Genomic DNA, 71,060 nt, shown 5'->3' with positions numbered 1-71,060 from the left:
TCTCCAGTCTCAACATTCTGCTTTCCCGACGTCGGAAACAGCCGGAAAATAAACACCCTGATGACTAAACGGTTTCTCCAGCTAGAGCCTGGGGAAGCACTAAAAATAGAGGCCACAAGTGAGGGGAGGTTCCCCACTTTGTGTGTGGGGGGTACTTTCTCATCCTGCTATTGCCATAGCCTCAGCCCTGGCACAAGACTCTGTTTTGGAAGTCCTCGGAAAAGGAGCAAGTGGGCTCCCGTTGCCGACCTTGAAATCCTCTGGAAAAACTGGCTGGCAGGAAGGGCTGACATTTTCTGGTGCTGGGGGCCCTATCAGTTTCTATGGATAACTGAAAAGTTACGTTTTGAGACAATGGGGGACACTATTTGAATCGGGTCTCCTGAAAGATTAGGTGGGTATATTGGAAACTGAGGCCCAGAAAACTGGAGCTTGCTGGTTTCCTGTCCTAGAATGTATCAACTGAACTTGCCTCCTTTGAGGCTTGTGTGGACTACCAAGGAGCCTCAAAGGAGCTTGCAGCCTGGCCCTTGACCTACTGATTGGAGTTATAGCATGAGGCACTGTTCTAAGCAATCCTCACTCCAAATCTGAGTTAGGTCCTGTGATTACCACCTCCGTTTTACTCATAAAGATCATCAGGCATAGGGAAGTTAAAGTGCCTGCCTTCACAATTAGTAAATGGTGTGGAATAAGGATTTGAATTCAGGCAGCTTGACTACTCCAGAGTTGATGCTTTTAACCAAAATGACATGCTGCTGTTTTCTGCATGTATTGGTCTATCTCTTGTTGTTAAGTGCTATCTAATAGTTTCTAACTCATAGGGACCCTGGATAGGGTTTCCAAAGAGTGACTGGTAGATTTGAACCACTTACCTTGTGGTAAGCAGTCGGTGCTTATCCTATGTCACACCTGCACTCCTAGTCTATCTCTAGCAGCACTTAACCCAGAATCAAGTCTTTGTCCAGTAAATTAGACCCAGTCAGATAGAAATCAGGGTGTGTGGAGAATTGAGTATCTTTCTGTTCTGCAAGTTTCTCTGAGATCTAAGATTTCGACCATTTCTCTAAGTTCCAGGTAGAAATGGTAGGACTTGAAGTAACAGGAATGCTAGAGAGGAAGCATGTCTTTGTCCAGTCCAAATGGCACCCACACTTCTGTTGTAGGGCACACAAAGATTCATCACGCCCTGGGGCAACCAGGGTTTAAAATTTTAAATATTTTAAAAGAGCTATTACTACTTTTTTTACAAGATGCTTCTTGGGTGTTTCCCGTGCTGGGGAAAATTAGGGTCCCGCCCCTTTAAATTGCCCCCTCTGCAGTAAGTGCACTGTGGCCGCTGGCCTTGGGGATTAGGTCACCCAAGAACTATGAGTTGGCCCTTTAAATTGCTGGGCGTCTGCTAAGCCCGGCCCTGGAAGGGGAGGGGGCCTGTCACAGGTAGAGGGAGCAACTGAGCTCTCCAGGTAACCACCTAAGGAAAGAATGTGGCCCTTTAAGTGGGGCTTCTCGTCACACTTGTGGGCGATGAAATCTTTACACCCCACAGTCTCCTCTTTAATATATCTACTCAGACTCTCACCTCTCAACTCTCCTGGGGCTCTGAGGAAAGGATAAAAGTAGCGTGGTGTGTGTGTGTGTTTGTGAGTACGCGAGCTGTCAGCGGAGCAGCCTCAGAAAGGACCTCCTCGAGCGCAGGGTGTCTGAAGCACTAGGCAGCCGTCCCGGCGTGATCAAAAGGGGACCACGGCTGCAAGCCAATCCCTTTAAAGGCCTCTGGGTCTCGCCTTCCTACTTTGCCTAGCTCAGCCCCATCCTCCCTCTTGCCCAACTGGCGGAGGGATCTGCTACTCCCGACGCTGCAGCTAGGGTGGGGGTGTGGGGGTGGGGTGGGGGGCCGACCCGGCCCGGCCCGGCCGGCCCTAGGGAAGAAGGGGCGGGGCCGCGTTCCTGGGACCGCCCTTGATTCGGCCCCGCCCAGTTCCCTACGGGGTCCTCCCATTGGCCCCCCCGCCTGTCCATCACCCCTGTTCCCCCACCACCACCTCCCCTCAAGCTAGGCTGAGCTGTGCCTACGTCGGCCTCGACTCCCGGGGGCTGGAGGAGTTACCTTTGGAGCCCGAAAGGAGGAAGGAAGCAAAATATCAACAACAGCCGAGGTGGCTCGGGCGCTTGGCCCCAGTCCCCCGCCTGTCCGCCGTCCGCCCGCCCGTCTTCGCGCCTGCAACGGGGGCCCAGGCCCCCCGGCGCCGCCCAGGGCCCGCGCGGACACCGGCCTCATTTATTATTCCCTCCGCCCGGAGCTTCGGCTTTTCAGTGTTGAAGATCCTCCGAACGAGGGACTAGGACTGCCCCCTCTCCGCCGCGACACCTCTTTTCCCTAGTAGGGTCGGTGAGTAAAGAAAAATAATGCGCCTGTCACTTTAAGGCGCCCCCTCCCCCACCCCGTCCTGGGCTTGGGGTGGAGGGTGGTCTAGACCGTCCCCCTGAGGGGTGGGATGGGGTGGCCCCCTGGTTTGGGAGAAACTCGCGGAGCGGGCTCTGCGTGCGGCGTTCGTGGGGAATTACAAGGGGGACTGTGTTGGGGAGTCGGCTTTGGGGGGGCAAGTGGAGTGGGCTGTAATTCCCATGGGTGCTAAGGGTAACCTGTGAGGACAAGCGGCTTGGGGACGCGCCGATCTCTTGGCGGCCGAGGGTTACTACGGACTCTTGAGTGGTCTGGGAAGGGGCGCCATCCTCGGGGGGGGGGGTCTCCGGTGACAGCCGGGAGCGACTGACATTTTAACAGCCGGCCCCCCTCCCTCTCCCTCCTCGCGCCGCCTGTTCCCTCCTCCTTGGCCCGAAATGGTGCAGAAGGGGGCCTGGGAGGGCGGCGGGAGGGTGGGGGCGGGGGGAGCCGCAGCTGTTTGGGAAGCGGGGGAGGGAAGGGGGATGTTGTTCAGATGACACCGAGGTGGTGGGTTGGGGTGTGTGAGTGTGTGTGTGTCCGGGGCTCGTGTTTGCCCGTGCTTGTGGAGTTGGGATGAAGCGTAGATACTGAGGTGGGCGCGCAGGGATCATTTCTCAGGACCTCGTAGCTCTGCTGCTTGACACCCTGATAATGATTGTCAGGAGCCCCAGCAGGAGCACCACCACCACCCCCACCAGAAGTTTGCAGCTGTTCAACATCTGGGCAAGAGTTCACTAAGCCCTCTCTTCAATATCAGGCTAAACTGGGCCGGGAATGGGGTCTCGGGAAAGTTGGGGGGCTTTGGGAAGGGAGGGCCATGGAATCTAAGGTTCATTTAGTCTCCCAACCCAGTAAAGGGAACTTCCTCCCCCAGTGATTCAGGCTGGCCTGGTGAAGTCTCTCCCCAAGAAAGAGGGGCTCTAGAGTGCAGGCACACCTGGAGGCACTGACTAGGTTATCTCGGATTTGTCCTGAGTGAGGGGCTCTCTCTGCCTCCTCCCATTCTGCATTGTTGATGAGGTGGGGGAGGGTACAGTGGGTGGATCTTGTGTGTCTGTTTCCCCCTCCCCCTTCCAGAACCTCCCTTCCAGTTGAAGTCTCCTGGGATGCCTGGTATCTTTGGTTTGAGTAGGTGACCCTTACCCACTCCTTCCCCCTACTTTGTCAATGGGTCTAAGTAATTTAGGGGCCAGTAATTCAGAGGCCGATCAGTTCTATGGGAAGTTTGCCATCTGGGGCAGTGACCTTGGGCTGCTTGGCCTCAAGATAGGAGGGTAGCCCAGGCCAGCAATGAGATTGGGTGTTTTGTAGTTAGGGAGCTATGCACCTTTCATTCCTCTCTAAATTCCCAACAGGAAGACCTCCATAGCCAAGGGGAACATTGAAAAGGCCCATGTTAGTGTTCACAGATGTCCATCCCCCTGTGGCCATCAGGTCACACACGCTCCAGGACTATAGCCTGCTTGTCCCAGCTCCCACGGCCTGCCTGGGAATGAATTTCCTTCCTGTGGTTTCCCAGTGCGTTGGGCAGGAGATGGGGGTGGGGCAGGATTAGTGTGGGGGTGGTTGAAGACCTGTAGTGATTGGGGGGCACTAGAATATATTTGTTAATCTTTTGTCCTTGCCCCAGCACAGATGTTTGGGATCTTGGGGACTCAATGGTCATATTCTCTTTGTTATAACTCCTCTGCCTCCAAAATATCGTGTGTGTGTGTGTGTGTGTGTGTGTGTGTGTGTGTGTGTGTGTGTCTATGTCTATAAGGGGTGTAAAAAGGTTACTCTAAGGAAGGGGGGAGCTGTCACTCAAACTCCTTTAGAGACCCAGAAAGGCTGAACTTTTAATCTGATAATCACACAGCAAATCAGTGTCAAAGTTTAGTCCATATGCTCTTTCAGGCGTAGCTTCATATAGGAGAGACCCCAGGAGGAAGACATGTAATCAGTGCTCTTAAAGGTCCTGATCTGAAGGGAACAGAAGAACCCAGTCAGAGAGCATCATAACCCTTCTGTTGGGGGATGGGCATGGTGTTTGGGTTAGAGCTACTGTCTTTTGTACCCTCTGTCTGGAACAGAGTGATGAAGGACTTGGAAGGTTGGCAGGTGCTGTCCGTTGGCTGCCCCAGTGTGTGCTTGTGTCCCTGGGCTTTGTGGGGGAGGGGGAGAGCAGGGGGGCTTGGGCTTCCCAGCTCTGCTTCTCAGAGGCCTGGAGATATGATAGTCTCTCTGGCTGCTGTTATATAATCTCTCTCCAGCAGGTTTTTGTTGTTTTTTTTCTTCCCAATCTTCCCTGGGTCTTTCCTGGGAGGTAAGAGAGGGAGGAGAAGTTGGAGGAGAGACTCCCAGGTTAAGGACTAGAAGTGCTGCAGCAAGGAGGCTGTAGGGAGGCCCCCTGACCCCTGAGGGCCTAGGGGTTAGACCCTCATTGATTGTGGTGCAGCCCCTCCCACTCTTCTCTGAGCCTCCTCTTGGAAGGTCCCTCTGCTCTGTATGTATGTGTATGTGTATAGAGGTCTAGCCCCATATGCATCCTATCACCTTTCTCCTCTGGGCCGGATAAGTCCCTTGTTTTTCCTTATTGTCACAGTGCTGGGTGTATTTGTTACCCTGCCTGGTGCAGGCCCTGTGTTGGGTGCTTTGCCACTTGCCTATGTACTTCATTGGAAATGTGAGTCCAGGGTCAAAGAGGTGGGTTCAGCATTTCCTTGGTTTATGGAACTAAGCCCTCTGCTTCTCTGAACTTGCAGTTCAGAGGGGAAACAAGAAGGTAGGTAGAGAGAGCCGTTCAGAAAAGTAGGCAGGTAATACAGGCCTAGACCTACCTCATCAGCATAAGTCATAGGTGTCCACCTGGATCTGAGAGGGTATGAAGATCAGGTGTGGGCCTAGAACCAATCATTGAGGTTCAGATTCTGGGTCTGGCCTTGGCCTGGCATCCTGGGCACGAAACTGGTCGATTCTCACCACCCCCTGGGACCATGACTGGAACTCTCCAGGCCCTCGTAGGCCAACTGGTTTGAGGCAATTATCCCCCTTTTACAAGCCAAGGAGGGGATGGTGGTGGGGCCAGCACAGCTTCGGCATCACTGTAATCGCTGGTGGCTTTTATGAGCCAGTCATGGGGCCAGAGTCTGGTCAACTGTCTGTCCATCTGTCCCAGTTTGGTGACTTACTCATATGGGGAGGGGACAGTGTTAGGTACTAGGAGCTCTAGTCTGAAAGCTGGATTCCTGATTGTATTGTGATTGATGTTACTCTGTCCATGATTGCAGCAGGCAGAATGTAGCTTTTGACTACAGGAAGAACTTCCCAGTGGTGCTAGGTAGGAAAAAGAGTGATAATTCTAACTTGATTTGAGAAAGAGGGAGTCTCAAAGCCCTGTCTTTTCCAGTGATACTTGGTGGTTCTGCTGAAAGACCTTGACCTTTGGCCTAGTGGGGATGGTACTGTTTGGCTTCTAGAATATTTATTTTTCTTTCTCTTCCCTTGCCTTCAGTGGAAAGTATTCTGAGGAGAGCTTGGAGCTGTGCTAGGATGAGCCTTTAAACCCTATTTCCCCCAATAGGGGTCTTGTGCAGACTGGCATGCCTGGATGTGCCTGGCAAGTCTACAGCATTTAGTGGCACACATGCATGAAGGTGTGCAGCTCATACACTCGGGTGTGTAGACACCCACAGAGCAGCTGCCGCCCTGTGGGGGTGGGGGTAGCAAATGGCAAAGATTATTAAAGGATTGGAGTGGGGATGGGGTGAGGGAGTGGAGGCAAGAAGGTTAAGGGCATGGCAAGAACTCTGAAGAGAGAATTTTGGTTGACTGCAGTAGGAGGGATTGAGGTTAGACCACAGATGGGCAGATGGAGCCCTGTCTGTGAGGTAAATAACATGGCTTGTGAGTCAGGAAACCTAGCTGACTTCCATTCTTCCTTCTATCCATCGCTGTCTGTGGCTTGGCCCATCCTGGCTGTGCCCTAACACTGACCATGTGTCCTTGAGTAAGTGGCCTCTCCTGGGTCCTCAGCTTTCAAGTTGTACAGGAGTCTCACCTAGCCTGGCAGTGATGCAAACACCTGGGTGTTTGGGTGGTTTGTCACTGGTCTCTGTTGTCCTCCCCACTCACTCACCCTAATGAGTGCGCCACTCTGAGGTTTCCAAGGCTGCATCTGAGCCCTAGGTGGTCCCCTAGGCTCTGTATCTGAGTTTTCCTTTGACTGAGATGGACACCACAACCTTCACTTGCTGGAAGCCATGCTACGCTTTTGGTCAGTCCTTGATGTTGTGGGTACTGGGGGATACATTCAGTGACTCTTCACAGGACCCTAGTTGTCTTAGTGAGGGTAGGGAATAGCTTGCTATCTCATGTCTATTACCTGCTGTAAGGTGGGAGTAGAGCTTGTTAGAGACTATAGGAGGGACTTGTCCCAAGCTCTGGCCTGTCACAGGCCACACCCAGGCGGGACCATATTTACTCATTTAAACTCACCCTCCCAGGAGACTCTGGGCTCTGGGCCTGGTCACTGACCTTGGCATGATGCCTCTGGCTGAGTGCTCTGGCCACTCCCCTAGGAGTTGGGTAGATCAGGGAAGCATATAGAGAAGCTTTTTTGGCTCTTTACCCTCAGACAGTATACCCCCCAACCCAGCACAGTTTTCCAGTATATCTTAGAGAATAAACTGAAGACTGTTTGGGATGGAGAGGGCAGGAGTGGAGGGGACTGTACAGTTTCATGTATTGTTTCCCTATTTGCCAAACTCTGTTCTGGGCATGGTAACGTAAAGACTTAGTTGTTTCTATTTACAACTGTATTTTATAATTGGGGAAACTAAGTCCCAGAGATTTCCATGACTCTCCCCGACTTTCCCAGTTAGTAGGTGTTTTTGTCTGAGGTTAAGGGGTAGGTTACCAGTCAGACCCAGGGAAACCTGGGAGCATGATGCAGAGACTTAGGGTTTACTAGCAAGTTGAGGCGAGATGTTGTTTTGAATCTCTTGAGAAGGTACTGTCTTCTGCTATGGGAGAAAGCCCGCAAAGTAAGGGTATGAGGTCAGGAAGGAATGACCCTCAGACACTCCTTTTGGGTACCCCATGGATCTGCCATGTGGGATGGATGAGGGGAAAGGCTAGATCAAGAAGACTTGAGCTATGAGAGGTCTGGACTTGTCTGAAGGCAGAGATGGCTTAAGGGCTTGGAAATTGGGGACTCTGCCCCGGAAGGAATGTGCTGTAACTCCCAGGAGGAGGGACGTTATTCAAGGAAGCCATTTCAGCAGTCAGCCCACTTATGCTACTTCCTGCTGGTGACCTTGGACAAGTCCAAGCCCATCTTTGAATTGGTTTTCATATCTTGAAAGGGAGGTGTTGCCTCACATGGGAATGGTGGAAGGTCCAGTTGGAAAACGTGTGGTGCCTAGTGGTAACTTAGAAAGTGGTTTTGTCCTTCCTTCATACCTGTGGCCTCAGCCTGGCCCAGGAAACTGGTGTGGGTGTAGACAGTGCACAGTGCCTTTGGTGTCTGTGACAGGGACCTTGGGAGGGCAGAGGCACGAAGGAAGCCTTGTGGGGCCTTTCCTCCAGACGTAGGGCTCAATCTGACCCTGGGATGGATTTGGGAAGTTGAGCCCAGCTCTGCCCTCCCTGACCATCTGTCTCAGTGTCTCAGAACCTGCCCCCTCTGCATTTTACCCAAGTCTTAGCAAATCCCTCTGGCTGCAGTGCTTACTCACTTATCCTGATTTCCCCAGCCCCATCCCCACCAACATATAACTGGGGTTGAGAGTTGCAAGTCCCTGTTCTCCATCACTTCTATGGACTAAGAAATAAAAGAGAGCCTATCACCAGATTTCAAGGGAAAGCAGTACCAAGAAAGGTAGGGAAGGGTCACTTTGAACAGGGTCTTCCCACTCTGACTGGATCTAAGTAATTCGGAGGCAAGGGGATGGAGCAGATGACTTCAAATCTTATTTGCTTTTAGAACATTCATGTGTTTTGTGTTCAGTGAGTGATGACAGTTGGAGGTATACCTTGAGGAAGGGCTGACTTGTAAAGGAGTGTATGGGCCTTCCAGTCATCTCCTTGTCCTCTCCAGCCACCACAACTGCCTGCCTCTCTGCTGACTTCCCCACACCCCTTGGCAGGCCTGTGGGGCCCAGGCTGGCTGGGTGGGGACAGGTGTCCTGGCCCAGCTGCTCTCTCTTGTCTCCCCCACCTGTCAGCCCAGGGGATAGGGAGCAGAGGGGGAGGGGAGCAGGAGGAACCCCTCAGCCCCATCGTCTGCTCCCAGGAATGGGGCCCTCATTGTAAAGTTTAGCAGAGGGATTAGGAATAGACAACAGGCAGGACTTTCAGCTCAGAGGAAGGATACCCCCAGACTATGAATGGCAAGGAAAACTTGGTAGGCAGGGGGATTCTCACTGGTAGATACAGGATTTGCAGTGTTTTGAAAGGGTGGGAAGCCAAGTATTTGTGAGCAGCATGATTCTGGGGGTATAGGTTTATATAGCCATGTTCAGATACTGCTTCCCCCCCCCCCACTCTCCCCCCATCTGGCTGGGCATCTTAGCCTTACCTGGCACCTTTCCTGAAAGCAGTAAGCTAATCCTGTAAGAGCTGCCTGGCTGACTGCCTCAGCAGGCCGGCACGGCCACACTGCCTGTCCTCCATGCCAGGGGCTTAGAGGACTGTCCTTTTGAGTCAGAAGGAGACCCAGCAACTGCCCTGAGCGGCTCCTTTAAATCCTCAGTGGCTTTCTGAGGTCATGATGTCTCTAGCTAGGAGGATTTACTTTCCCTGATTGGATTGGCCTCCTTCGGGCCCCCCCCTGTTATAATGCATACATGGACACTTCATATTCTGATCATCTATCTCCCCTTCCCTTAGAGTTAGGAAGCCTCTCCACTTTGAGGGCTCAGACCTCTCAAATCCCCCTCTCTCCTTGCCCTCATGTGTCGGCATCTGCTTGGGGGAAAGCAGTCTTGCCTCTGTTCTTTGGATGAGAAGAAAAGATCTTGCTGCTTAAAACAAGGAGAGAATCCACTTCTGGGACTGTCTACTGTCTGCCTCTACTCTTTCATTTCCAGCCTTGCTTTCTTTGGCCAAGGACTCAACACCCCATCATTACCCCATACCCGCCATTTCCATGGGAAGTCCCTCCCCTGATCTAACCATCAGCCCACTCACTGTAATGGCAGGCAGCCCAGAGCCAGCACTGTGGCATTGTGCTCACCCCAACGGCTCTCAAGCTGACCCGCCCCCAAGGCCCCAGCTGCCACTTTCACTTCTGTCTCCTGAGACCCCAGAGGGAAGTTGGGTGGGGAGGTGGAAGGTAGCATACTAACCGTCCTAACTGCCCCCACCTCTCCTCAGCCAAGGCTTCTGATAGCCAAGAGTCCCTGTCCACCATTTTCATGTAGATAACAGGAACAGGCTTTGGTTGCTGTAGAATGGTAGACTACAGAGGGAGGAATGGAGGTTAGATAGCAGGATGGAGACTGGTGCTGGGTTTCATTGTTTCAAAGGGTATATCTGGAAGTGTAGGTACTAGAACAAACGGACTTGAAGGGGGGAGGCAGTTCCCATTGGTTAATGTGCAATGCCAGGGTCATGCCCCCCACTCCAGATGTTACCAGCTGCCCATACTTGGTATAGAGCAAGTTTGAGTCTCAGAAACTACTCTGAGTCCAGGGAGTGCCTGGGGAAGTCTTCTCTAGTCTTGTAGCTATCTCACATTGCTATACTAGTGCATTTCCCCTCATTCTGTACTCTTGGGGTGGATTTAAGAAGTGGGAATAGAAGTAGATATAAAGGTCAACCCATCCATCCCCTTCCTCCTGCTGTTTCAGCCTTGATACTCAAGAGGGGAATGGGATTCTTCTCCTGGGGAGCTCCTAGACATTTGTTGTTGCTGTTAAGTGCTGTCGAGTTGGTTCCAATTTCAAGGAGGAGCTGCTGAGTTTGAGGTGGCCACAACTACCCTGTCTCAACATACCTGCCTCTGGGGAACTTGTACCATAGTAGAAGATCCAGTTGGATTGAAAGCACTATATAGTATCTCTAGGGGTATTTATCAATTCAGGAAGGCTACTTGGGGTCCCTAACTACCTAGAGATTCTGGGTAAGGGAGATAACAGCCCTGGAAAGGAAGGAATGAGAAAAGGAAAGAGGTCAGAGACAGTATGCAAATCCTCATGCAAATGAGTGGCTTTGAGTCATAGCTGCTCAGCCTATTGAGCTGGGGTGTGAAGCAAATCTCAGGCTTGGGTTCCAGAACTGACAATGGCAACAACCATGGTTGTGACCTTGGGCCAGTCACTGTCTGGTAACCAGGAGTAGGAGGCCCCTAGTCCTGGTTGTGATCATGCATTTCAAGTGTGTGAGGGGGATTGGAATGGCTGAACCTTCATCAGAGGACCTTGTGTGCCCCACCTGACACCTGTCCTGTCTGACTAAAAGTATCTCCTCCCCTGTCTCTCCTTGCCTCCACATTGTCCCTTTCCCCCAATTGGAGGAAGATGACTCAATAAGGCCATCTTTCCTGTAACCTCTCCATGGACTCGTGGGCCTTTCCAAAGAACACAGGAATATAGAATGTCTAGGCTAGAAGGGCACCTGAGTGCCTAGTCCACCTGTTTCCTTACTCCAGTGTACCCCCCTCCCCTGCCCATTTTACTGGCTAGTGGAATGTCAGCTAGAGGAGACAGTGACTTGTTCAAGGTCAGTCACACTGAGAGTTAAGAGCCAGAGTAGGGACTAGAACCCAGGTATCCAGAATCTCAGCTCATAGATTTCCCTGGGCTGTTGTTCATTGTTCTATTTCATCTGCTCCTTTCTTGCTAGTATGAAATCCCACTGCTCCCAAATACTTCCTAAGAACAGGTGGGTGGTTCCAGGAACATGAGGGGAGTGCTGCTCAGAGCTGCTTCAGGAAGGATGAGAGCTAGACTACAGGAAGGACAAGCTGGGGTGAGGAAGTAGTAGTGGAGGCTAAGGAGACAGCCCCCCACTCTCAAAGCATCTTCTGGGTATAGAACAGGATGACCCCATCCCAGGAGGTTTGCCAGGGAGAGAGGGCAGGAAGCCTAGGGTGGGGTGCTGAGAGTTGTCCAGCGGAAGCTGTGGGGGGGGGCTCCTAACCCTGCCTCCCATACTGAGTGCTCCCCTTGGCAAGTTGGTTCCTGTCCCTTAAGCTGACACTGCTGTGCCCACCTCCTATTTCTGTTTCTAAGGTGCCTGGGACCTGAGACCCCCACCACCACTACCACAGGCCCAGCCTTCCTGAACTGGCCCTTTCCCTCCCCCACCCCAGACCCGCCAGCCCGCCCCCAGGTCCCCTGTCAGTGAGTTAAAATTAGCTCAGTGCCCAGACTAAAAATAGCCCCTGCCCAGCCCTGAGGCTGCTGGAACTGGGGGAGGGGAGTCCCTGAGGAAGGGGAAGATGATGGGAACCAGGAGTTTGAGGAGTGAACCTGCTAGACAGAACATTGGAGGGAGGATGCTTGGGACTAGGGACCCTAAAGGAACCCTAGGGTGAAAGGCTTGAGGCTGCTATATGGGGGGAGAGGGGAGGAGTTGATGGGCTGGAGAGAATGGCTGAGGGGCAGTGGGGAGGAACAGTGTGAGAGCCCAGGCACTGCATTACTTAATAGACGTGGGCTGGTACAGTTTTGGGGAAGGAAAGGCTCCCTGTGTATACGCCAGGGGCTGTAAGCCATTGAAAAATGCCCCAGACCCTCTTGCCTGGGCCATCTCTTTGTGCTTGTAGTGAGCCTGGGTTCACCTTTCCATTCCATCCCCTAAAGCTTCTCTGCATGTGTCTTTCTGCTTAGAAGTAAGAGGTCCCAGGAAGAGAATGACTAGGAAGGCTGGGAACCCTGGGGATGGGGTGGGAAGAGAGGCAGTGCTCAGGGGATTGATAAGGGCCCCTGGCCGAGAACATATACCTAACAGAGCTAGGAGTCCTGGCCCTAAGTCTTCACCTATGCCCACTCTGAACAGCCTTAAGAGCCAAGCTGCTCCTTCCCAGGTCCAACGTGGGCCTGATCCAGGTCCCAGAGAGCTCTTGTGACGCTCCTTGTCCTGGGTGGGACCTGCCCCTCCCGTGTCTGTCTCTTGGCTGCACCTCAAGTTCTGAGAGGGCAGTGATGGTGTTCTTTCAAGTCATGCCCCCAGCGCCCAGCTGGACAGTCAGTCCTGCAAGCAGTTGTGGAACCTGCCTCTTGGTCTCTGAGTCTTTGTCTCTGTCTGGCCCCTGCTTCTCTTTCTCCTAGTCTGTCTCTGCTTTTCTCTTGGACTCTACCTCTTCTCTGTGTCCTTTTCTGCGGCTGTATGTCTGTCCCCCTCTGCCATCCCCCTCTGTGTGTCTGCCTCACCCACGCCTCCTCACTTGTTAGTGAGCAGGCTGCCTGAGGCCGCCTGACTGTGGGGGTGACAGGTGGATTGGATTGTCACCCCCTCCCCCAGTGCCTGCTGCTTATTTCATGCCCTGCAGCCCAGCCACGGGGAAGGGGCGGGAGGAGGGATGACAGCTGTCTCCAGCGCCTCCTGCCTTCTCCTTCAGTCCCCAACCTGCAGCCCTGAGCAGCCTGGGAGGAAGGGAAGAAGGGCCTGCTTAATGAGAGCACCCTTTCTCCCTTTGTGAAAGTACAGGATTGAGGTCCATTGCTCTGTGACACAGAATCACACACTCAGCTTCTCTGGGCACCTGTTCCTTTTTGACCTGAGCTGGTGTGGGAGATCTGGAAATAGATGCCCTGTGGTTCCTTTAAGTCTTGCATCTGGGCCACGGGGACAGAGGGCATATGTGGATGGAATGTGGGGCATGAGGAAAGGTAGATACTCCCCTGACAACAGCAGGAGAGAAAGGATGGAGGCAAGCCATTGGAATGGACATCTGTATCTCCCAAGGAAGGGCAGACCTGTTCAGCACTGTTGCAACTGCAGCTCCAGGGAAGCTGCCCTGACCGATCCCCACTGCCTACCTCAGCTGGCCCCAGGCCACCGTCACACAGGAACTTAGATAGCATCATTCTGAAACCTGAGAATGGTTTGAATAGTGCTTCTGTACCTGGAGGTGTGACATTGGGGTGGCCACCGCCTGTTTCTTCCTCTATGCCCATTCCAAACCAAGACCCTCTTTAGAGTCCATTTGCATAATATCTATTTCTAATTTGCATGTATATAAAAAATCAAAAGTTCTTATTGGGTTAGTAGCTGAACTTGGAAAAATGAGTACCTTAGGATCTTTCTGGTATCCTTGAGTGGTATAAATGGTTAAATCTCTTAGCTGTTGACCAAAAAAGGTTGGAGTTTCAAGACTACCAAGAGGTACCTTGGAAGAAAGGCGGCTTGATGGTCTGCTTCCCAAAACTCAGCCATTGAAAACTTTATGGAGCACAGTTCTACTTTGACACTCATGGGTTACCATGAATTAGACTTGACTAGATGGCAACTGGTTTATTACTAGTTTAGGGTCCTTCTGGATCTTTCAGTCTCTGGTCCCCCAGCCCCTGCTCCTTGCCCTGCATGAGCCTCTGGCCTTACAGTCTCCCTGCTCTCCATTTTTGGAGGTTTCTTGTGGCCACCTGTCTCTGCAGAAGATGGGTCTGTGCCTGCCTCCCTGGATCCAGGCCCCGTGCCCTCCTTTCCTCTTTGTTCCTTTCTCCATCAGGAAGTTTACCCTGCCCAAACCCTGTCCTGCCAGCCTTGCATACGAGTGGGTGAATCTGAATCAGTCATAGCTGATATAGGTACTTCCAGCCCAGGGAGTCACAGCTACGGCCTGAGATCAGGATTGGGTGGACCCTGGGGCCACCAGAAAGAAGGCCATCCTGGCCAATTCCATCTCCATGGCAGCCTGAGTTCTCCCAAACTCTGGTTCCAGATACCAGGCATAGTGGAGGAGAAAAGATTTAGAAGAGAAGCATCTAAGGACCAGGTCACTTCGGAGGGCTTCCTAAAGGAGGAGCTGGTTTGGAAGGAAAAGAGGAAAGAGGCCAGGGAGTAGAGGGGAGGTTCACATCTGGAGAACAGATGCCCAGGCCTTTGGTTCCTGGCAGTTGGTTAGGTAATTAGGGAGAGGGCTAATTAAGGAGGTCCAGGTGTTCATTAAAGTCTCTCTAATTGTGTAGGAGGGAAGCTTGGACAGGACAGTCCTCCATACCTTGGAAGGTGTCAGTTTGGGGCCCTTTGTACCATTCCAGGTACCAGCCACCCTTTCTTTTCAAGACAAGGTTGATTGCATGTTCCTGCCCCACACCTTGCAACAATGTGGAATGGATAGAATGAGAGAAACGGGATTATTGAACAGACTGAACCTTCTTTGCAGGAGGATTATTTGCTAACTAGGAGGAAGGACTATCTACGGCAGGGACTTCTCCTTCTCTGGCCATCTTGGCCAAGAGGTGGGAGCAGCAGTAAGGAAGGGACCCTGGAAAGCATAGAATTATCAAAGTGCTTTGGGCTATCTTGGCAGGGAGTAGAGATAGATGGGGCCTGGTCTCTTTAACCCTGACTTGTCTCTTTCAGAGGATTCTCAGTAGGTCTCTGTGGCTTCCTTGCCTTCTCAGCCCTGATCCCTCTTGCATCCCAGCTCCCCCAGCATGAGGCGGGGGTGGGGGGGGGCGGTGTAGGAGATCAGCCAGGGAGCTGGTTGCCAGGAGACAGTTGCCTGAGCAACCCCATCCTCTCCATCTCCATGTGCTCAGGGCTGCTTCTTAGAAGACTTTAGAGTCTCATCCTCCGGCACCAGCCAACCCCAGAGCGGGAAGGATTGAGAACTGGGGTGGCAGAGGTGGTTGGAGGGTAGATGGTGCCCTCTGGGGCAGCTGCGAGAGGAAAGGTTCTACCTCCACAGGGAATAGAGTAAGAGATGCTGGTACTGCAGCAGGACTGGATGGAAGTTAGACTTCAGAGGGACTTTCAGTGTCACAACAATAAAACATGTTTCCTGAGCTAACTTACAGGAGATTGTTGTTGTTACGTGTCTTCAAATTGGTTCTGACTATAGCAACCCAGTATAGTTTCCTAGGAGCAACTGGTGGGTTTGAACCACCAACTTTGTGGTTAGCAGTCCAATGCTTATCCTACAGCACCACACCAGGAGACAGAGTGATGAAAAAGAAAGATGTGGTTCCTAGCCTCATAAGACTTTTTTCCTAGGGGCTCTTTATCATAAATGCTAGAAAGATAAAAATAGGGTGCCCTGAGTAAATAATTGGGGGAACCAAAGACATGAAGTTGGACTATAGAAATAGCAACTTTTCTGAGGGTCAGGAAAACAAAGAGAAGGCTCTTCCTGAACTTGGGAGAAGAGACCTGTTGGCCATAAGGTGATAGAGGTTAGATCTCAGCAAGAATTTGCTTATAAACAAAGGGCTTCCTGAGAGACAAATAGTAGAGATGTAGGGGCTGTAAGCCCAAGAAGCTCAGTTTTTACTGCATTCACCAGTCTAGAGTGGGGTTTTTAAATCCAGGCCAGAGAATCCTGTTTAAAAAACGAACTCATTCACCTCCCTTGCCACCATTATGCACCCCCTGTCCTCTTTCCTACCAGGCTCACAATACTGAAGCTCTAGATAATATAGAATTTGGATTGCATTGGAAGCAGACAAGCAGAAATCTCAGCCTTTGTAGTCAGGGTTTGGCAGAGATTGGAGTCACAGGCAAGAAATAATGTGACTGGAGCTAGTCTGGGCCCAGGTGTTGAGGGGGTGGAGGGGCAACTCAGGGCTGGTGGGACATGTGTTGGCATTGCCTCAGGTTGGATGTGAGGGCAGATGGTGGAGACTCTGGGTCCATGGAGCATTTTGAGAACAATTGAAAAGAGGAAGAGGGTGCTGGGGTGGCTCCCTGGGGAGAAAATCAAGAGTGATAGAAGTTAGAATGTGGAAGGAAAGGGTTGACAACATTGTTTTTTGTGGATGTCTGCACAGAACAGCAGCTTTCTTTCCAACTCTGCAGCCTGAAAGATGCTGGTGGTGAGGGAAATGGTGTGTGTGTGGAAGGCGGTATTCCTATTCCTGACTTTTCCAAGTCCACAGATTTTCTGTCTTTCCTTTCCCCTCATGGCCAAGATGCCGAGGCTGAACCTTTGCTTCTTTTATGGGACCTTAGGGGCCATATCTAGTGAGGCTGGAAAAGCTCCAGGGAAACTTAGCAGCCATTGGAAATGGGGATACTTGTGAGATGGGAGATTTCCCTAGTTACAGGTATCTTTCTTGTCTGCCCTCAAACATTCCAATGACACTTCTGTCCTGGTTGGTGGGGTGGGGGTTCAGAGTCTGGGGTCTCTTTCCTTGGACTCTGCAGCAAGATATCTGCAGGGGGAGCTTCAGAGAGGAAGGCTGAACTTCCATTGTCCAGATTCATTCCAGGGCCCAACCAGAGTGGCTTTAGAAGCCATGGGTCTTATGCTCATTGCATTCCTCCATCATCTCCTAGAAAGCTCCATCTTTGATTCAAGGACTCCTGAAATTTCAGGGCTGAAGAGACCCTGTAGCCATCTGGTGCCTCCATCCCTCCCTGGGCCTCTCCAGTCCTGGAACGATTACCCAGCCCATGTGAATGGAGTCTGACCATGCCTGGCATCATGCCACTTTTCCATCTCCATACCCCCTCCCATCCTGTGGGACCTCCCAGAGTTGTGTGTCTCTTTCCTATCCTGGCTCTGAAATTGGTAGCCCTGAGTGGGTGGGAGGTGGAGTAAGACAGGGGTGGGTGGGTCCCTCCTCTTAGTGCCTGTATCCTCCTGGCTGCCACTGGCCTCCTCAGTGCATGTCAGCTGGCCCTATATGTCTCCTCTGTGTGCTTTGAGGTGAATACTGTTGGGAAGTGCTAGTCTTAGATTGAGCTAGGATTCTAGGCTTGGGGCCCATTCCTTCAGAGCAGGAGTCAGCAAACTATGGCCCGTGGATCAAATCTGTCTCCTGCCTCTTTTTGTAACTATAAGTTTTATTGGAACACAGCCACACTCAGGCATTTACACATTGTCTACAGCTGCTTTCATGTCATAGAGGCAGATTTAATTCATCACTACAGAGACTATATGGTTTGCAAAGCCTGCAATATTTATTAGATAGCCCTTTATAGAAAAAAAATGTGCTGGCCCCCTGCTCTAAGGGGATAGGTGAGTTGGCTATTTATTTATCTAAAAGAGTAGAACTCATTCTTTAAACAAAAAGTATAGATTGAGACTAATGAGTTAAACAGATTGGCATGGAAGAGCTCTGGTTGAAGTTGGGTAGGGGCTCCGTAGCCCTGGGTGCTACTGTGTGATCTTAGGCCTTAGGGTTTCCTGAGTGGGTGTAAAGTCCACTGCTCTAGATCTGGTCTGATGCGCTCTAATAGGTTGAACCAGGGGTGCCAGGGATACTCACATCCTGGCATCCAGTACACCATGCTAGCCATTCACTAACTGGACAGGTGTTCTCTCAGCACATTCTCGGCACCAGGCTCCAGAATGGGAACCACTATTCTAGGCACAAGTAGCAGCTGGTGAACCCAGCCTGGGTCTGTGAAGAAGAGTAGGGGCTGCAGGGGGCTGGCAAAGGGTAAGGTTCTCTAATACCCAAACTCTAGGGAGCTGCATGCACGCACTCTGACCAGAGACCTTTGAGGCAGTTGTGGCAGTGTGGAAAGAGCCCTCAGTGTGAGGTCAGCCTGTGCTTGACTGTGGCAGGCTGTCACCTCAGCTGCGATTTCCTCATTTGGAGGATGGGGTTGAGATGCTGCCAGCCCCTCAGAGGGGTTCTGTGAGGCTATCCAGTGTGCACAGGGAGCAGGGCTAGGGCTGATGAGGGCTGACAGTCCTCTCGTCATGACCCTCCCCTCCCAGGACGAAGTACAGAAGGTGTCCTGCAGACCATGAACTGATTATTGGCCCCCGATCGTTCATGAACACAGTGTAAGGTGTGCTGACACCCACCACCCAGCAAGCCCTCCCCTCCCTAGCACTGAAGACCCTCGGAGAAGATGGGGAGGAAAAAGATTCAGATCCAGCGAATCACTGATGAACGGAACCGACAGGTAAGGGGATGCCCGGGCCACACAGAGCTAGCGCCCTAAGAGAACTTCCTGGAAGAAGGGGGCTCTCAAAAGTTATTATGGTAGGGGAAGGACTAAGATGGGAAAAGAGGAGCCCTCACCTTCTTGCAGATCTTGTACCCTGTGTTGTAGGACTCTCAGACAGGCTATGTCCCCATCCAGGAGCAATCTGCGAGCCTTAGGCCACACCTGGGCTTTTCCCCCCTTTCCAAAATGAATCTTTCCGTTCTCCCCCAAGGACACCTTCCTATTCTCCCCTGACCTCTTCCCAGCTCTCTGCACGGAGATGTGGAGTTCTGTTCATCTAAATCCCCTCCCTTCAGTGACTTGTCTCAGAGCTGGGTCTTGGCCATGTGTTGATAGAAGGGTGCCTGTCATTCTTTGCCTGAACCAGAGGCCCCAGATGATAGAGAGTGTGTCACCTTGAGAATGAGGGCTCCTGAGGGCAGGGGCTGTATTCTGCTACCTGTAGACTGGGACTTCGGGGCAGGCCTTGACTGAGCCGGACCTGGCTGCCTACCTGCCCGCCTGCAGGTGACATTCACCAAGAGGAAGTTTGGGCTGATGAAGAAGGCATATGAGTTGAGTGTGCTGTGTGACTGCGAGATTGCTCTTATCATCTTCAACCACTCCAACAAGCTGTTCCAGTACGCCAGCACCGACATGGACAAGGTGCTACTCAAGTATACGGAGTACAACGAGCCACACGAGAGCCGCACCAATGCTGACATCATTGAGGTAGGCCCCCACCCATGTGCACCATCCCCCCTCCTACAACCATACACAGAGACCTGCTTGTGCACACTTGCCCCTCCTAGCCCCTCACCTGTGTGCACACACATGCAAACCCACATCCTCTCATAGAAACCCAAGGTGGAAGGAGAGCAGTGTAAATGAACAGGCCAGTGCCAAGGCTTCCTGGCTGTCAGGTGGGGCCAGCACTCTCGCCCCCCACCATCCCTGTCATTCCTGCCATGGCATAACATTTTTCTGCTGCCTTCTCTTCAGTTTCATTTCTCTCTCTTTTGCTCTGAGCTGACTTCTTTTCTTTGTCTCCCTCTTTGTTTCCATCTCTTCTGCTGCGTGTGGTCCCCTGTAACTTTATTTTTTCTTTCAATGAGCCAACATTGTGAGCTGTTGAAGGATACAGGCTTTAGAATCCAGGTCTTTACTGGCTGTGGGCAGGAGTTTAGCCTCCTCGAACCTTCATGTTCTTCCACAAATGGTGTCTAGTGCCTGCTTTGAAGGGTATTGTCTGGACTGAATGAGACAGCCCATTTCTCCGTCTTCACATTCAAGTACAGCACTTTTGTGCTAATGAAGACAGTGCCCAGGAAGCCACTGGCCCATCTTCCTAGAGTAAGAATTTAACTCAAAGATTTGGAGGAAATTCTTCTATTTTTGTACCAGAGAAAATGATTCACACTAGACTAGAATGTAAAATCCATACTCGTTTTAATGACCAGACAAGTATCTTGTAGATACTGGGATGTGGGAGAGGGCAACTTTGAGGTTGACTCCAGGCCCACAAGGTATACCTCTATTTTGTTCAGATCCCCCACTCCCAGTGGATATGTGTGAAATGCTTTAGCGTGAGGACAAGGGTATTGTACAGTGTTGGCCCCCAGTAAGAACTCAGTAAATGCTACAAGGGGCCTTAAAAAAGTTCGTGAGAAAAATTCCATGATTTATTAACTCCATTTCCCATGAACTTTTTGAAGCCCCTTTGAAGTTTCCTCTTTGCCTTTCTATATCATACTTTTTCTATCTCTAGCTCTCTGTGTCCCTATTGCTGCCAATGTGTATCCCTGGGGACCCCCTGCTATCAGTGTCAGCCCTTCTTCTCCTAAACTGAGCCCAGAGATTGAGTTGGGTAAGCCAGCTCTCTGGGGAGCTCTCAGTGCATTCTGACCAGAGCTTGCCAAGGAGTGGACAGCCTCTCAGTCCATTCCCCATGGAACCCCTTCCTCACCTATCACCTCAGAAGTACACAGCTCCCTGCCAGCTGCATCCATTGGGTTGGGCCCACCTCCCACAAAACTCAGGTATTCAAATGTCTCCCCCACCCACCAGATCTCCACACACTATTCCAAGAGTCATTGATAGTGAGGATGGAAGGGTGACACTGAGGAATGGAGATAGGGAACCTTGATAAAGACAGTTGGGGGTAGATATGGGGAGGGTCTTAGAAAAGGACTGGAAGGACCTCAGGGGAAGCTGGCATGGGAGGGACATTCACCCCACTGACAGCAGTGCGGTTACAGACCCTGAGGAAGAAGGGTTTCAACGGCTGCGACAGCCCCGAGCCGGATGGGGAGGACTCACTGGAGCAGAGCCCCCTGCTGGAGGACAAGTACCGGCGCGCCAGTGAGGAGCTCGACGGGCTCTTCCGGCGCTATGGGGTGAGCCCCACTCACTCTCTCTCTGTTGGCCCCCCTTCCGGCCCCTCCCCCCCCCCCCAGGCGCTGCACAAGAAGCACAGGGAATGTGAGAGCCCTGAGGTGGACGAGGTGTTTGCCCTGACCCCCCAGACGGAGGAGAAATATAAAAAGATAGACGAGGAATTTGATAAAATGATGCAGAGTTATAGACTGGCCGTGAGTAGTCGCATGGAGCAGAGCCTCCCTGTGGTGCATGGTGTGGCTTTGCGGCCCAGCCCTCTCAGCTGCCTCTGATGGATGTTCTGCTCTGAGCCATGCTGGGGCTATTGGTGACTACTGAGGAATCTCTGACCTGGTCATGATAAACTTGTGACCCTTGCTGGGATTCATCTGGAATGGAGTGTAAGCCAGGAGAGGCCTGGAGTATGTCCCTCACCAGCAAGCAATGTGTAGATGATGTGAGATACATAGATGACAGGAAAGTAAAAGGTGCTCTTTGTCCAGATCTTTTCTGGGGAGAGAGTCCCTTGGGCTTGTTCTGATGTCCCCACTTTGGGACACGCAGTAGGATTGTTTAGGGGAAGCAGACTGTTATAGGGGAAAGCAGAGAGGTGGAGGTACATTCCCTCTGCAGTAGGCTGGAGGGATGAAAGACCATAAGTTAAATGATGTCCCTGATCCATGGCACAGGCCTTTAACTGCTGTGTGTGTGAGTTTGGGTCTGCACTCAGGTCCTCTAACGTGTTCCTGTGTGTCCTGCCTGGCTGAGGACTAACCCACCTCCACTTGGAGGTTCCAGGTGTCCTGCTCCTGTCTGTACTGAGCAGAGCTGTGTTCTTATTCTCTGGGCCAGAGCTGGATCCCCAGAGCACTCCCACCAACATTCTTCCTTAGAGGGAGTGGCAGGCAGGACTCTTAAGAGGGCCCAGGGTAGAGAGATTGACCTGTTGGCCCTAGGATGCCACAGCCCAGAAACTAGATAAACCTATACCTGCCCACCCAGGCAAAATGGGTCAAGGGTGAGGAACTGACCTGCCCTGACTGTGCCTCTCCATCTTTCTATCCAGTCAGCTGTCCCAGCCCCCAATTTTGCCATGCCTGTCACGGTACCCGTGTCCAATCAGAGCTCACTTCAGTTCAGCAATCCCGGCGGCTCCCTGGTCACCCCTTCCCTGGTGACGTCATCCCTCACGGATCCTCGACTCCTATCTCCTCAGCAGCCAGCGCTGCAGAGGAACAGCGTGTCTCCTGGCCTGCCCCAGCGACCAGCCAGTGCAGGTGAGTGGACTGGTAGGTACATAGGTGAGACAGGTAGGGACTTCGTGATTCTGTTCTCAATAACTGCTATTTTCCCTCCCCCACCATAGCATTTCTCCATTTGTGTGGCTCTTGAGGGAAGGGACTGTGACTCATTTTCCTGGTGTCCTCTTCCCCCTGTTGAGTCCCCAGTACTCACTTTGGAAGCAGGAAATCCTGTCAGCTCATAATGGTTCTGTTGTACCTCTAGGGGCCATGCTTGGGGGAGACCTCAGCAATGCTAACGGAGCCTGCCCCAGCCCTGTTGGTAAGTACAACTGCTTTTCTACCTGGGGATGGGGCTGGGCCCAAGGATCCCAAAAGACATAGATAGGAGAGGAGGGTGCTTCCAGGACTTAAGGTGGATATAGATTCAAGATGTCTAAGTTCCTGGATTTATTATCTGTAGCGGTGACTGGTGGGGATAATCTAAAGTGATGTAGGCTCAGGGAATTCTGGGCAAATTGTAGGCTTGAACTAACATTTCTAGCTGAAGGGGAAGATCCAGGTAGTTCCATCTGAGTCGGGAGTAGTAGTGTATGGTTGAGAGCTAGAGGATGGAATATCTGATGTTAGCAGCCAGATGGACAGTACGCATGGACAAACACATACATGCATTGTACATTCTCACTGTCACAGAATTGTCCAGGCATCAGCTGTGCACTTGTGATCTTAGCATCCATAAGGCACAGAGGAAAGGCTGCCTGTCCCTACCCAGCAGCTGACAGCCCCTCCTACCCTGTGCCGCTGTCCAGCGGGATGACTATGATTTTGAATGTCACCATTGACGTCACCCTGACATTCCTGCCATTCTCAGAGTGATCCGGGAACTGGGATAGAGGCAGCCACACGCTTCCGGGGCACAACGTGCTTTTAGGGGACAAAGCAAAGTGGCATTTCTGGCAGTAGTCACCCCACATGCACAGCCTTTAGAATCCCCTGGCTTGGCCTCAGGTGCCATTATAGCACCTCCCTGGCAGTAATTGTGCACTCAGGTCAGAAAATTGGGGCGGGTAGTTGGTGAATAGCCCTCCCTCTCCAGGGAGCGGGCCAGAGAAATGCCTGCACACCTGAAGGAAGCAGTGAAACATAGAGGTCTTTGAGCCCAGCTAGTGGAAAGTGAGTAAGAGCCCTGGCTTGGCTTCCAGCCATCTGTATGACCCTGGACAAGTCACTACACCTCTGCCCACCAGGCCTCAAGTTTCCTCCTCCTTAAACAGGGCTAGTAATACATGCCTCGTCCATCTTGCAGGGTTAGTGTGAGGATTAAATGAGATAATGTCTATGAGAAAACCCTTTGTAGATTGTGGACTGTGGAAGAAATATACAAGATGGTTATTATGGCTGCTATTGTAGTCTAATTATGGTGGCGGCGGCTGTGTGATCACTGTCCCTGTGCCAGTAACACCACCACCACCAGCTAATGGCTCATGTCCCCGAATCTGTTAGCTGCTTGTCATGTGCTGATCTAAATCACAGCCTCCCAGCTTGTGGAGAGAGAGCAGTCTGAGTGGTTGGTGATTTGTCCTGGTGTCCAGGATCCTCGCTGAGCCCAGATTCTAGGCCTCTTACTCTTCCATCGTGGGTGGTTGTGGGCCGCCTCCATTGGGAGAAGATTGTGGAATCTGAAGGTGCTGACCTTCCTCTGTGGAGACCGAAGGAGAGAAAAGGTGGGGAGAGGACTGGCTAAAGAAGAACCTCTGTCCCTTGTGGGGGACAGGAGGTAATGACTGGATCCAAGTCCTTCTTACCAACCTCAGAGCGTCCCCCTGTCCATCCTGGCCCACACATGTAGCAGTGAGGTAGGAGGCTGAACCTAGTGACTGGGGTGTGAAAGGTGTTTTCTTAGTCTTATTTCCAAGGCAGGATGATTTCAGGGGGAAGGCTGATAGCTCAGCACTATAGCTTGAGTCTTGCTTTAGGAGGGTCGGGTTGATAGGAGTGAGGCCAGGGAGGCATTAACAGGACTAGGGATAGGCCCATGCTTTCCATTTTATCCTCCTCTTTTCACTTCTCCAGGGAATGGCTATGTCAGTGCACGGGCTTCCCCTGGCCTCCTCCCTGTGGCCAATGGCAACAGTCTCAACAAAGTCATACCTGCCAAGTCTCCGCCCCCACCCACCCACAGCGCCCAGCTTGGGGCCCCCAGCCGCAAGCCTGACCTTCGGGTCATCACTTCCCAGGGAGGAAAGGGATTAATGCATCACTTGGTGAGTGGATAGATGGCCCAGGTAGGGAACATGGGTATGGGGCGAGAGGACTAGGATTGAGCAGATCTCTCACAGGAGAGATGAAGTTTAACCTTCCAGCAGTTAGGACTTCCAAGCATGGCTTTTCATGAGCTCCTTTTCCCCAGATGACCTAATGAGGTTGGTACATAGAAGAACCAGCCTCCCAGGAGGTGGGAGACAAGATTCTATGATGCTGGGAGGATGGTGGAAGAGGCTTGCCATTGCAGCAGGAAGATGGGATGAAATTGTGAGGGTTTCCTAATGGGTGGAGACTGAGAGACAGCATCTTCTGCATTATCAGTCAGGACAGTGAAGATGTCTTTCCTTAGTTGGGGGCTTCCCTAGCTTCCCTCTGTTTTCATGTGCTCTTTCCTGAAGCAAGCCAGCATGCTCCTCTGCAAAGAGGTGGATGGGGTGACTATAGGGACCTTTGTGTGTGTGGGTGTGTGTTTAGGGGAGGGCAGGCAGGGGCCAGACACTCAATCATCCCCTTGGTTTTATTTCTGCTCCCAGACTGAGGACCATTTAGATTTGGTAAGTGAGGCTGTGAGATGTTTGCTGTGGCTTTGAATTCTGGGTCAGCCCATTGCTCTGCAGTCACCTAGCATGGAGTATGTGTGTGTCCTTGCCCTGTCTCCTGTTTGTATAGTGTGTTGTTGGTTCGTTCAGTTACTTGCCAGAGGCTGTGCTAGTGCCAAACAGAATATAAAGGTGAATAGGGTGGGAGTGCAGGGGTTAGACATGCATGTGTGTGCCCCAGTATATACAGATTGTCTTCATGGAGTGCCGCATTTGTGCAGACGTACTTTTGCTATGTGTATACTTAATGTGTGTGCTAGGAGAGTGGGCCAGCCCCAGGCCTCAGAAATCCCACCTGATTTGTTCCAGGATGCCTGGATTCGGCCCATGAACTAACTATATACAGGGCTGGATCCTATCTGCCACCTTAACAGTATTCAGGCCCACAGAGCTTTCTTGAATCAAAGACAGGGACCTCCTTAGGAGGGATGCTGTCTGGACAGCAGAATTGATTTTCCAGGGAGCTGAGGCCAAGAAACAGTCAGAATGTCCTTTCTGGTGGCGGGGCCTCCCTTCCCTCCCTTTCTGCTGCGCTCTTTCCTGTACACAGCCCAGTTCTCAGGCACTCGGAGTCATACACCGGCGCATGCTCACTCTCTCTTGCGCTCTCACACACTCTTACTCTCACTCTCTTTCTCATATACTCACCCTCAGCCAGGAGTGGGGCGGGGGGCTCCTCCCTCCCCAGCTCTCTGACAGTAGGCCAGAGAGGCTGGAAAAGGCAGGCAGACTTTGGCGGCCAACAAAGCAGCAGTTTCGGCCCCAGCGTGGAGCTGGAATAAACAAGTGACTCAGCGGCAGATGGAGCTGACAGCCTCACACACGTGTGTGCATACACGCAGGCACACGCCACGCCAGGCCCCGCATTCCCCTCACACATGCCAGCACACATCTCCCAGGGTGTGCGCTACAGTGTAATGGGTGGAGAGGAGACTCCAGAGGGACCACACAGGAGAAGAGAAGTGTCTGTAGCCCTTCCCTCATACTGCCCAAGGTGGCTGGACCCTGTGTTTTGTTGGGGCTACAGAGCCGAATGTGTGGCCTCCTGTTTGCATGAGTGTAGGAGTGAATGAATCTATGTGCATGTTTTTCTCCATGAATCTCATTGTCTCTTAGAATGCACCAGCGTGTGTTTGTGTATCTGTGCGGTCCCCCACTCAAAGGGACCTCACCTTGGCCTTGGAATTCAGGGACCCAGCTTAGCCTTGGGGTGGAAGGCCAGGATGAGGCAGCACACTCACCTGCCATTTCCTAACAGACACTTCTTTTCTATAGAACAATGCCCAGCGCCTTGGGGTCTCCCAGTCTACCCACGCACTTACCACCCCAGTGGTTTCCGTGGCAACACCAAGTTTACTCAGCCAGGGCCTCCCCTTCTCTTCCATGCCCACCGCCTACAACACAGGTGAGTGTTCATGTGACATGTATATGTGTGCACTTGTACTTGAGGCAGAGGAGGGACATTAGATATTCCTTAGGGAAGGCCCCAATCTGATGAAGACCCTTGATATAATGAGGGTTACCAGATTTAGCAAATAAAAATGTAAGAGGCCCGATTAACTTGAATTTCAAATAAAAACCACAAATAGTTTTTTAGTGTATGTTCCACACTAAAAAATAATATGTTGTTTTATCTGAAATTAAAACTTCTATTTCTAATGTAAAGCCTCCTGTCTGAGGAGGAAACAGGACAAGGGTGGATTGAGCAGATGGTTCGGGCTCTAGACTCCAGAATTGGGGAATGGGGAAAGGAACGTGGTCAGTTCAGCAAGACATCCTGAGGAACATGAAGGAATGAGGAAGAGAAGAGCCGGGAGAGGGCGGAGACCAGAGGGGAAGCCTGCTCAGGGTAGATTTGCCCAGTTTCTTAGAAGCACCTTGCAGGGGCTTTAGAGCAAGGTGGAGAAGGGGGTCTCTTGGCCTGATGATGCCTTGGTGGTGGAGTAGGAAAAAAGGAGGAAGACTGGTGAAGGTTGGAAAGGGCGAATCTGAAGGTGAAGTCATCAGAGGACATGGGAACAGTCTTTGGGTAGGAGAATTCAGACAGGACACCCAGTCCCCGGGCTGTCTTGGGTCCCCAGGGCTGTCGTCGTCTCTGTCACCCACTTAAACCTGCCTGGCTGCCCAGGAACAGTCTGTGACACTCTGGGCCTTCCTTGCCTGCACACCAAACTTCTGTGTCAAGAAAGACTTCTGAATGGCAAGGCCTTGTCACCTTGTTCCCAGAGCATTTATGTAGCTAGGAACCTGGGCTAGCTCCAGCTGAAGAGACCTGCTTTCCTCCAGGTTCCCACATGTGAATGGTTTAGGTTGAGTATGTTCCTGTGATGAGATTAGCCTGGAATAAAAGATCCCTAAACTTCCCCTGAAACCCCCATCCTAGAATCGAACCATGCTAAGTTCCATATACTAGTACAAGTGTCCAGAAAACCCCACTGCTTAGGGAAACCTCTTGTGGCAGGTAAGAGAACTGGAGGAACTCATACTGAGTGACCAGACTCTAGCATGGCTGTCTGTGTCTCTTGCTTATGCGCCCACTTGTGTACTCACCCCCAGATTACTACGTCCTCAGGCAGCTTCAGAGAGGACCGCTTCAGATGGCCGCACCCTGTGGGCTGTCTCCTCATGTGTGAGAGGTGTGGGTGGACAGGAGGGCTCTGAGGTTCTTCCAGTCCTGCCATCTGAGACTTTGGGACCCAACTAGAAAAGCCGGCTTCCTGAGGTGGGCAAGGTGGGGGCGGTGGCAAGGACTACACAGATGACCTTCCTTGAGCTGTTATTCGGGAATCCCAGAATGGTGGGGTTTTTCTTGTGATGTCTGAGTCACCATTTTCCTGTGCCCCACTGCCAGTCTTTTTGAAGCAGTGGAAAGGTTGGTTGGTGTCAGTAAGACCAGAACAGGCCCTAAGAAGGCCAGCCTTGAGAGTCTTGAGTTGTCAGCCTGGTTTGAAAGGTTCTGACCCTGGGCCTGTCCTTGGAGCCCTGCTGGGAAGTGTATGGGATTTCTCACATCCTATCATAAATGAGGGGCTCCAGTTCTTCTTGCTACAGGGATAGGTAAGCAGACCTCAATTTAAACAACAGGTGTTTTCAGGTGACCCTAGGTGTATAAACAAAAGCCCAACGAACACATTGCTATTTAGTTGTTCACTGTTTACAGTCTTTGGCCCTAGTTCAAGTTCCGGCTGGGGGTGATGGTAATGTCTTCGGTAAGGGACAGGCCTGGCCCCTTGTTGACACTGGCTGAGAAGTCTGGCTGTGGTCACCCTGATAGCAGACCGAGTGGGCTGCCAGGTGGCCTCTGGACCACATTCCTCCTCCTGGTTTGAGGGAGTTGGAGTGGGGTGGGAACAGTGCAGGTCTGGGGGTTCTCGCCCCTTCACTTGCTGAGGGGCTTTGGGCAAGGTGCTGCACTGCCTTGGGCTTGGCTTCCTTATTTGTATATCCAGGGTTGTTAATACTTGATCCTAGGGACCCCTTTCTGTCCTTGCTCTGCCTTTTAAATATCAACTTAGCAGAACCCTGGCTTATGTTACAAGACCAGAGGCAGACCTAGATCATCTCTAGGGTGAGATTTAAAGGTAATAAAGAGACCTGTATTCTAGTCTTGGCTGTGCCCAGGGCTTGCTTTGTGACCGAGGACATGTTGCCTCATTTGTAAAGGAATGATACTACTAGGCAAATTTTTTGAATTGTTATTATGTGCCAAACACTGGTCTGCGTGCTTTATGTGTGTTAGCTCACAACAGTTAATTGGCATATGCAGAATGATTGCTTCCAATTTATAGGCAGAGGATCAGTAACTTGCCCAAGGTCATATGACCCATAAATGAGGTAGCCAGGAAGTTTGACTTTAGAACTCATGCCTTTAACTCGCAGCTATATTGCAGAGATAATACTACCTTCCTTGCACAGAAACAAAGGGCTGGAGCAAGTGACCCTTTGGGTCATTTGGATATAGCGTAAGGATATAGCGTTGGGATGATTGGGAAATGTGGTCTCCCACCATCACAATGCAGTCTCCCTCTGTTCCTCAAGAATGAAATTGTCAAAACTGTTCCAAACAGGATGCAACATGAACTATAACACTGCTGTGTAAATTGTGGAACGTTGCATGGTACTGTTTATTCTATAACAGCATAAACATCAAAGTTCCTTCATTAAGATAGAAAATTTAAAAAATAATGAGTACCATCTCATGAGGGTATTTGCCAGAACCTTGTCTAGTTGTGCCCGGGCACGTCTCCCTTGCAGTCTCTCTGCTATTTGTTATTATTGGTGTTTTTGTTGGGACACCTTTTATCAGTTGGCCAGGTAGCCGGCTTCTAAATTTCATCTTCTTTTTATTTATTTTAAGGTTTTTATTGTGGTTGAGTGAAAGTTTACAGGGCGTATCATCAGTTTTACATTCAATAAATCATATACCTTGTTTCATTACAATGATTATAATCCCCTCCATGAACCATCAGTTAACAGTATTTCTATCTATTCACTTTATCTTTTTTTAAAAAACAAAACAGAAAAAAACCACTCAAGCATATATAATAATTTACACCTCCAAAGGGTACATTCTGCAAGTCTGCCTCCTGGTCACCAGCTCTTAGTCCCTCTCTTCCCATGAATCTAGAGTCCTCAGCTGCTCCCCCTCTCTATGACCCCATCTCTGCCTCAGTCTCTGGCATCACTGCTTCTCTGGATAAGGTCCTGCATTCTGCTTGTGCTCTTCTCCCTTGATGATCCTAGGGTCCTCTGTTTCTGGACTGGATTAACCACTCCCTGTTTTTGTTACAAAACATCTACCTTTATAACTGTGACAGTCACAATTAGTCATGATAACAGTTATTCACTGTTGAATCTTACAAATCTTATCCCCATCTCTTCACCAGACCCATCTAGACAAGATGAAAACTATTCAGGGGGGACTCTGTCTTCCCCCCCATACTCTTAAACTAAACTCCCTCTAGAAACCTTGTAAGCCAGTCACTTCATGCCTTTATCACCCCCTCATTTTAGGTAGCCAATGTATAAGTTGCCCATCCCTATCTACCCTGTGTACAGAGGGGATAGCATTGATACTTGATGTGGAGACTCCTTCCCTCTCTGTTGGTATTTAGAGTTACTACCTCCATGACTTTAGGTGAGATTCATCAAATTGTAACAATTTACCCTTGTTTTCTTTATCAAAAACTATTTTGTTTTGTAATCTTCCTCTAGTCGAGTTCTGATTATCAAGCCATCGAGGCTAGGTCAAATGGGTACTTTCTGCAAGTTTTAGTGTTCTTGTGCATCTCCCCTCACTTCATATCAGCTGGATGCCTCACTCTCAGCGCTAGCCCTTTGTGGCTGTGTCCTTGCCTATGGGCTCAAGTGCCCCCAGGTCTTATCACGCTTTGGACCAACCAGCCCTTCCTCTTCTGTCTCTCATCTCCAGGTCACTGGGAGTCTATGGACTGTGGTTTAACTCAGCCCATTTCTTCATTGCTACCTTTCCCCTTCTTTCATTCACCAGTAGACATGTAAGCTCTTCAAGCTTACATGCCTGTTCATGTGTTCCCTTTGAGTTTCATTCTTAGAGGGGAGTTAGTCCTGAAGGATCTTGATTGCTTGCCTTGATGGCTTCCTGGTGAGCAGCTTGCTTATTCTTGTAGTAGCTAGTCATGCTGACATTTTTGTATTGGGTTTTTCCTGATGATCTTTCTTGGAAGATGTATCTTCTGTTTCTCTAGCTGTTCCAGGCTGGTCTGCTTGTCCTTGCTAGTGGGAATGTCCCACCTCATAATGTTCTAGCTGGGACTCAGGATTCCACCTAAGTTTATATACTCTGCAAAGGCTTTGCAAGAGACCTATTTCACAGGGCAAGTTCTAGAACCCCTTTTAGGTATTACAATCAGTTATAGGCTGAAGACGGGCTTACAAGCTTTCTGTAATCATGTGTCCCAACATTCCTTTTCTATCTCACCCAAATGTCTGTTTTACAATAGAAGGCAAGGAAAACCTATATTCATAAGACAGTCAAGCATTTTAGTATTATTTCTCCTCTTCAAACTGCCTAGATCCCTGTATCCCAGATCCCTGTTGTTCCAAGGTTGAGCATGCATCACTATTTACCTCTGTCCCACTTAGGCCATATAAACCTGTCTCAGTGTTCCCCTATCTATCTTGTTCTTCCGCCACCTCCCCCTACTTGTATTGCCCTCCCAAACACCTGAACTAAACCCCCCACCCCAACCCCACTGTTGTGGTTACCTTATATTCCATTAATTTTTCCCTCCATTTAAGACAGTCTATTTTATCCTGTAATCTACCTGACCTTCCCACCACCTGAATCTCTGTTTCTCTGTATCTTCTTTCACATTGTAATTGTTTTGATCATAGACTGACCCCGCCCCCAGATCCTCTGTTATTATAATTTTATTCTGTTCTTGACTCTTCCATTTGTTGATTGAGTTCAGGGTGATGCTGCCACGTACGTCATTCTCTAGTTGTTGTCTGTTTTTGTTGGTTCTCAGTCCACAGAACTTCCTTTAGGATGTTTTTCATAGCAGAGTTGGCTTTGGCAATATCCCTTAGCTTCTCTGTTTATCCTGGAATGTTTTGATTACACCATCGTATTTGATTGACAGCTTTGCTGGGTAGAGGATTCTTGGGTGGCAGTTTTTTCTTTCAGGGTTTTACATATGGCTCCCCATTGCCTTCTTGACTGCATGGTTTCTGTTGAGAAATCTGAGCTTAATCTGATTTGCTTGCCTTTGTATGTTGCACTTCTCTTTTCCCTAGCTGCTTTCAGGATTCTGTCCTTATCTTTGATCTTGGAGAGCTTGATTATTATATATCTTGGTGATTGTCTTTTAGGGTCTATCCTTCCTGGAGTTCGTTGAGCTTCTTGAATGCTTATCATTTCACTTTTCAGGATGTTAGGGAAATTTTCTTCCAGAAGCTCTTCAACTATCTCCTCTGTGGACTTGTGTGGTTCTTCCTGTTCTGGAATGCCAATAATTCTTAAATTATTCCTCTTCATGTTGTCCAACATGAATCTTAGTCCTTCTTCAGGTTTTTTTTTAAATCCTTTTTTGTGCTTGCTCTTCTATCTTAGTAGTGTTGAGAGATTTATCTTCTAGCTCACTAGTTCTGGCTTCTATCTCTTCAGTTTACTCCTTTGCCCTTTCAGTGTATTGTCCATTTTTGATATTCTGTTATCAATCGTTTGGATCTCTTTTTATAGGTTTTGAATTGTTTCCAGTACTGTATATATCTTAGTTGATTGTTCCTATAACACTTTCCTAACTTCTTCCTTATTTTTCTCAACTCCATTGTAGAGTAATTTGATACATTTTATAATCATTTTTTCTGAATTCCTTCTCCGGCATTTCCAAAGCCTGCCCATCTTCTAGTATGGATTATAGGTCTACTTCCAGCTCATTTGCCTCAGTCACTTTATCTCATTTCTGGACATGTGCTGATATGGTCATCTGTTTCTGTTTTTTGGGCATATTCAGGAGTTCTCTATCGCCTTAATACTTAGATGGGTGTGTATTTTGGTATTTTTTATGCTTTCTGATTGCCTCCAGGTAGATGTGATCAGGAGATGGGCTTCCCTTTTCACTCTTCTTCCTTTATCTCTGCAGTTCTGTCAGGTGTCAGTGGCTGCTCTGATCCTTCCCCCACTTGGTCTCTTCCAAGATGGAGGCTCCAGGATCAGCTGAGCGCCTTGAATTAGAAAGCACTGGATTTCTTGCTTCTGCTACAAATTCCCCTAGCTGTAAGCCTTCCAACCTTCTAAATATTCCTTTATATGTGGTTCAGAGTTCTGGCACCATCCCCTGAGGCTGCTTGGTCTGGTATTCTGTGTTGTTGCTGACAGAGCTCCTCACTGCACTTCTACCCGATCCGTCATCTTGTCTGTTCCTCTTCTTTTTATTTTTTAATTGTAGTTTTAATGAAAGTTTATATAGCAAGGTAGTTTTTCCACTCAACAATTTATATACATTTTGTTTCTGGACATTAGTTGCCGTCCCTTAAATGTAATAGCACTTTTCTCACTTCCTCCCTGGATTCTCCAATTCCAGTTGTCCAGCTTTCCTGCCCCTTCCTGCTATCTGAACTTTAATTTTGGGAAAATGCTGCCCTTTTCATCTCATATGGCTGATTGTACTGAGAAGTACGTTCCTTGCTGGTATTCACTTTATAGGCCTGTCTTTATAACCCACAGGTGAATTGAGTTCCAGGCTTGAAGGGTGTCTAAGGGTCACAGTCTTAAGGGTTCTACCAATTTCTACCAGGCCACTAAGTCTGATCTTTTTATGATTTTGAATTTTGTTCTCTACATGTTTTTACCCTTTCTGCCCAGGACCTTTGTTTGTGATCCTGATCAGAGCAGTCAGAGCAGCAGGATACCCTCCTGTTCTTCTGGTCTCAGGATCCTAGAGGTTGAGGTTCCCCAGGTCCATTAGTTCTTTGAACTAATTGTTTCCTTGAGTCTTTGATCTTTTTTATTCTTCTTTGCTCCAGATGAGGGGAAGGAAGACCACTAGTTGTATCTTAGATGGCCACTTGCAAGCTTAGAGACCCCAGTCATTACTTTCCACAATAGGGTGGGTGTAGAACAATGTCTTAGTCCTTTTGCTCTTGTAGGCCCTTCTGTTCAAGGAGCAAAAAGAACTGGTAGCAGACATTCATTCATCTTCTTTGTGTTTATGTGTGTGGGCACAGCTGCTCTAACCCTTGTTGCTACTTATGTGTTGACAGTCTTCAAAGACTTGGGGATTTCGCAGAACATAGGATGGTAGATAAAATCATTTGCTTTGGATGCCCCAATTCCCCTAGCATTTACTGTGATTTCTTTCCTGCAGAAGACACTTGATGAGTTGGCTAAAGGGATAACAGATACATATTGTTGTTATAGTGTTTTCGAGTCAATTTTGATTCATTGTAACCCAATCTGACAGAGTAGAATTACCTCATAGGGTTTTCTAGGCTGTAATCGCTACAGGCACAGATGGCCAGGCAATTGTTGGAGCACTGGTGGATTCCAGCCCCTAAACTTTTGGTTAGCATCTAACCTGTAACTCATAGAGCCACCAGGGCTCCTTACATATATATTGACCCTTCCCAATTAACCTTTAGGAGCACTACTGGTGCTGTAGGATAAGCACTGGACTACTAACTGCCACATTAGCAGTTCATACCCACCAGCTGCTTCACAGGAGAAAGATGACGCTTTCTATTCCCATAAAGATTTACAGCCTCAGAAACCCTATCTACGGTTGAAATTGACTCTATGGCAATAGGTTTGTTTTTTGTTTTTTTGTATTAATTAATCTTGAAGGAGTTGTGATAGTACTATGGGATAAGTAGTGGGTTGCTAACCACAAGTCAGTGATTCAAAGCCACCATCAACTTTGTGGGACAATGATGAGGCTGGCTTCTCCTGTAAGTATCGACAGTCTCAAATGCTAAGGAGCAATTCTGCTCTGTCCTATAAGGGAGCTTTGAGTCGTAGGGTTTTTTAAATAAACCTTTTGTCTTCTTTCTATTTGTTTTTAAATATCATTATCAAAGTGGTAACTACATATGGTTCTTAAAAAAATTAAACATGGTGGCAAAAAACACCTCTTTTGTTCCTCTACCACTGACCCCCGTTCTGTATTCCTATATAAAAACCAGCAGCTTGTGTGATCTTCCATCAATATTTTCTCTGCTTACACAAACATTCTTACGTCTGTCTTGATTTTTCTTCCCATATAAATGGACTGCTTCTCATCTTGTTTTTTTCTTTTGGCAATTCTCCTGGAGAGATTTCTTCATATTTGTTGTTGCTGTTAGGTGCCATTGAGTTGGTTCCAAATCATAATGACTCTATGTACAACAGAATGAAACATGGCCTGGCCCAGTGCCATCATCACAATCATTGCTATGTTTAAGACCATTGTTGCAGCCACTGTGTCAGTCTCATTAAGTATCATCTTTTTCGCTAACTTTACCAAACATGATGCTCTTCTCCAGGGACTGGTCTTCTAATAACATGTCCAAAATAGGTGAGATGAAGTTTTACCATCCTCACTTCTAAAGAACATTCTGACTGTACTTCTTCCAAGACAGATTGGTTTGTTCTTCTGACATAGTATAATCAGTATTCTTCGCCAACTCCATAATTCAGATGCATCAGTTCTTCGTTGTTGTTGTTGTTGAGTGCCACTGAATCAGTTCTGATTCATAGCGACCCTATACAGGGTTTCCGAGGAATGAACCCACCAACCTTGTGGTTCAAACTGACCTTGAGGTCCAGTCTTTATCTCACAGTGCCACACCAGGACTCCTAAATTTTTCTTAGGTCTTCCTGTTATTGTTCAGCTTTTACAGGCATATGAGGCAGTTAAAAATACCATGACTTGGTCAAGCACACCTTAGTCTTAAAGTGACATCTTTTTAACACATTTAAGAGGTTTTTTTGCAGCAGATTTGCCCAATACAATATGTTATTTGATATGTTGGCTACTGCTTCTGTGGGCATTGATAGTAGATCAAAGTAAAATTAAATCCTTGGCAATTTCAGTCTTTGTTGATCATGATGTTACTTACTGGTCCACTTGTGAGGATTTTTGTTTTCTTTATGTTGAGATGTAAGTCACTCTCAAGGCTGTAATCTTTGAGTCCTCTTCACTTTCAGCAAGCAAGGTTGTGTCATCTGTATATCCAGGTTGTTAATGAGCCTTTCTCCAATCCTGATGTTGCATTCTTCTTCATATAGTCTGCCTACTCTCATTATCTGCTCAGCATAGAGACTGAATCAGAATGGTCAAAGGATACAACCCTGATTTTAAAGATGTACCTTTCCTGATTTTAAATCATTCAGTTTCCTTTTCTTTTCTTTGGACAATTGCCTCTTGATTTAGGTACAGGTTCCGTATGAGAAGAATTAACTGTTCTGAAATTCCCATTTTTGCAATGTTATCCATAATTTCTTATCCACACAGTTAAATACCTTTGCATAATCAATAAAATACAAGCATCTTTCTGGTATCGTATGTTTTTAGTCAAGATCCATCTGACATCAGCAACTATATAGATGGACTATAATATAGTTAATCAGATTCCACTAATAAGAACATGGGAGTATTTCTTTGGTTTGGTTTTGCAAATAAATGTTAAACAGTATCTTTGTGTGTGTGTGTGTGTGTGTGTGTGTCTCTTTTTCTGATGTTTTGAGGGCTCTTTTGTAACATAAATTCTCCTTGCTAGAACTGCTAGGTCAGAGGATATATGCATGTTATATTTTGATAGATATTGCAAAATTGCTTTTAAAAAATGTAAACTCCCACCTACAGGGATGAGAGTGCTTGCTTTTCTACACCCTCACCCACACTAAGTTTGATCACACCTTCTACTTTTTTTGCCAGTCTGATGGTTAAAAAATAGTACCTCGAGGTTATGATGATTTGCATTTCTTGAACTCTGAATGGTACCTTCACTGACTTTTGATGGGTTTAATTATTCACATTGTTATTAAATCCTCTCTCCTCTCATGGGTATGGCCCTCCTGGAGGTGGCTACCCCATGAGAGCTTCAGGGCTCACCCTCTTGTTTCCTCTGCAGATTACCAGTTGACCAGTGCAGACCTCTCCTCCTTACCAGCCTTCAGTTCGCCTGGGGGGCTGTCTCTAGGCAACGTCACCGCCTGGCAACAGCCACAACAGCCCCAGCAGCCACAACAGCCCCAGCAGCCTCCACAGCCCCAGCCGCAGCCCCAGCCCCAGCCCCAGCAGTCTCAGCAGCCGCAGCAGCCACCTCAGCAACAATCCCACCTGGTCCCTGTGTCTCTCAGCAACCTAATGTGAGTCTTTGTGGGGATGTTCCTGATGAATATGTGGGGAGGGCAAGTTGAGCAGAGAGAGGAGGGTCCTCCTGAGAACTGGGTTCCCCACAAGGACATCTGTTATCAGTGGCCATCCTGTGAGGCTGTGCAAATTGCACCGTGCAGCACAGGGTCACCTGTATAGACCTAGGAGACCCATCCTGAGCCTTTTTCCCCAGCCATTCCCAGCGTGAGGGTGGGGGTGACCTTGGGCTGCAGAAGATGACAGAGATAGGACCGAGAGAAAACTAATATTATATCTTCTCTTCTCTTCACTGACCTCTTTCTTCTGGTCTCCATCCATTGTCTCTCCCCTTCCCGCCCATACCCTGCTCCCCCTCCCCCATTGTCGTCTCTGTCTTTCACTTTGTCCTGTGATCACATCACCTCTTATGTCCCTCATCCATTCTGTTTCTAACCCTTCTATCCCCACCCAACTGCCTGCCTCTAGCCCGGGCAGCCCACTGCCCCATGTGGGTGCTGCCCTTACAGTCACCACCCACCCCCATATTAGCATCAAGTCAGAACCTGTGTCCCCAAGCCGTGAGCGCAGCCCTGCGCCACCGCCTCCTGCTGTGTTTCCGGCTGCCCGCCCAGAGCCTGGTGATGGTCTCAGCAGTCCAGCCGGGAGCTCCTATGAGACAGGGGACCGGGATGACGGACGGGGAGACTTCGGGTCCACACTGGGCCTACTGCGTCCAGCCCCAGAGCCTGAGGCTGAGGGCTCCGCTTTGAAGAGGATGCGGCTCGATACCTGGGTACTGTAGCTTTACCCCTTCAGTCTGCAGTGTCTGCTACACCCAGGGACTGTCCCACGTGCCCCCAACCTATCTTATCTCCCACCTGAGAGGCCTTGTGCCCAGCTAGCCTTTCTACCAGCCCTTTCCCTCTACAAAAGCCAATCTCCTACCTGCTCAGCATCAGTCCCCTGCTCAATGACTTCTTCCCTCTCAGAGCTGGCCCCCGCCAACTGAGTCCTGGTCCTATTGTAGAGAAGGGAGTGGGGGGTGCACGCCCTGTAATCTGGGCCACCCCCTCTCACCCCCTTCTCCATCTCCTCTCTTCACAGACATTAAAGTGACGATTCCCACTCCCCTCCTCTCAGCCTTCCTGATGAAGAGTTGACAATCTCACCGCCCACCCCTCCCTGTCCTGGGCTCCTCCCGCTCGACCCCACATCCTTTCTTGTGCTCCGTGTCCTGTTGACGGTTACATTTGTGTATAATTATTATATTATTATTATTATTATTATTATTATATTTTTTTTTCAATTTGGACTCTCGCTTTGGAGAGGGGATGCTTCCATCCCCTCTCTCTATACCCCCACCATTTTCACTGGCTGGGGGGGGGTCTCTTTTTTTTGCGGGAAGGGGGGGACACTTTGCACGTTGTACACATATGCTGCAGGATGGGGTGGGGAGCCCAGCAAGCCTTGGGAAAGGACAGGTGCTGAAGCCCTGCCCGCGGAGCCCTCTCACCCCATCTCCCAGATAGAGGGGAATAACCAAAAAACTACCAAACAACAAAAACCCATACAGTAGATGGAAACCCCAAAGTTGACTTGATGGGTGGGTTTGTGTTTCAGGGGGAAAGGGAGGCAGAGGTTCTGAACTCAGAGGCTCTGCTTCTGGGCTGTTCATGTGGCCACAGGCACATGGGGCAGAATACCCCAATTGCCCCTGCACCCACACAGGATGCCCACTGATTCTCCTTTCAGCTGTACCCTGTAGGTGTGTGGGTGCTGACTGAGAGGACTGCCGGGAAATCAGAGGCTAGGGGAAAGGACCTGGGGTGGGTCACCTCTCGAAGCACATTTGGAGAGAAAGACAAAGAGAGCCATGAGGAGCGGGCTGAGGAGGGGCAGAAGAGTTGGGGCCAGGGGTGAACTGGATCCCATCCCTTCCCCGGCCTTTTCTCTAAAATACACAGTGCAATAGCTTCCCATCCCTCAGTTGATCCCAGCCCTGTAAGCTGGCCACAATGTGCAGGGACAAGTAGGGAGAAGAACTCACATGAAGTGTCTCAGTCAGAGTCAGTCTTGGGCTTCCCTGGGGGCCTGAGGACCAGAAGGGAGGCAGGTGCACCCCAAGGATCCTTTCATTCAGGGGCAAGTGTCAGTGAGGGGACTCCTTGCACGCACACAAACCCAGAGGAGTAGACACTGGGATGGTCTGTGGGGATGGAGGGAGGGGCAGAGGAGGTCTGCCTCCCTGATGCTTCCTTGCTTCCTCTCCCCAGCCCCTCCTCCCAGCTCCTCTGCTCCTGACCCCACCTCCCTGCTCTTGGCACCCTCATTGTCTCGCTACCTCCTGTACCACCAACCCAGGCCGCACCCCACCTTCCCTCTTGGCTACTGTAATTGTAAATAGCAACCTTTGGAAAAACATTAGCGGTGTAACAGTCTAGGAAACTGTTGGTTTTTTTTTTTGTTGTTGTTGTTGTATTGATATGAAATGAGATTCTATTTTTGTCAAAGTATATTGTAATAATAATGACTCAAACGGCCCGTACTGTACAGACAAGATTCTTCTGCTGTTATTCTTGCTCTCCACCCCCTACCCTGAGTCTGCCCCTCACTTCTGCCCCCTCAGTGGGGGCAGTGGTGAAGGGCCCCAGGGACAGCCGAAGCATACATAGGGTCCTGAGACCTCGGGCTGCATCAAAGATCAAATCAAACTGGAGGAGGCAGTCCCTAGCCCCTTCTCCACCACTACCCCCTGCCCTACAGGGCCTGGGCTGGGGTGACATGGGCAGGCAGGCAGGGTCTGCTCCAGTCCTTTGCGCAAGTCCACTCCTCTGTCCCAGGGGTGTAGCACGCCTCTGGAGTTTCATTCTGATTGGAGAGTAGAGTTAGACAAGGCCCGGTTTAGTAGTGACTGACTGTCTTTGCCCGTCTCTATGACCTTGCAGTATTTGACACTTGACGCAGAAAGGACCCAGAAGCAGAGGGGTGTGTGTGACCACACAAGTACCTGAATGTGTTCATGAAGGCATCTTGTATTTATGTGTCTGAGTGGACCTTTGTATTTATGTGTGCGTGTGTGTGTATGTGTGTATGAGCACCTATCTGGGTATCTATGGAGCTCTGTGTGATGGAAGCTCTGAGGGCATCTCTGTGACTATGTGTGCCTGGCTGTGTGTTTACAGGACAGATGGCTGTTCGCAGCCACACCGCCCTGGCTTCCATCTCTAAGATCCTCCTTCCTGAGCCCTACTCTATTCCCCCCTGCTCCTTTACTTGCTCTCATCCTCAACTCCAATGTGTTAATACTACAGTTGGGAGGATCTGGGAGTTAGCTCTCTCTGCTTCTCCCTACCACCCTACCTCCCTCAGGGTTTCCCTTGGAAACCTTTGCCTCTACCCACTATTGCCCAACTAACCCCACTTCATTCTACATAGTCCCCTTTCCTGAAGTGCCCTTCTCCACTATTGTGTGTGTGTGTGTGGTAAAAACTGTTTGCCCACCTCTGTACCCAGTATTCTAACACTTGACGCAGAACTCTCTTTTCCTCCCTGAAGCATTGTGTTTTACTGGGCATGATATTTCCTTAACTTGCAGCTTAGCTACCATGCTGATAAGGCACCTAGCATGTCTGGTCTTCCCATCTGCCCTGCAGGTTTCTGGAGGAGCTTCAAGAATCAGTGAGATTTGGTCAGGGCTTTGAAAGAAGCCAGGTTATGGTCCTGTGCATGCGTGCATCCCCAGAGCCTTGCCCAGTGCCTGGCACACTTTGTTGTTGTTGTTAAAGTGCCATTGAGTTGGTTCTGACTCATAGCTACTTATATAGGGTTTCTGAGGAGCAGCTGGTGGGTTTGAACCGCCAACCTAACGGTTAGCAGTCCAGTGCTTATCCTATAGCATCACACCAGCACATACTAGGCACTTGATAAATGCTGACTAGGTGAATGAATGATAGGTGCTCAGCAAACATTGAATGACTGGCCTTCCTTCTCAGGCTATCCCCACCATTAGTCTGCCCAGCTTTCCAGGCTGGGCTTGACCACCATTAAACACGGGGTGGGGTGAGGGCCCTTGCAGCTCATGGTGCAATATTCACCAGTTTTGCCCTCTGCCTTGTAATGGCAAACCTGGCTTTCGATTACCCAATGTGGATGTATGGATGCATGTGTGTCCTTCTCTGTCCCTGGGGGTGGTAGGGACTGGTCTGTGAATGAATGTGTGACAATTCTGCAGTTCAGTATCCCAAGGTTTCCCTTGGGAGTAGGGGCTCCCAGCCAGATAAATGAGTCCTTGGGAACCCAGACCTCAAGTGGGGACTTAATTTCTTCTTCCTCTCACAAGCCAAATTTGCCTCCACCCACTCTCTCCTCTGAAGAACTGGGCATTTGCCAAAGTAACCACTGGAGTCATCCAATGCCCCTCCCCACCCCAGGTTTCCCACAGCATTCAGGGACAGTGGGCAAGAGGAACCCCTCCCCCAATGGAACACACCATTGCCTATCACCCCAACAGTGCACTCAATGCAGCGAGACTGACCCCTGGCCCCCATCCCAGCCCTCCCCACCTTGGACAGGAAGGAAGTAATGCACCTTCTCTTGCTGATTATTTATTTGTTTGGAAAGACAGAAATGATGTAAAAGTGTATCTAGAAATATCTATATCTCTATATATTTTTAACTGACTCTTTGGAATCCCCTGGGGTGGGATAAGAAGTGTGTTTGGGCTTTCATGGAAAGGAGGAATCATGGAGCCTGGGAACTCCTCATTCTCCCCTTTGCCGCCTCTTCCCATCCCCCAAACAGTTGGTAGAAGGGTGGGATTTGTATGGGGTTTGGGGGGGCTGGAATGTTATATGGAGAATCTGGATTCTCTCAGTCTTCCCCATTCAAGTCCCAAAGGGAGGGGGGAGGGAGGGAGGGATGGTAAGGAGGGAGGGAGGGGCAGGGACAGGCCATGGAGGTGCCCACCCCCAAATCCGACAATCACCCACACTCCTGGGGCTCCTCCTGGGTCCTGGGGCAGGGCGAGTCCAAGTGTGTGGCTGTTGATTTGTTTTCAATATTTCTTTTCGTGCTGTATGGTGATGCTTTCTTAGTATTCTACACAATAAGAAAAGACAAAGTCCTCGAGATTCTTATGAGTTTTGTTTGAAAACTCTTTCACTATATTTGTTGTAAAGAGGTTTACTATTAAAAGAAAAAGAATACACGTTTCTGATACTTCAGCGTGGGCTCCGGTTTCTTTGGTGCGTTCGACTGAGTGGGGGAAGGAAGGGCTTATGTGGCTCTGCTAGGGTCAGAGCGCCACCCCAGCAGAAACAGTGGTGGATAGCCTGCCCTGCCACAAAGGGCCCTTGGAGGTGGTCTTAGGTGGGGTTCTCAGCTCACTTCTCCAGGGTCCTTCTGTGGGAAGTAGTGGTAGCCTAGGGACCGATTAGGGACCAAGAAGCTGCGAAAGGGATCCTAGTACACATGAATAGCAGGAATCCCATACAAGATAAGGTCAGACACAGGATGTGATTTGGTGTGGAGGTGTAGCATGGTAGAGGATCTTCAACTGCTGAAAACCTTTATCCAGCAGAGGAACCTTGTCAGCATCATGCTAAGCACAGATAGATTCCACACCTTCATGGTCCTTCCTCTTCTTTTTGAGGTGCTATAACAGTGCTAAGGAACCTCCCTGCCCTCCTCATATCCTAAAAGGCCCTACACACCTACCTGGTGCCCTACTGTAGGGTGGGCTTCTCTTACTGCTGTCTCTTAGCACTCCTGCAAAGCAGTGCCATGGGGCAAAGGCAGCTACCGTGAGGGAGGCATGCCAGACTTGGCTCACTATAAAGATGGTTTGGCCACTCCTCTGTGCCAAGCTCATGGAGTGAGGCACCCACATATGAAAGCAAAGACAGACCTGCAAATGCCTACAGTCAGTATTGTCTGGTGCTTGCTGTATTGCTGCATATGCAGGCAACTGCAAAAGTACATGCAGGGATCTGCAGCCATTAAAGCTGATCATCTTCCTTCACTGTGTGGGCTGGCATGCAATGACTGCAAACAGCAGCCTCCTCGGTACTGTACACAGCCTGTTGGTACATATAAGTTATGGTACACTGCAAGGTCGGTGGTTCAAGCTCACCAGCTGCTCCTTGGAAGCCCTATACAGGCTATATACCTATATGCTATGGGTCGGAATCGACTCGACGGCACTTGACAACAACAACTGCAGGGTAACGCACTCGACCGCAAGATTGGTTTAAACCTCAAGGTCAGCAGTTCAAACGTCCCAGCTGCTCCTCAGAAAGCCTATGAGTTGGAAGCAACTCAGCAGTATTTAACAGCAAGAGACCCTGGAGATAGCCCTTTCCTATCCTTTAATGTCGCTGACCTCACTCTAATTAGTCTGCTGTCCCTAGTCCAGGCTCCAGACAGGTATGTGAGGGACCTTTGGAAGATCCCAGGGTACTGTGGCTAGGGTCCACATTGGCCAAGTCACCATGCCCATCATGTCTAAAGTTCACAACAAGCAGCATATGATGGAGGCCTACTCAGGGCCAAGTTCAAGTTCCCTGGGTGCCAGAAGAGGCACATCTTCAAGAAATGGGGCTTCAAGTTCAGTGTTAATGCATTTAAACACACGGTGGCTGAGAAGCTCCTCATCCTAGATAGCTGTGGAGTCAAATACATCTCCAGTTGTGGCCCCTCGGACAAGAGGCAGGCCCGCCATTCATGAAGGCCTAGGTACCACTGCCCTGCCTGACCTGTTGTTAGTACCGTAGAGTCAGTTCCAACTCATAGTGACCCTATACTGGGTTTTCGAGCCTGTAAATCTTTACGGGAGCAGAAAGTCTCATCTTTCAACTGCGGAACAGCTGGTAGTTTTGAACTGCCAGCCTTGAGGTTAGCAGTCTGATTCGTAACCACTACGCTACCAGAGCTCCTTTGCCCATCAATAAATTGCACTTCCTGTCTCAAAAAAAGTTCATGGGAGTCAGGCAGCTCACAGAATGTCTTTTAACCTTAGGTTTCCTCCTCTGCAAAATGTCTACTTTCCTCCCAGGGTGATTGTGGACTTTGCCTCAGTTTTCCCTCAGCTAGAGCAAAGAGGGAAGATGAACTGTGCCAGAAGGGGTAAAGAAGATGACATCCTCCAGATGAGCCTCTCCTACTGACTGCACTGCCTGTGGTCAGTTTCCCAGTTGGCTGACAGCGATTCCTGCCAGGTGTTATACTCTTGTCTAGTCGAGAAATCAATGTATTAGATAAATCGGCTTCACAAGACCTCTTTAAAGGGTTCAAGAGCAAAGATGTCAGTTTGAGGACTAAGGTGTGTCTGACCCAAGCCATGGTATTTTCAATAACCTCATGTGCATGTGAACATTGAACAGTGAATAAGGGATACTTTAGAAGAATTGATGCATTTGAGTTATGGTGCTAGAGGAGAATATTGAAAGTACCATGGACTGCCAGAAGAATAAACAAAACTGTGTTGGAAGAAGTACAGCCAGAATGCTTAAAACCTAGAATGGCCAGACCTTTTCTCCTACTTTGGACATATTATCAGGAGAGACCAGCCCCTGGAGAAAGACATCATGCTTGGTAAAGAGAAGGGCCAGTGAAAAAGAGGAAGATCCCAACGAGATGGATTTACACAGTCCATGGCAGCAGCAATGGGCTCAAGTGTAACACCGGTTGTGAGGTTGACACAGTATCGGGCAGTGGTTCATTCTGTTGAACATAAGGTCACCGAGTTGGAACTGACTCAATGGCACCTAACAAGTCTCCCACATTGAATTGGGTGGTATGTGTGACCAATAAATACAGCACAAGTAATGGTTTGTGACTTTCAAGGCCAAGTCATAAAAGACATGGCTTCTGCTTTTCTCTATATATATTATTTTCTCTGGGGAAAGTTACCCTATGGAGAAGCTCAGATGACAAAGAACTGAGGTCTCTTGTCAACAATGGCTGGTGGGTTTGAACCACTGACCCTGAGATTATCAGTCCAGTGTTAATCCTACAGGGCCAGACCAGAGCTCCACAAATAAGATGACCATCCATCAATAATGAATGCACGTCTTATACAAAAACCAACTCAGCATGGATTAAAGACCTAAATATGAGTCCCAAAATTATGAAGGCCATCAATGAAAAAATAGGGACAAATGTAAGGGCTCTAATTCAGGGAATACACAGACTACAAAACATTTTGAAAATGAGACAAAATAGATGATTGGGGCATGCTAAAAATTAAAAACTTATGTGCATCAAAAGACTTCACCAGAAGAGTAAAAAGGGAACCCACAGAATGGGAAAAAATATTTTGCAATGACAAGGGATTCATTTCTAAAATATACAGGAAACTACAACACCTCTACAAGAGAAAAACAAATAACCCAATTAAAAAATGGGCACAGGACATGAACAGACACTTCACCAAGGAGGAGATCTGGGCAGCCAATAAACATGAAGAAATGTTCACGCTCACTAGCCATTAGAAAGATGCAAATCAAAACAACAATGAGATATCATCTCACACCAGCAATAATAGCAAAGATCAAAAACGTAAAGGACAATAATGCTGGTGAGGATGTGGAGAGACTGGGACACTCCTGCATTGCTGGTGGCATTGCAAAATGATCCAACCTATCTGGAAAGCAATATGGAGCTTCCTCAGAAAGTTGGAAATAGAAATACCTTTTGATCCAGCAATTCCTCTACTTGGTATTTACCCACAAGAAATATGAGCCATACACGAGTAGATATATGCACACCAATGTTCATAGCAGCACTATTTACAATAGCAAAAAGATGGAGACAGCTTAAGTGCCCATCAACAGAAGAATGGATTAACAACTGTGGTACATAGACACAATGGAATATTATGCTACCTTGAAGAACAACGAGGAAGCTGTAAGCTATCACATAACATGAATGAACCTTGAGGACATTATGTTGAGTGAAATTAGTCACAAAATGAGAATTAATGCATAGGACCACTACTGTAAAAGACTAAGAAAAAGAACCCATTACTAAAGGGGGTAGAAATTCTTTGCTGGTTACTGGGATAGGTGGTGGGACGGTGAAGGGAGGGAGGGGAAGGTGGAACACAGGGTAGGAAATAGACACAGGATAGTTTGGGTGTTAAGGAGGCGGGCAATACACAAAAAGGGGGAGGGAATTGGAAGAACAAGACTGATTGGAAAACAATTAGGCAGGTTTGCATGGGTTAAGTGGGACAGAGGTAAATAATGATGTATGCACAACCTTGGAACAACAGGGCTCTGGGATACAGGGATTGAGACATGGTTGGAATGGGCAAAAGGGGGAAAATAATGTTATGATGCTTGGCTGTCTTTTGAATCTTGGTTTCCCTGGCATACCATTATAAAATAGACACTTGAAGGGGAGAGAAAGGAATAGCCAGAAATATCACCATAGAAAGCTTAAGTCCATTGTCTGCCTATAACTGATTGGAATACCTAAAATGGGGCTACAACGTGCCCAATGAAGGAGGCTTTCTGTGGAGCCTCTGCATTACGTAAGACCACAGGTGGAATCCTGAACTCCATCCAGAATCTTCTGAGTTGGGAAATTTTCACTGGAAAGGACAAGCAGACTAGCCTGGAGTGGCTAGAAGAACAGAAGATACTTCTTGAAAGAAAGACCAACAGGAAAAATACAAAACAACATAGGCGGGCTGACTGACTACTTACAAGAACAAGCAAGTTGCTCGCTCAGGAGACATCAAGGCAAGCAGTCGGATCCCCTCAGGGCAAAAACCCCCTTCCAAGACTGAGACTCAGTGGGAATACACGAGCAGACACATGCTCGGTGACCATGTTCGTCACCGATAAGGGGAAGTGAGGGAAAAAGAGCAATGAAGCTGCAAGTTAAGTCCAACCACGTTCAATACACTCATGTGAACCCAGGTGGAGACCTGGTTGGCCAGCAGTTTGGCAAGACCTGGGGACTCTTGGGCCCAGAGTCAGTGACATAGCCAAGAGAACTAGAGTGGAGAGTGAAGTGTCCAGCTGATAAGAAGAGAGGGCATATGCACAAGAACACCCACATTTGCAGATAATACCTACTTGACCTGGCTTCAATGGCTGGATGATCAGAGCTCAACTAGAACAAGAAGGAAGAGGAAAAAAAGAATAATTTGATGAACTTTATCTACATCTATGGATGCAGTAGCTCAAAAGAGGGAACAAAACTTTACAGTGAGGATCATTCCCACCCCCTCAATACACGGAGTAGACAGGGATGGGCAACTTGGACATTGGCTACCAAAAATGAGGGGGGTGTGGGGGGGAGCTACAAAGCAAGAAGTGACTGGTTTACAAGCTTTCCAGAGGGAACCTAGATCCAGAGGGCGTGGAGGAAGGTAGAATCTCCACTGAGTAGTATCCAATCTGTCTGAGCGGGGCTAATGAAAGGAGATAGGAAGAGGACTCATGTGATACAACAGTGAATAATTACTATCAGGACTGACTGTGAGGGTTGGAAATGTAAAGGTGGACATTTTGTAGCAAAAGGAGGGGAGTGGTTGACTTTGCAGTCTAGGAGCGGAGGGTCCTGGGACCATCAAGGGAGAAGAGCAGAGTGCAGGACCCTACCCAGAGAAACAGTGACGCCAGAGATGGAGGCAGAGAGGATCACATGGAGAGATGGAGTGGCTGGGGACTCTAGACCCAGAGAGGGAGAGAGGCTGTGTGCTGGAATGAGGGGCAGGCTTGTGAAGTATATACCCTTTGGTTGATTGATGATGCATGGAGGGGATTGTAACCAAGGCAATGTAATGATATATACGATAGGATGAATGTGCAGCTAATGTTCTCCCATGTAACCTATCACATAATTCACAATAAAAACATTTTTTTAAAAAATGAATGCACAATGGTTGTCATGTATACCTCCAACTCAATGTGTCTAAAATGAAACTTACCTCATACCAACTCACCTGTCTAGAAACACAGCACCAGCATCTAATCAGTTTTATGTAGCCCACATATAACTTTGGGAGTCATCGACCCTCTTCCCTTTCCTTCCCACTCCACCCCACCAGGCAATTTCCAGTCCCTTTTATCTATTTAACCATCTATATCTAGTAAATTCATCCTCTTTTCTCCATCCCTTCTTTGGGTTTACCAAAATCCGATGGTGGGTTTGAATTGCAGTTAGCAGTTCAGTGCTTGTCCTTTGTTGTTGTTGAATCAGTGCTGACTCATAGTTACCCTATTTAAGGCTTTCAAGGAGCAGCTGGTTGGTTTGAACCATTGACCTTGCGGTTCAAACCCACCTTGCAGTCCAGCCAGTGCATTATCCCGCAGTGCCACACCAGGACCCGTTATCCTAGACTCTCATTATTTTTACTTGCCAGGGCTCCTTATTGGCCACTTGACTCCAACTCAGCATTCATTCCTTCCAACCCATTCTCAGCATTATTGTCAGAGGAAGTTTATATTGCTAGGAGCTTTTTGAAATGCAAATCTGACCAAGTCCCTCCTCTACTTAAAATCTTTTGATTACCATGTATCTTCAGAATGAAATCAAGTCATAGCAATTAGGGCCCTTCATAATGAGCAGACTGCTTATCTCTTTCAACTGTATATGCTATTCTTGAAAGCACCTTTCTTTCTCTGTACACCTTTCTACATGCCTTTCCCTCCTACATTTGCCCATATTTTCAAAATCCAGTGCAAATATCTCCTTCTCTAAAAAGCCTCCACTGATTTCCATTAGTCTGAATTTGTGTATATTGCATCTCTGATCTCATATCCTTCCGATACGACATTTAACACAAGTTCCTGACTCAAGTGTTAACTGTCGGTTCCCTTGTCTCTTGTCCCCACTAGATTGTGAATGAATTCATACAGACAAGAGCTGACTCGTTCTTCTCTATATGCCTACACAGGGTTTCACACAGAGTAAGTGCTTAATAAATGTTTCTTGCATTTCAGATAGAGAAGGACTGGAGTGAGCTGCCTAATTTGCCTAGAATTCAAGGGATGGACTGAGACTGAGAAAAGGGGTTGGCCCTTTAAAGGCCTTGGGAGTCAGGCAAAGAAGACTGCAATTTATACGGTGGGTAGTAGAGACCCGCAAGAGGGTTATATTATGAGAGATGGACCGAAGATGTAGGGGATGAATTGAAGCAGAGGTTTGGAGTCATAGAATACAGGCAACCATTAGCTGTTTTACAGTTGATGAAATAGGTGGTGGTGGTGTGCCGTGGAGTCGGTCCCAGCTCATAGCCACCCTGTACAGGGTTTCTGAGGCTGTAAATCTTTATGGGAGCAGAAAGCCTCATCTTTCTTCCACAGAATGACTGGTAGATTTGAACTGCTTACTTTTGTGTTAGCAGCCCAATGCATAACTACTACACTAGCAGGGCTCCAATTTTGTAGTTTACACAATTTTAAAAGGGAAGAAAAATGCCTTTCCTAAAGCCTTGTTTGGAAAAGAACAGCCACCAGTCCAATACTGAAAAGAAGTATTTATATCTTTCTGTAAAGTACCAAACACTAGAAAGACAGGAAGACAGGAAGGAAGGAAAGAAAGAAATAGATTAAATAGAGGCTTAGGGAAATGGATTTACCCAAGGCCACATAGCTGGTAAGTGGCAGAACTAAGACTTGCTAGTTCTAGACTAGTCCAGAGATTTTTTTACTACACAGCGGATACACAAATGGGATTTCAAGGTTGTCCAAGTGTGAGCTAGACATTGCTTCAATCAGGAATAGATAGATTATATTGCAGACGCACCACCAACACCTCTGCCTTAACACATTTATTTTCACTTTACAAAAAGCCTACTATGGTATTGAACAACACCTTAAGTGGCCTAGCAATCCAAAGTGCTTTGATTTTGTAGCACTTCATGTAAACATGTGCTTTCACAGTTCCCACAAAGGGAAAAGCCTGCTTGGAGAACCATGTACCAGCTTTTAACTGCTTCTTTTCAGAGTGACACATTATTTCCCATTACAGTCTACTGGCCCAAACTAGTCCAACAACTCTACTTGACTACACAGGGGCTGGGAAATAATAGTCTTCTGTGTGTCCAGGAAGGGGAAGAAAACAGGAAATATGCGTGAGTAATAGTAATGCCTACTCAAGTCTCCATAGGGTGGTGCCTATAGGGAAGGAAGGGCAGGCTAGCAATTGAGGAAGAGATATGAGATACACAGGGGAGAGAGGTTTTGCTGAGTATTTGGCTGTTTCAGTCACCTCAAAGAGGGGTCCTCTTTTCCATGGGCATGGTGAGCTGGGGTATATACTGTACCAGTTAGTAGATTCTTATTGGTAGCAATGTTTGGAGAAGCCTGGATACTAGTAAGAAGGAAAGGAAGACCTCACCAGCCGCTCCTCAGAAACTCTACACAGGGTTGCTATGAGTCGGAACTGACTCCATGGCACTTAACAACATCTTATTTATGCCAACAAGGGTTAGGTCACCTTGTAGGTAGGAAGAGGGAAGAGGGAAGTAATTTATGGTGAGTAATTCGCAGAGGAGCTGTTGTCCTCAGGACATGGGAAGTTTGAGGACCTGGAGGAAGACTGGCTAGGGAGGAATGGGGGCAAACAATGAAAGACATGTATACAGGACCCATGTTGCATATGGGTAGTGGTATGTGTAGGTGAAATGAACCAGAAATGTCTTTCCTCTCTGTGATCTAATTTCTTGTTGGATTCCACAAACCTTGTACTAACCTTGAGCAAGGGAAAATTTATTGGTACATTCTCTGGGGCATCACAGAAGGGATGCATCGCTTGCTCTCTGAAGGACGTTATGTGGGGTAGGGTGGTCAGGAGTATGGGGGATCTGGCTCTAAAAGCCCAACTTCATAGAGATGTCCAGTACAACCCTAGAGGTCATTGACTTTTTTGTTGTTGTTGTCTTTTGTGTGTGTGTGTCATTGACTTTTGATTAGGAAAGATGAAACTTCGTTGCTAGGTTCTTGGAGGAACCATCTGGAAGGTTGCTGGATTAATGAAGGTGGGATCCAGGACAAGGTCTAGACTGGAAATGAGAGTAGACATGGGAGACATGAACAGGACCTTGACCTCTCCATGTCTCAGTTGCTTCATGTGTAAAATGGGCTGCTATGAGATTCAAGTACATGATACATATAAAACACTTAGAATTGATGTTGTTGGTAAGTGCCTTGCAGTTGGTTCCAACTCATAGTGCCCCTATCTATATAGGAGCAGCAATAGGTTTGAACTGCCAACCTTGTGATTGCACTGTCCAGTGCTCCTATAGCGCCATACCAAGACTCCGTACTTGGAACTATTGCTGACCTTTAAGTGCTCAATAAGTGTTAGTCATTATTTTTACTACAGCTAGTTGTCAAGGCTTTCTGCTCCCATAAAGATTTGCAGCCTCAGAAACCCTGTGCAGAACCAACTCCATGGTACTTAAACAACAAGAAGTTGTCAAGGAAGGAGCCCCGGTAGTGTGGTGGGTTACACCACAAATTCGGCAGTTTGAATTCACCAGCTGCTCCATAGGAGAAAGATGAGGCTTTCTGCTCCCGTAGAGATTTGCAGCCTCGGAAACCCTATGCAGGGTTGATTAGAGTGGAAACCAACTTTAAGGTATGAAAATAGATGAGTTTAGCTGAGGGTGCACTTAGGGAAGAACAGGGCTAAAGACACAGAAAAAAACCTCTATACCCCTATTTTTATCTTTGAAATCTTTTCTCTCATTAAGATTTCACTCCTAAAACATTCCCACCATAATTTTTTCCCTAATTTCCTCCTACCCCCTCCCCCCAGCTGGTTATACGGAGGGGGCTTCAAACGTTCATTGAAAAAGTGAAATTAAAAGATGATGAAATTTCCCTGCAAACTTTTTGAAGCCCCCCTCGTATATCCCTCTTCATTGGAGGTGTCTTTGGAGTTCACCTCTTTATATCATTGTCTCTTTGTACCTAGAAATGTAGGTACTGGTTTCTAGTTTCTATTACAGGGCTGAAAGCTCTTAAATAATGCACTGTCTCATCCATTGTTGTCTGGCTCAGCGCCTGACACCTAGTGTGTGTTCAGAGAGCCTAAAATGAGATCATGCTTGTGAACGTGCACTTTGTAAACTGTGGAGTGCTACAAACACAAGGGATTTTTTTTTTTTTTTTTTTTAATCAAGGGCGTGGTAAAATTCTGCAGCTTCTACTTCCCAAGCTCCAGGACCAGCACCTTGTCTGGCGTCAGATGCATGGGGTGGAGGTGTGGGTCCCAGAGTCCTGGGCTCGGCTATCGGTTCACCCAAGAATTAGCACCCACTGACCTAAAGATGTGGCTCTTTGGAGGAGGGAAGCAAAGACAAACAGGAGGGCGGGCCAGTTCTCTGAAGCTCATGTTCTTCTGACTCACCCCTCAATCCCATGGGCTGAGTAACTTTTCCAGCCTTGTGATCCTGGAAACTTGTTTCAGGAACAGCGGATGTGAAAGGGATACAGGGCGACCCCACCCCAGGCTCCAAAGTGGCTCCTACTGGCGCCCATATAGCCTGCTTGTTTCTGTTTGCAGTCTTAACTCAGTGTCACTGCCAGCCCCTGGACTGAAGTCACAGTTGGTAAACTCGGGGCCCAAAGGGGTGACTTTCAGCTCCGGAGCAGAGAAACCCGGCCTCCCGCCGGGTTTTTCCACAGCACTCTTCGTAGTACCCAGTTAGGTCGGGTTCTGAAGCCGCCATCAGCCCTGGGGCTCAGGATTTCCTGCTTCCAGTTGGATTGATTTACAGATTTTCATTCTACTCCTCCTTCCCCCAACTTGTTTTTTTTATTTGTTTCCACGTGTTTACAGCGCTAGGCCTCGTTGGGCAGTTTTTGTTGTTTTTTTTTTTTGTCTCGTAAAGTGCACTCCCCCGCCTTCAATGCGTGGCCGCCCAGAGTCACTCCTATTTACTGCGCATCAGCAGACACGTGCCCAATAAAAGTTGGTGACGCCGGCCCACTGGGGACGGGATACGGACCAGCCCACGGGGAGGTCACGGGCCCAGGTCCCGCCTCCACGCCGCCCGTCGCTGGGAAGGAGGAGGGTCGCGCAGGCGCAGTCGTGCCCAATTACTGCCCGGCTTTGCCAAAGCGTGGGGATTATGTTAAGTACCATAACCGACCCATAGCGACCCTGTATAGGGTTTCCGAGGAGCGACTGGTGAGCTTGAACCGCCAACCTTACAGCTCAAGCGGCTTTGCAGTCTGGCGCATTAACCCACACCGCCACACCAGGACTCCCTGGGAGGGTACGAAGTCGTAAAGGGTTCGGGCGTTTAGCTGACGCTTTATGGAAGAAATCCCAATGTATTTGTTGTTAGGTGCCATTGGGCGGCCCGAAAAATGGCGAAGGGGTAAAAGGAAGACGATGAAAGAATTTAATTTTGCCCTGTAGGCAGATTACAAACTCCCGTGAAAGCAAAGAACACCCTGTTCAAAGCGGTGAGGCAGTGTCTGGCGCAGTTAAGTGCCACCGAGTCGGTTTCCACTCATAGCCACCCTGTATAGGGTTTCTGAGGAGTTGCTGGTGGGTTTGAATCGCGAACCTGTGGTTAGCAGTTCAGCGCTTATCTTACAGCGCCACATCAGGAGTCCTGGCACAAAGTAAGTGCTCAATAAATCCGTACTCGTGGCTATCCCTCCAACTGTACAAAGGCAACGCTAACCCCGCAGCCCTTTACACCGGTCCCCATCACATTCTCTCCTTGCTGTAACGTGCCAAATAGAGCAAGGGTTCGGAAGTTGAGTTAACACTTTGAGAGTGCTAACCGTACCACAAACGACTCGGTCGCGTGGATGCGGACTCTCAGTTCACTTACAGCGCCTCCTACCGTTGGGCGGGAAGGGGATCGTGTGGTCATTGGCTTTTCCAATGACGGATGGGACTGTCTACCAACTGCAGACTGGAAAAGACGCATGCGTATTCAAAAGATTTAGTCCCTATATGGGAAACAACGGAGACAAGCGAGCCAATTTTGGTGGCGAGGCGAAGCTGCGCACGCGTAAAACTAACCGCTTCTTTACTCGGTGTCCAATTTGAAAGGGAGTCGGACCCCTTGCTTCTCTTAACCGTTTCCCCAGATTTATAACGTCCTCTTGTGGCCCTGTAGGCTAATGCGCCGAACTGCAAGGTCAGCTAGAACTGTAACATCGGCTGTTCAAACTCACCAGCCGCTCCTCGCAAACCCTGTACAGGGTGCTTTGAGTCACAATGGACTCGACAGCACTTAACAATGCTAGACCCTGAACGGACACTGCATAGGAGAGATTTCAAAGAAAGAAGCTCGATCCCTGCCCACAGCAGGATACAGCCAGAGAGGTCTTTTACAGAGGCCCTTCTAGTAGCTGTGGGCCAACAGTAGCGTTAATGTGGGGATGAGATTTTGCAGTTTTGTTGTCAGGTGCTGTCATAGTGACCTTATGCACAATGGAGGGAAACCTGTGCTATCATCACAATTGTTATGAGCCCATTGTTGCTGCCACTATGTCAATCCTTGGGGGTCTTTCTCTTCCTCTTTTCTGCTTCACTTTTGCAAGCATAATGCCTTTCTTCAGAGACTGATCCATCCTCGCAGTATCTCCAGAGTACAAGAGAGGAAGTCTCACCATCATTTTTAAACCATAGAGACATCGATTCTCTATGGTTTTCCTTATTCATTGCACAGTTTTCACATGCATATGAAGCAATTGGAAATACGTGGCATCAGGCATGCCTTGGACGTGGAAGTCACATTTTGCTCATTAACACTTTAAAGAGGTCTTTTGCAGCAGATTTGCCTGTGCAATACTTTGTTTGATTTCTTGACTGCTATTTTCCATGAACATTGATTGTGGACCCAAGCAAAATTAAGTCTTTGACAACTTCAGTTTTTTCTCTGTTTATCGTGTTATTTAGTGGTCTAGATGTGAGGATTTTCATTTTCTTTACTTTGAGGTGCAGTCCATACTGAAAACTGTAGTCTTTGGTCTTCATCATCAAATATTTCAAATCCTCTTAGATTCCAGTAACCAAGGTTGTGTCACCTGCATATCACAGGTTGTTAATGAATCTTACTGAAATCTTGGTGCCACGTTCTTCATATAATCCAGCATCTCGGATTATTTGATCACCATATAGATTGAATAAATATGGTGAAAGTATGCAATCCTGTTGAACATTTTTCCTGATTTTAAACCATTGCTCTGTTCAGACAGCTTCCTATTGGTCTATGTACAGGTTCCTTCTAAATGCAATTAAATATTTTGAAATTCTTTACAATGTTACTCATGATTTGTTAGGACCCACACAGTCAAATGCCTTTACATAGTCAATAAAACACAAGTAAGCTTTCTGGTATTCTCTGCTTTTAGCCAAGATCTATCTGCCATCAGCAATGATATCCCCAGTTCTATGTTGTCTTCTGAATCCAACTTGAATTTCTGGCAACTCCCTGTCTATGTACTGCTGCTACCATTTTAAAATTATCTTTAGCAAAATTTTACTTGCATGTGATATTAATGATATTGTTTGATGATTTCTGCATTCCACCTGGTCACCTTTCTTTGGAATAGACCCAAATACAGATCTCTTCCAATTCATTGGTCAGATAGCTGTCTTCCAAATTTCTTGGCATAGACAAGTGAGTGACTCCAGCATTGCATCAGTTTGTTGAAGTACTTTCATTTGTTTTTTTGTCAATTCCTGGAGGTTTGTTTTTTGCCAATGCTGTCTATGTAGCTTGAACTTCTTCCTTCAATACCATCAGTTCTTCATCATGTGGTATCTCTTGAAATAACTGAAGATTGGCCAATTCTTTTTGATACAATGACTGTGTATTCCTTCCATTTTCATTTGATGCTTCCTGTGTCATTCAGCATTTAGCCCATGGTGATGGTGGTGTTGGTATGCAGTCGAGTAGGTTCCAACTCGACAGCATACTGTTATACTTGACTTTGTCTTTTTGAGCTGCCCTTTGAAATTTTCTGTTCAGCTCTTTTACTTCCTTATTTCTTCTAGTCATTTTTGCTTTTCTACATTCAATAGCAAGTTTCAGAGCGTCTTCTGACATATACTTTGCTCTTTTCTTTCCTGTTTTTTTTAATGATCTTTTGCTATCTTCCTGCATGATGTTCTTGATGCCATCACAGAACTCTTCTGGCCTTCGGTAATTAGAGTCTAATGTATCAAATCTGTTCTTAAGATAGTCTCTAAATTAAGGTGGGATATATTTAATAGCATATTTTGGCTCTCATGCTGTTGTTTTCATTTTTTTCAGCTTCAGTCTGAACTTGCATTGATGGTTTGTTCCACAGTCTTCCCCTGGCTTAGTTTTGGCTGATGGTATTGAGCTTCTCCGCTGTCTCTTCTCACATATCTGGTCAACATACCTCATCAATTTGACTCCTGTGTATTCCATCTGGTGAGATCCACATGTATAGTCGTCATTTATATTGTTGAAAAAAGGTATTCACTATGAATAAGTCATTGGCTTGCAAAATTCTATCATGTGATCTCCAGCATTGTTTCTATCAAGAAGGTTATATTTTCCAACTACCAATTCTTCTTTATTTCCAACTTTTGCATTCCAGTCACCAGTAATTATCAATGCATCTTGATTGCATGTTTGATCAATTTCAGACTGAAGAAGTTGGTAGAACTCTTCAGTTTCATCATCACTGGCTTTAGGGATTGGTGCATAAATTTGAACAATAGTGTTATTAACTGGTCTTCTGTATAGTTCTATGGATATTATAACAGACAGCATTATACTTCGAAGATAAATCTTTAAATGTTCTTTTTGACACCATTACTCTTCAGTTTGTCATTCCTAACATAGTAAATCATACAATCATCAAATTCAGAATGCCCAATACATGTTCATTTCAGCTCACTAATGCCTAAGATAAGGAGCTCTGGTAGCATAGTGGTTACGAATCGGGCTGCGAACCTTAAGGTCAGCGGTTCGAAACTACCAGCCGCTCCGCGGGAGAAAGATGAGGCTTTCTACTCCCGTAAAGATTTACACCCTCGGAAAACCTGTACAGGGTCGCTATGGGTCAGAACCGACTCGATGGCACTTAACAACAACAACAATGCCTAAGATACCAATCTTTGTGTTCCATTTTATTTTTGATGACTTCTAATTTTCCTTCATTCATACTTTGTACATTCAATATTCTGATTATTGATAGAGGTTTACAGCTGTTTCTTCTCATTTTGAGTTATACCCCCATCAGCAAATGAAGGTCCATCCTCATCATTAAGGTCAACTCTACTTTGAGGAGGCAACTCTTCTCCAGTCATATTTTGAGTACCTTCCAATCTAAGGGTCTCATCTTCTGGTACTATATCAGACAATGTTCTTCTGCTATTCGTAAGGTTTTCAGTGACTAACCATTCAGAAGTGGTCTGCCTCTCATTCTTCCCTGTCCATCAGTCTGGAAGCTGCGCTGAAACCTGTCCACCATGAGTGATCCTACTGGTATTTAAAATACGGTTATCATAGTTGCCAGCATTGCAGCAACATATAAGCCACCACAGTATGAGAAGTTATCATAGTTTCCAGCATTGCAGCAACATGTAAGCCACCACAGTATGAGAAGCTGACAGATGGTTCGCAGTTTAGGAAGCACATTGTAGTAATTGTCTCAGGAGTTCCTCACAAGCCACCACCACCAGATAGGTTATCAGGTAAAAAAGCCAAGGCTCAGGGAATTGAAAGATACTCTTAGTTGGAAATAGAATACACACCACCCAACTCCCTATTCAGTGTTCTTTTTTCCATGATAAGTTGCCTCCATGTGCTCCAAGGAACTTATGCCTCCTTGAAGTAATGACACTTAGGATAAAGGAAAAATGAAGGTACCATTTTAGTCCAGTGTGTTTATGGACACTGAATGCTAGTGGTATTCTAAAGTAGGACATGTCACTGTGTTCTTGTGGTCTGAGAAGACTGAAGATGACACTTGAAACATCCTATGGCCATTGAGTAGATTCTGACTCATAGTAACCCTTTGTACAGTTTCTGAGACTGTAAATTTTTACAGGAGCAGAAAGCCTCCACTGTCTTATGCAGAGTGGTTGGTGAATTTAAACTGCTGACCTTGTGGCTAGCAGCCCAATGTGTAACTTTTTTTTTCAATAAACATTGCAGGATGTGGCTGCAAGTTGGCAGCAAGGGGGCTGTAGTTCTCCCGTATTCTCTCTGAACTCTTGGTAGCAGGGGATGTGGCCAGTCCCCACCCTTGCCAACCCAGCTGCCAATGGCACCCCCTCCTGTGCAGCCTCTACTCTTCCTGGAGGTGGGCTCATAGCATGCCAACCCTGTGTCAGAACTACACTATTTTTGTTTGTTTGTTTTTTAGTTTAAGTTTTATTGTGAATTATATGACAGTTTACATGGGAGAACATCAGTTTTACATTCATCCTATCGTATATTGTTTCATTGTCATGGTTACAGTCTCCTCCATGCATCACCAATCAGTGAAAGGGTATATCCTATAAGCCTGCTCTCCCCCCACCCCCATTGTCAGCACATCGCCCCTCTCCCTCCCTGGGTCCTGAGTCCCCAGATGCTCCATCTCTCCACGTCATCATCTCTGCCTCCATCGCTGCCTCTCTGTGTAAGGTTCCACTCTCCACTCTTCTCCCTTCATGGTTCCAGGGACCTCCGCTCCTAGCCTGCAAAGTTAATCACTCCCCTCCTTGCCACAAAATGTCTACTTTTACATTTACAACCTTCACAATCAGTCCTGGTAACAATTATTCACCCTTGTATCACAAGAGATCTATCCATATTTCCTTCAATCAGTCCCACCTAGACAGATTGGATACTATTCAGTGAAGATTCTAGCTTCCTCCATGCCCTTTGGATCTAGGTTCCCTCTTGAAAGCTTGTAAGCCAGTCACACTTCTTGCCTTTGTAACCCTCCCCCCAACCCCATTTTGGATAGCCAATGTCCAAGTTGCCCATCCCTGTCTACTCTGTGTATGGAAAGGCTGGGAATGATCCTTGCTGTAAAGATTTGTTCCCTCTTTTGAGTTGCTGCATCCTTAGTTATAGGTCAAGTTCATCAAAATGTATCAGATTACTCTTTTTTTCCTCTTCTTTCTTCTTCTAGTTGCACTCTTATCATCCAGTCATTGAGGCTAGGTAAAATGGGTATTATCTGCAAGTGTGGGTGCTCTTGTGAATACGCCCTCGCTTCTGATCCTCTAGACACTTCCTTCTCCACTCCAGTCCTCCATGGCTATGTCACTGACTCTGGGCCCAAGAGTCCCCAGGTCTTGCCACACTGCTGGCCAACCAGGTCTCCACCTGGGTTCACAGGAGTCTATTGAACATTGTAGGGCTTAGCTCGCAGCCTCATAGCTGTTTTTCCCTCACTTCCCCTTGTTGGTGGAGAACATGGTCACCCATCAGAGCATGTATTCCCATTGAGTCTTAGTCTTGGAAGGGGGTTTACTCTGAGGGGACCTGACCCCTTGCCTTGATGTCTCCTGGGTGGGCAACTTGCTTGTTCTTGTAGTAATCGGTCAGTCTGCCTCTATTATTTTGTATTTTTCCTGTCAGTCTTTCTTTCAAGAGGTATCTTCTGTTCTTCTAGCCACTCCAGGCTGGTCTGCCCATCCTCTTGGGGAAATTTCCCACCTCTGAAGATTCTGGATGCTGTTTAGAATTCTACCTATAGTCTTATGTAATGCAGAGGCTCCGCAGGTAGCCTCCTTCACTGGGCACGTTGTATCCCCATTTTAGGTATTCCAGTCAGTTATAGGCAGAAGACAGACTTACAAGCATTCTGTGGTGGTGATATTTCTGGCTTTTCCTTTCTCTCCCCTTCCAGTGTCTATTTAAAATGTAATTCAAGGAATACCAAGATTCAGTAGACAGCCAAGCATCTTAACATTATTTCCCCCCTTTTTCCTATTGCAACTATGTCTCAATCTGTATATCCCAGAGCCCTGCTGCAGAACTACACTGTTGCTACACAAACAGTAAACACACAACTTAGTGAGTTCACACTTTCAGTCTTCATCACATCCACAAGAAGAAAGGTGGTGAGTACCTGAGAGAACACACAAACATACAATCATCAATTAACATAAATGCAAGGATACCACAATGTCTCAGAGAAAACAGACAATTTCAGCTTACAAAAACAAGACAGAGTGCTTCAAACAAGTGACCAAAATACAGAGTCAGAAAATATAATGCCAGATATGGTATCAGAACTATTTGGTAAGGAATTTAAAAGACTGATAAGTATGTACCTTCAACAGATTGAGAGAATGATTAAGAAAACTGCAGATAAAACCAAGGAGAATACAGCCAAAATTTAAAAGAATTCAAGACAAAAATACAAGAACAAATTGATAAAAGAAATGAAAAATTGGAATCTATACAAAATGGCAATTAGAATGCCAGAATATTAATACTAAGACTTCAGAAATGCATAATACATTGAAAAGGCAAATAAGTAAAAGTGAATCAGTGGAAGACTGAAATAGTGCTCTTGAAGACAAATCTTCCAATATCCATCTGTCAGAAGAACAATTAGAAAAACTAACCAAGAAATCCAAGGAAAGCCTAAGATTTATGTTGAACACTATTAAGAAGAATAACTTTGATTGGAATTCCAGAACAAAAAGAGGAAGGAAAAGAGAGAGAGAGAGAAAATTATCAAAAGAGTTGTTGGAAGAAACCTCCCTAATATCATGAAAGATGAGAAAATATGCATTCAAGAAGTTGAATGAACTCTAAACAGGACAGATCCCCAAAAGAAAATCACAAAAACATTACAATCAGAATTACAAAACCAAAGACAAGGAAAGAATCTGAGAACAGCTTGGGCAAAATAAAAAGTTATCTACAAAAGAGAACTAATAAAACTAAGCTCTAATTTCTTATTATAAATCATGCAGGCAAGACAATAGGATGTCATATATAAAACTCTGAAAGATAGAACATTGCCAACCAAGAATCATATACCCAGAAAAATTGTCTATTAAATATGATGGCAAAGTTAGGACATTTCCAGATAAACAGAAATAAAAAGAATTTGTAAAAAACAGACCAACCTTATAAAAAATACTAAAGAGACTTCTTTGGACAGAGAGCAGCAAACAGCCTGAAACGAACATATATCACCCAGAACTCCATCCAGATATATAGAGTATTCAAAGTGAAACAAACCTACAAAGCTAAAAATAGGGAACCAAAGATACCAGTTTGCAACAACAACAAAAACCATTAAAGTAATAAGAGGGAATGTAGTTACAGAACTTCCAAATGAAGAGGAAATCAAATATATTTCAAGAAAATAAATAAATAAAAATAAACCAACTGTAACCCTAAAACTAGACCACGTCTTACTCCTAGCCCAAACCCTACCCCTAATACCAACCCTAACACTAAACAAAGTCCTAGGCCTAGCCTAGACTTAGCCATCGTCTTAACCCGAATGCCTTACTTCTACCCACAAAAAAGAAGCCCTCCCAGAACAGACAAAGCAATGGAATGAAACAATTCATTAGTAGTTAACTTTGGAGAGAGATTGTGGATAAGAAGAGAAAGAACACATAGGTTGATACTATTGGTAGTACTAGTAATGAGGTTAAGTGATGGATTTGTAGGGATTCACTATACAATACATAGATATATTACAATTATTCTTTTGAATGTATCAATAAAAATTTAACAGATGATAATGCAATAGTTATGCCCTTTCTGACAAAATACAGAATAAAACTTCACATATGTTGTACTTAGTTTGCACAGTATTTCCTCGCATTATATCAGTTGACTTTTTTTTTTTTTAAGTTTTTATTGTGAATTGAGTGATAGTTTATATGGGACAACTTTGGCTTTACACTCATTGTTTCACTGCAGTGATTACAATCTTCTACATGCATCATCATCCACAGTATTTGCTTCTATTCCCTGTAGGTTGTTTGGTTTTTGGGGGTGGGGTGGGGGGATGTACATAAAAACACTCAGGAATACATCATCATTTAAACAACCAAAGGACACATTCTGCAAGCCTGCCTCCTGGCCACCAGCACTCAGTCTTTCTCTTTCCATGAGTCTTCAGCTGCTCTCTCTCCATGTCCTCATCTCTGCCTCCATCTTTCATGTATATCAGCTGATTCTTACAAAAACTCTTCAGATAGATTTTATCTCCACGTTTAGATAAAGAAACTCAACTGAAAGTCACTTAAGACTGGTGAACATAGACAGGTGCAAATGCAGCAAGCTAGCAAGGAAATTTATGTAGCTAAATGGCCAATGTGCCAGGCACATGTGAGTGCCTGGAGCGTTCACTATAGGGATGAAAAATCAAGTAGGAGATATTGGAGACAATAGTGCCAATTGAAATGTTTTAGACTGAGAAAGTTCTAGCACGTCTTGTAGGTAAAGGGGAAAGCCTTGAGAAAAAGTAACATATGAGAGTGCACATCACAGGTGATCGAGAGGAATGAGAAATCAGCCGATTGAAGAAATCAGTTGGCCTTCACAAAAAGATATTAAGCCTCTTTTGAAGTAAACAGAGGTGTTGTAGGCATGTTGTTAGGTGCCATTGAGTCAGTACCGACTCATAGTGACCCTATGCACAAGAGAACGAAACACTGCCTGATCCTGGGCCAACCTCACAATCTTTGCTACCTTTGAGCTCATTACTGCTGCCATGGTGCCAATCCATCTCGTTAGAGGTCTTCCTCTTTTTCTTTGACCCTCCACTTTACCAGACGTGATATCCTTCTCCAGTGACTGGTTCCTCCAGACAACAAGTCCAAAGTATGAGAGACAAAGTCTGGCCATCTGGCTTCCAAAGAGCAATCTGTTTGTACGTCTAACACGGATCTATTTGTTCTTTTGGCAGTCCATGGTACTTTCAATATTCTCCTCTAACACCATAACTCAAATGCATCAATTCTTCTATGGTCTACCTTATTCCCTGTCCAACTTTTCACATGCTATACAGCTATTGAGAATAACATGTCTTGAGTCAGGCACACCTTAGTCTTCAAACTGACATCTTTGCTCTTCAACAAAGAGGTCTTGTGCAGAAGATTTGTTCAGTCCAATACATTGTTTGATTTCTTGACTGCTGCTTCCATGATTGTTGATGGTTGATCTGAGGAAAATGAAATCTTTGATAACTTTAATCTTTTCTCCATTTATATGGGATGCTGTTTATTGGTCCAGAAGTGAGGGGTTTTGTTTTCTTTACATTGAGATGCAATCCATACCAAAGGCTGTGGTCTTTGATCTTCATCATAAGTATTTTAAGTCCTTTTCACTCTCAGCAAGCAAGGTTGTATCCTCTGCATATCACAGTCTTCCTCCAATCCTGATGCCATGTTTTTCTTCATACAATCCAGCTCCTTGGATTATTGCTCAGCATACAAGTTAAATAAGTATAGTGAAACAATATAACCCTGGCACACACCTTTCCTAATGTAAAACTATTCAATGTTCCCTTGCTCTGTTCGAATAATTGCCTCTTGGTCTAGTTCCTCATGAGCACAATTAAGTGTTCTGGAAGACTCATACTCCTCAGTGTTCTCCATAGCTTGTCATTATCCACACAATTGAAAGCCTTTGCATAGTCAATAAAGCACAGATAAGCATCTTTCTGGTATTCTCTGCTTTCAGCTAAGAACCATCTGACATTAACAATGATATTCCTCATTCCACATCATCTTCTGAATCTGGCTTAAACCTCTGGAAGTTCTCTGTCAATGTATGGTGGCAGCTATTTTTGGATTATCTTTAGTAAAACTTCACTCACATGGGATAGCAATGATATTATCCAATGATTTCCACATTTTTCTGGGTCACCTCTCTTTGGAATGGGCACACATCTTCCAGTCATTTGGCTAGGCAGTTGTCTTCCAAATTTCTTGGCATAGATGAGTGAGCGCCTCTAGTGCCACATCAGTTTTGTTCAAAGATTTCAATTTGTATGCCATCAATTTCCAGTGCATTGTTCTTTGCCAGTGACTTCAGTGCACTCTGGACTTCTTCCTTCATGATCATTGGCTCTTGATATTATGCTACCTCTTGAAATGGTTGAACATTGACCATTTATTTTTGGTACAGTGACTCTGTATATTCCTCCCAGCTTATTTTGATGCTTTCTGTGTCATTCAGTATTTTGCCCATAGAATCCTTCTGTACTGCAAGTCAAGGTTTGAATTTATTCTTCAGTTTCCTGAGCTTGAAAAATGATGAACATTTCTGTTCAGCTCTTGTACATTCTCGCTTCTTCCATTTGTTTTAGTATCTCTATGCTGGAGAGCAAGTTTCAGAGTCTCTTCTGACATCCATTTTGGTCTTTTCCTTCTTTCTTGTTTTCTCAGTGACCTTTTGTTTTCTTCCTATATGATGTTCTTGATGTCTTCCCACAACTCTTCTGATCTTTGGTCTTTAGTGTCTAATGCATCAAATTTATTCTTCAGATGATCTCTAAATTCAGGTGGGATATATTCAAGGTCATATTTTGGCTCTCATGGACTTGTTTTAATTTTTTGCAGCTTCATCCTGAACTTGCAGATGAACAATTGATCGTCTATTCCACAGTCTGCCCCTGGCCTGTTTTGCCTGGTGATATGGAGCTTTTCTACTGTCTCTTTCCACAGATGTAGTCAGTTTGATTTCTGTGTATTTCATCTGGTGAGATCCATTGGATAGTCATCTTTTATGTTGTTTAAAAAAGGTATTTGCAATGAAGAAGTCATTGGTCTTTCAAAATTCTATCATGCAATCTCCAGCATCATTGCTATCACCAAGGCCATATTTTCCAACTACTGATCCTGCCTCTTTGCTTCCAACCTTTGCACTCCAATTGCTAGTAATTATCAATACATCTTGATTGCATGTTTGATCAATTTCAGACTGAAGAAGTTGTTAGAATTGTTCAGTTTGAGCATCACTGGTTTTATTGGTTGGTGTGTAAATTTGTATAATAGTGGTGTTAACGTCTTCCTTGTAGGTGTATGGATGTTATCCTATCACAGGCAGCATTGTACTTCATGACTGATTTTGATATGTCCTTTTTGATGATGAATGTGATGCCATTCCTCTTCAATTTGTCATTCCCAGCATAGTAAACTATGTGATTGTCAGATTCAAAATGGCCAGTAACAGTCCATTTCAGCTCACTAATGCCTAGAATCTCAATGTTATACGTTCCATTTTATTTTTGACAATTTCCAATTTTCCTAGATTCATGCTTTGTGCCTTCCATATTCTTATTATTAGTGAATTTTTACAGACCTTTCCTATCATTTTGAATTGTGCTCCATCAGCAAATGAAGGGCCTGAGGGCTTTACTTCATTCATGTCATCACAGTCAAGTCTACTTTGAGGAAGCAGCTCTTCCCCAGGCACATTTTGAGTGCCTTCCAACCTCATCTTCTGGCATTATATCTGACAATATTCTCATACTCTTCTTTTTTGTTTTAAGTTTTTATTGTGGATTGAGTGAAAGTTACAGGGCAGATCATAAGTTTTACATTCAACAAATCATACAATATGTTTCATCACAATGATTACGTTCCCCTTCATGCACCATCAGTTAACAGTATTTCTCTCAATTCACTTTAGCTCTTTAAAAAACAAGAACACTCGGGCATATATAATGATTTATACCACCAAAGGGCACATTCTGCAAGTCTGTCTCATGGCCACCATCTCTTAGTCCCTCTTTTCCCATGAATCTAAAGTCCTCAGCTACTCCCATCTCTGCCTCATTCTCTGGTGTTGCTGCTTCTCTGGATAAGGTCCCACATTCCACTTGTGCTCTTCTCCCTTGACAGTCCTAGGATCCTTTGTTTCTGGACTATAAGATTAAGAGCTCCCCCATTTATGTTACAAAACTTCTACCTTTACAACTGTGATAGTCACAATTAGTCATGATAACAATTGCTTGCTATTGAATCATAAGAATTTTATCCCCTTCTCTTTTAACCAAACCTATCTAGACAAGATGGCAACTATTCAGTGAGGACTCTTTCTTCCCCCACATGCTCTTAAATTAAACTCCTTCTTGAAACCTTGTAAGCCAGTCATTTCGTGCCTTTATCACCCCCTCATTTTAGGAAGCCAATGTCTAAGATGCCCGTCCCTATCTACCCTGTGTGCAGAGGGGATAGCATTGATACTTCATGTGAAGACTCCTTCCCTCTCTGTTGGTATTTAGAGTTACTACCTCCATGAGTATAGGCAAGTTCATCAAATTGTAGCAATTTACCCTTGTTTCCTTTATCAAAAATTGTTTTTTGTTTTTATCTTCTTCTAGTCGAGTTCTGATTATCAAGCCATCGAGGCTAGATCAAATGGGTACTATCTGCAAATTTGGGTGTTCTTGTTCCTCTCTCCTCACTTCATATCAGCTGGATGCTTCACTGTGAGCTCTAGCTTCTGTGGCTATGTCCTTGTCCAAGGGCTCAGGTGTCCCAGGTCTCACCACACATTGGACCAGCAGCCCTTCCTCTTCTCTCTCTCATCTCAAGGTCAATGGGAATCAATGGACCATGGTTGAACTCAGCTCATTTCTTTATTGCTGCTTTCCCCCTCTTCCACTCACCAGTAGACCAACATGCTCACCAGCAAGCTCACTGGGCAAGTTCTAGAACCCCTTTTAGGTATTCCAATCAGTTATAGGCTGAAGACGGGCTTACAAGTTTTCTGTAATCATGTTTCCTGACATTCCTTTCTATCCCACTCAAGTGTCTATTTTACAATAGTAGGCAAGGGAAACCAATATTCATAAGACAGTCAAGCATCTTAGAGCCCTGTTGTTCCAAGGTTAAGCATGCATCACTATTTACCTCTGTCCCACTTAATGTTCCTCTATCTACCTTGTTCTTCCACCTCCTTGCCATTCTTGTATTGCTCTCCCCAACACCCAAACTATGATGTGTCTGCCTGTACCCTGTACTCTACCGTCACCTCCCTCCACCTCCCCCCAAACCCCTCACCCTGACCCCACTGTTGTGGTTACCATATATTCCTTTAACTTTTTCCTCCATTTAAGACAGTCTATTGTATCCTGTAATTTACCTTACCTTCCCACCACCGAGATCTCTGTTCCTTTGTATTTATCTTCTTTCACAATGTAATTGTTTTGATCATATACTGACCTTCCAGATCCTCTGAATTTGTTCTTACAGTTTTATTCTGTTCTTGACTCTTCCATTTGTTGATTAACTTCCGGGTGATGCTGCCACATATGTCATTCTCATTGTTGGTGTCTGTTCTTGTTGGTCCACAGAACTCCCTTTAGGATGTTTTTCATTGCAGGGTTGGCTTTGGCAAAATCTCTTAGCTTCTGTTTCTGGAATGTTTTGATTACACCATCATATTTGATTGACAGCTTTGCTGGGTAGAGGATTCTTGGGTGGCAGTTTTTTTTTCTTTCAGGGTTTTATATATGTCTCCCCATTGCCTTCTTGCCTGCATGGTTTCTGTTGAGAAATCTGAGCTTAGTCTGATGTGCTTGCCTTTGTATGTTACACTTCTCTTTTCCCTAGCTGCTTTCAGGATTCTGTCCTTATCTTTGAGTTTGGAGAACTTGATTATTATGTCTTGGTGTTTTTCTTTTAGGGTCTATCCTTCCAGGGGTTCGTTGAGCTTCTTGGATACTTATCTGTTCACTTTTCAGGATGTTAGGGAAATTTTCTTCCAGAAGCTCTTAAACTATCTCTTCTGTGGACTTGTGTGATTCTTCCTGTTCTGGAATGCCTGTAAGTCTTTAGTTATTCCTTTTCATGTTATCCAACATGAATCTTAGACCTTCTTCAGATTTTTTAAATCCTTTTTTCTGTTTGTTCTTCTATTTTAGTAGTATTGAGAGATTTATCTTCCAGCTCATTAGTTCTGGCTTCCATCTTTTCAATTCCACTCCTTTGCCCTTTCAGTGTATTGTCCATTTCTGATATTCTATTATTAATCATTTGCATCTCTTTCTGTAGGGTTTGAATTGTTTCCAATGCTGTCTCTATCTTATTTGATTGTTCCTATAGTTCTTTTCTGACTTCTTCCTTATTTTTTTCAACTCCATTGTATTGTGTTTTGATATATTTTATAATCATTTTCCTGAATTCCTTCTCAGGCATTTCCAAAGCCTGCCCATTTTACAATACGGAATGTAGGTCTGTCTCCAGCTCATTTGCCTCAGTCACTTTATCTTGTTTCTGGACATGTGCTGATATGGTCATCTGCTTCTGTTTTGGGGGCATATTCAGTTAGCTGTGGCCTTAAAACTTAGAGGGATGTGTGTTTTGCTATTTTTTATGTTTTCTGATTGCCTCCAGGTAGATGCGACTAGGAGGGCTTCCCTTTTCACTGTTCTTCCTGAAAATTTTCAAGATGCCACTGTTGGTTGTTATGACATAACTCAGGATTTAATTGTCCACCAGTTTCCTTTTTAGTCTGCCTATCCCGCTCCACAATCCCCGTTCAGGCCTTTTTCCTAGTGATAAACAGTTCAGGGCCAGCTGAACTGACTGGTTTGCACTGCCATTTGGTTTTAAGTGGAAACGGCCACTTTAAATTTTGAGGAGATCTGTGCACATGCATAGTAGAACTCTGCAGGGGTGGGGGTGGGGTGTCCACTCACTCAGGCACCCCCTCTAGTCACTAGAATGGAGGTGCACAGACTGTGAGTGGCCAATAAACAGATATGAAAAAAATAATGTCCACACCTTTATTTCCGCATTTCTGTCAGATGTGCGTGGCTACTCTGATCCTTCCCCTGCTTGGTCTTGCCCAAGATGGCTGCTCCGAGAGCAGCTGAGTGCTGAGAGCAGAAAGCACTGGATTTATTGCTTCTGCTACAAATTCCATTGCCTGTAAGCTTTCCAACTTCGTAAATATTCCTTTATAAGTGGTTCAGAGTTCTGGGACCATCCCCTGATCCCCTGAGTTTGCTTGGTCTGGTATTCTGTGTTGTTGCTGACAGAGCTCCTCACTGTACTTTCACCCTCTCCATCATCTTGTTTGTTCTCTTGCTCTTCTTTATTTTTTAATATTCAATAATCTAGTGCTGACAGGGTTCCACTGCTATTCATAAGGTTTTCAGTGACTAAATATTCTGAAATAGTCCGTCTCTCCTTCCTAACCTGTCTTTGTCTGGAAGCTCAACTGAAACCTGTCCACCGTGGGTAAGCCTGCTGGTATTTAAAATACCCATGGCATAGCATCCAGAATCACAGCAACACACAAGCTACCACAATACGACAAACTGAAAGATGAGTGAGTGGTGAGTATGAGCCATAACTATACAGACACTTGAGGTAGGGAGAGGGAAGTAGGAGAACCCCATTGCATTTTATCATGAAGATGGAAGCAAGATTACATGTTTCTAGACTTGATGGCATTACAACAAGTAATGGAATGGGTAATAGTGATCTTCTTGTGACTGTTGTTGATAGGTGCTATCGAGTCTGTTCCAACTCATAACAACCATAGGCACAACAGAATGAAACACTGCCAGGGCCTGCATCATCTTCACAATCGTTGTCATGTTTGAACCAATTGTTGCTGCCACTGTGTCAATCTATCTCATTGAAGGTCTTCTTTTTTACTGACCCTCTATTTTAGCAAACATGATGTCTTTTTCCAGGGATTATTCCTCCTCGATAACATGTCCAAATTATGTGAGAAAAAGTCTCACCATACTCACTTCCAAGAAGTATTCTTTTTTTTTTTTAAGTTTTTATTGTGAATTGAACGATAGTTTACATGGGAAAACATCATTTTACACTCATCATTTCATCGCAATGATTACAATCTCTTCTGTGCATCATCACTTAACAGTATTTGCTTCTATTCCCTCTGTTTTTTTTTTTTTTTTTTTTTATGGGGGGAACGTACACAAAAACATTCAGGAATATATAATCACTTAAACAATCAAAGGGCACATTCTGCAAGCCTACCTCCTGGCCACCAGTACACAGCCTTTCTCTTTCCATGAGTCTAGCTCCCTCTCTCCATGTCCTCATCTCTGCCTCCATTTCTGGTGTGCTGCTTCTCTGGATAGGGTCTCATATTCTACTCGTGCTCTTCTCCTAGAGTCCTCTGTTCTTGGACTGTAAGATTTACTCCCCACTTTTTGTTACAAAACTTCTACCTTTACAGTTGTGACAGTCACAATTAGTCGCTATTGAATGATAACAATTACTCACTATTGAATCATAAGAATCTTATCCCCATTTCCTTTCACCAGACCTGTTTAGACAAGATGAAAACTATTCAGTGGGGATTCTACCTTCCCCCTGCACACTCTGAAACTAAAATTCCTCTTGAAAACTTGTAAGCCAGTCACTTTGTGCCTTTATTGCCCTTCCATTTTAGGTAGAAAATGTCTAAATTGCCCTTCCCTATCAATCCTGTATACAGAGGAGATAGGATTGATACTTAATATGAAGACTCTTTCCCTTTTAGTTGGTATTTTGTGCTACTACATCCATAAGTATTGGTCAAGTTCATCAAATTGTAGCAATTTACACTTGTGTCCTTTATAAAAAAAAAAAATTTTTTTTTATCTTCCTCTAGTCGAGTTCTGATCATAAAGCCATTGAAGCTAGGTTGAATGGGTACTATCTAAAAGTTTGGGTGCACTTGTGTGTCTCCCCTCACTTCATATAAGCTGGATGCTTCACTCAGCTCTAGCCCTCCATGGCTATGTCCTTGTTCATGGGTTCAGGAGTCCCCAGGTCTCACCACACTTCAGCCCAACCAGCCCTTCTCCTTCTCACTCTCATCTCCAGGTCAACGGGAGTCTATGGAACGTGGTCAAATTCAGTCCACATCTTCATTGCTGCCTTTCCCCCTCTTCCACTCACCAGTAGACCAACATGGTCACCAGCAAGCTTACATGCCTGCTCATGTGTTCCATTTGAGTTTCAGTCTTGGAGGGAGGTTTTTCCTGAAGGAACTTGATTGTGTGCCTTGATGGCTGCCCGGAAAACAACTTGCTTGTTCTTGTAGTAGCCAGTCAAACTGCCATTTTTTGTTTTGAATTTTTCCTGCTGGTGTTTCTTTCAAGAAATATCTTCTGTTCCTCTAGCTGCTCCAGGCTGGTCTGCTTGTCCTTTCCAGTGGGAATGTCCCACCTCAGAAGGTACTGGATGGGGCTCAGAATTCCACCTATGGTCCTATCCACCACAAAGTTTCCGCAGGAAGCCTATTTCACTGGGTAAGTTCTAGAAACACTTTTAAGTAGCCCAATCAGTTATAGACTGAAGACAGGCTTACAAGCTTTCTGCAATCATGGTTCCTGACTCCTTTCTATCCCACTCA

At 46.7% G+C, this 71,060-nt stretch overlaps 2 protein-coding genes across 3 annotated transcripts in view; both read left to right on the top strand.

Moving 5' to 3' along the window:
* Window positions 1-2,346, top strand: part of IQGAP3 (IQ motif containing GTPase activating protein 3) — an 81,906-nt gene extending 79,560 nt beyond the window's left edge. Inside the window, exons 39-40 of the mRNA XM_006861733.1 lie at window positions 1,805-1,870; window positions 2,061-2,346. Of these exons, the coding sequence (XP_006861795.1) occupies window positions 1,805-1,870; window positions 2,061-2,346 (352 nt within the window). The remainder of the gene's footprint in view (window positions 1-1,804; window positions 1,871-2,060) is intronic.
* Window positions 2,347-18,266: 15,920 nt separating this feature from the next.
* Window positions 18,267-39,336, top strand: MEF2D (myocyte enhancer factor 2D). Of its 2 annotated transcripts, XM_006861596.1 has the most exons (11): window positions 18,267-18,460; window positions 19,013-19,216; window positions 20,743-20,880; window positions 21,927-22,137; window positions 22,367-22,423; window positions 24,175-24,365; window positions 24,900-24,920; window positions 26,241-26,370; window positions 36,558-36,795; window positions 37,268-37,574; window positions 37,886-38,054. In XM_006861596.1, the coding sequence occupies exons 1-11, from the start codon at window positions 18,407-18,409 to the stop codon at window positions 37,895-37,897; spliced, it is 1,563 nt and encodes a 520-aa protein (XP_006861658.1). In that variant the 5' UTR covers window positions 18,267-18,406; the 3' UTR covers window positions 37,898-38,054. The 2 variants fall into 2 exon arrangements, with proteins under 2 accessions (XP_006861658.1, XP_006861659.1); XM_006861597.1 differs by lacking the exon at window positions 24,900-24,920 and having other exon boundaries at window positions 37,886-39,336.
* Window positions 39,337-71,060: the final 31,724 nt, after the last annotated feature.

The sequence above is a fragment of the Chrysochloris asiatica genome, unplaced genomic scaffold (assembly GCF_000296735.1).
Source record: "Chrysochloris asiatica unplaced genomic scaffold, ChrAsi1.0 scaffold00042, whole genome shotgun sequence".
Lineage (NCBI taxonomy): Eukaryota > Metazoa > Chordata > Mammalia > Afrosoricida > Chrysochloridae > Chrysochloris > Chrysochloris asiatica.
Note: the sequence above shows the minus strand (reverse complement) of the source record. Positions and strands in the feature narration are given on the sequence as shown.

Bases quoted from the DNA above. Each gene is read 5' to 3' on its own strand.
- MEF2D (XM_006861596.1), top strand. From the start codon at position 18,407: ATGGGGAGGAAAAAGATTCAGATCCAGCGAATCACTGATGAACGGAAC. The intron at 20,881-21,926 runs GTGAGCCCCACT...CTTTCTATCCAG, and splicing joins GGCTCTTCCGGCGCTATGGG to TCAGCTGTCCCAGCCCCCAA. The intron at 26,371-36,557 runs GTGAGTGTTCAT...TTTCCTCTGCAG, and splicing joins GCCCACCGCCTACAACACAG to ATTACCAGTTGACCAGTGCA.